This window comes from Lynx canadensis, chromosome A2 (genome assembly GCF_007474595.2).
Source record: "Lynx canadensis isolate LIC74 chromosome A2, mLynCan4.pri.v2, whole genome shotgun sequence".
In the NCBI taxonomy this organism is placed as follows: Eukaryota; Metazoa; Chordata; class Mammalia; order Carnivora; family Felidae; genus Lynx; species Lynx canadensis.
The window spans coordinates 26,260,267-26,311,201 of NC_044304.2; the positions used below are offsets into that span (position 1 = coordinate 26,260,267).

The 50,935-nt window shown below is 45.4% G+C and overlaps 2 protein-coding genes across 9 annotated transcripts; one reads left to right on the forward strand and one right to left on the reverse strand.

The window, feature by feature from the left end:
• The first annotated feature begins 4,918 nt into the window (after positions 1-4,918).
• On the forward strand, positions 4,919-14,847 carry KCTD6 (potassium channel tetramerization domain containing 6). Of its 4 annotated transcripts, none has more exons than XM_030307115.1 (3): positions 4,919-5,008; positions 12,117-12,186; positions 13,456-14,847. In XM_030307115.1, the coding sequence occupies exons 2-3, from the start codon at positions 12,160-12,162 to the stop codon at positions 14,140-14,142; spliced, it is 714 nt and encodes a 237-aa protein (XP_030162975.1). In that variant the 5' UTR covers positions 4,919-5,008; positions 12,117-12,159; the 3' UTR covers positions 14,143-14,847. The 4 variants fall into 4 exon arrangements, with proteins under 4 accessions (XP_030162975.1, XP_030162973.1, XP_030162977.1 ...); XM_030307113.1 differs by lacking the exon at positions 4,919-5,008 and adding an exon at positions 5,315-7,270; XM_030307117.1 differs by lacking the exon at positions 4,919-5,008 and adding an exon at positions 5,315-6,048.
• Positions 14,848-17,245: 2,398 nt separating this feature from the next.
• Positions 17,246-47,389, reverse strand: ACOX2 (acyl-CoA oxidase 2). Of its 5 annotated transcripts, none has more exons than XM_030307110.1 (15): positions 47,329-47,389; positions 44,758-44,940; positions 44,197-44,359; positions 43,831-43,982; positions 43,309-43,416; positions 41,160-41,279; positions 40,730-40,845; positions 39,890-40,062; positions 37,496-37,658; positions 36,149-36,339; positions 34,528-34,707; positions 32,932-33,037; positions 28,133-28,350; positions 20,581-20,713; positions 17,246-17,442 (listed from the first exon to the last, which is right to left on the reverse strand). In XM_030307110.1, the coding sequence occupies exons 2-15, from the start codon at positions 44,915-44,917 to the stop codon at positions 17,380-17,382; spliced, it is 2,046 nt and encodes a 681-aa protein (XP_030162970.1). In that variant the 5' UTR covers positions 44,918-44,940; positions 47,329-47,389; the 3' UTR covers positions 17,246-17,379. The 5 variants fall into 5 exon arrangements, with proteins under 5 accessions (XP_030162970.1, XP_030162969.1, XP_030162968.1 ...); XM_030307109.1 differs by having other exon boundaries at positions 44,758-44,976; positions 47,329-47,387; XM_030307108.2 differs by lacking the exon at positions 47,329-47,389 and adding an exon at positions 45,799-46,036.
• Positions 47,390-50,935: the final 3,546 nt, after the last annotated feature.

Consider the following 50,935-nt stretch of genomic DNA (forward strand, 5'->3'; position numbering starts at 1 on the left):
TGGAAGTTACAGCTGGGGGAAATCAGCTTGGCCAGGAGGTCAGAAAAGGCCTCTCTCAGGAGATGACAATATGCTGAAGGGTGAGGAGACAGGCATGCTGAGGGCTAGGGGGAAAATGTTCTGGTCTAAGGGAATAGCATAATGGAGGGCCCAAATTAAAAAAAAAAAAAAAGCAAAAAAAAGCACAGTGGGGTCCTGGATACTCAAATGTGACCAGAGGGGCAGAGGAAGAGACTGGATAAGTGAGCAGGGGCCCGATCACACTGGAGGGAATTTGGGCTGGATCCTGAAAGCATTGGGAGCCACTGAAGGAGTTTAAGGCAGGCAGGGTGACATAACCAGCTTTGTGTTCTTAAAGGTGACTCATGCTGGAAAGAAGAGGATGGATGGGTAGTGTGGAGGCAGAGATGAGGGTGATGAGGGAGGGGGCTCCTGCAGATGTCCAGGGCAGACAAGTCAGTGGCTTGGCCCAGCGTGATCGTGGTGGCGATGAAGAAAGAGAGAAGGAGAGGTGGATCCAGGCTGCTCTGAGGAGGAAGACTTGGCAGGGCTGGGTTATCCGGCACTGGGAAGTGAGTGGGTGGGAGGAGCAGGCGTGACTCAAAGCTTCTGGTTTGGACAGATGGGAGGACGGTGGCACCACTTGCTTAGCAGAGCTGGGGACTTGAGAGGTTTGGGGGTGGCAAATTGACAGAGTTGGGGTTTTCACAAGGAGAAGGTGAAAAAACTGGTGGTGGGCCATCAGAGAAGGGTGTGCAGAAGGAGAGAACCAGGGGGGAGCCAAGCAGAGTTGTGTTCAAATCTCTTCTCTCACACTCGGCTGTGTGGCCTTGATCAATGACTTTACCTCTCCTTGCCTTAGTTTTCTCATCTGTATGCCAGGATGATGCGGGTAGTCTGTCCTCAGAGTTGTGAGAGTGTGGTGAACAGCCTTGGAGGGGGGGAACCCAATGATCCCCACCTCCTGGGTACTCGCATCCTTGTGTGGTACCCTCCCACACTGTCCTAGGGTTGGTCTGTGAGACCAAGGGACTACATGTATGTCATTTTCAAGGCTATATTATAAAAGGCTTTGTGGCTTCTGTCTTTCCTCTCTTAGATCACTCGTGCTGGGGCTACCCCAAGCTGCCATGTTGTCAGGAGAGGCTCAGGTGAGGAGGAACTAGTGCTTCCTGCTAAAAAGTACCTGAGTGATCTTGGAAGTGGACTCGCCAGCCCTGGTCAAGCCTCCAGCTGACTGCAGCTCCAGCTGACATCTAGATTGTAAGAGGGCTATCTACCTAATCTGCTTCCAAATTCTTGACCCATAGAAACTCTGAGATAAGAAATGCTTATGGTTTGGGGCACCTGGGTGGCTCAGTCAGCTGAGTGTCCAACTCTTGATTTCAGCTCAGGTCATGATCTCACAGTTCGTGGGTTTGAGGTCTGTGTCGGGCTCTATGCTGGTGGTGCAGAGCCTGCTTGGGATTCTCTCTCTCCCTTTGTCTCTGTTCCTCTTCCCCTCTCTTCTGCTCATGTGCGCTCTCTCTCTCTCTCTCTCTCTCTCTCTCTCTCTCTCAAAATAAATAAACATTAAAAAGAAAAAGAAATGTTTAAGTTTGGGAATGATTTATTATGTGGCAACAGAGAACTGACCTGGAGAGTAAAAACACTTAGCACTGTACCTGGCACACAGTAGGGGCCATAGAATATGCAGCATCTGTAGGTCAAGTTCAGGAGAGAGGCCTGGGCTGGATATATGGATCTGAGAATCTTTCGGCTTAGAGACAAGGCTTAGAGACAATAATGGAATCATTGGAGGTGGCTGAGCCAGTCTACACAGATGGGTAGACAGGAGAGGATGGCCTATGCAAGACACCTGGGCAGAGAGGGGCTGTAAAGCAAGAGGAGGAGCATCTTCATGAGAGAAGGAGGACCCGCAGAGAAAGGAGGGAAACTAGAACAGGAAGTGGGAAGAGGCTGTCTCCTGACGGGGGTGGTCAACAGCATCACTACAGGGGTGCTGAGGGAGGGGGTGGGGGGCGGAGATCTGAGGAGGTTCTTTTGGATTCAGCAACAAAGAGATTCCTGCTGGTCCCACAAGAGCTATTTAGGTGGAGAGAGTGAGGCCAGATTGAATATTGTGGGTTGGGGTGTCAGTATAAACACTTTCCACCCCCAAGTCCCAAACCGAGATGGTTTACAGGAGAATCCTATAGAAAATCCAAACTACAGAAAATCCCAGTCTTATAGGAGCTGTAGAGTGAATAGGCACCCACTCCTTAATTTATTTTATGAACTCATGTAACTTTGATAACAAAACCAGACAAGGAGAGAATAAGGGAGGAAATTAGTAGGCATATCTCATTCATATGAGATATGGATGCAAAAACCCTAAATAAAACCCTAAACAAAAACCCTAAATAAAATATTAGCAAATGCAATCCAGCACTATATTGAAAAAATCATCACAAAATCATCACACATCATCAAAGGTATGTTTATTCCAAGAATGTATGGACAGTTTAATATAATAAAATCCACGACTAGATTTGGGGGAAAAGGTCCCACCTTAGATAAGATTCAAAAACCATTCATCATAAAGCAGAATAGTGCTTCCTTACCCTCATAAAAGGTATCTATCAAAAATCTACAACAATCACTATTTCGAAGGGTAATATATTAGAAACAGTCAAGAACAAGATAGAAATGCCCACTGTCATCATTGCTATCCAACATTGTACTGAAGATTTTAGTGCAGTAATACAAGGAACAGGAAATAAAGACTGGATGGGGAGATACCAAATGTCATTACTTGCAGACTCTATGATTATTCAACAGAAAATTCAAGAGAGGGTATAAACTTATTAGAACTAAAAAAGAGTTCAAGTTTGCTGAATACAAGCTTATTATATAAAAATGAATCATATTTCAATAAATCACCAATATATTATAAAATATATATTTGAAAATGTAATTTACAATAGCAATAACATTTTTAAGAGATAAATAAGAATGTTCTGAGAAAACATCTGACACAATTAGTTCCTCTGTTTTTAGTTGAGGAAATAGAAACCCTAAGAAGGGAAATGATTCCTCTAAGGATACCAGTAAGCCAGGGGCAGTTCTGGATTTTTAGCTGCATCGCATCCTAAAGAGCTGAGTGTTGGTTAATTTTGGCATTGTCTTTCTTTTTGTAAAAAAAATAAAATTCATTGTATTTTCTGATTATAAATTCAGTGTCTGTATATTCTAGAAAATACAGAAAATTCAGAAGTACATTAAGAAATAATAAACCACTGGGGCATCTGGGGGGCTCAGTCGGTTAAGTGTCCGACTTCTGCTCAGATCATGATCTCACCATTCATGGATTGAGCCCTGCATTGAGCTCTGTGCTGACAGCTCAGAGCCTGAAACCTGCTTCAGATTCTGTCTCCCTCTCTCTCTGCTTCTACCCTGCTCATGCTCTGTCTCTCTCTCTCAAAAATAAACATAAAAAAAGAATAAACTACTAGCATTCCCATCTTACCACGAAGAGAACTATAATCAATGTATTTTCTTCAAAATTTTTGTCTATGTATCTTTGTGTTTTTAAACATAAAATTAGGATTATACCACGTATACCATTTTGTGCATGCCTTATTTCATACACATTTCCCTGTATCCTCATCTAGTCTTTTTGAATATAATATAGCACGGAACCATATTGATTAGGCGTATGCCATTTATTTAACCTATCGATTTGAATTTTCAGAGAAAAATGAAATCATGAGATATGACTGTGATGATCATGCTGATAAAAGTTAAACCCTAGAGCCAACTCAGGCACATGCAGACATGAAAGCAGGTGCGTTTCTAAGGCCAGAGTTTATCCCGCTGGAGAAGAGGAAAGGACAAAACCAACATTTACCTGGCAGGGGACATCCTGCCTGGCAGGAGACAGACATCTCTGGTAATTACGCAGGAAGAGAATGGGATTTGGAAGGAGTCTATCAATTACCTCTGAGCCTTTAGGCAATTCCCTACCCTCAGAAGCCTTGACTTCCTTAGTGGTGAACTGAGGACAGTATGGGTGCCAGGCTCACTTAGGGCCAGCTCCTTCGGGCCTCAGAGCCTTTGCACCGGTCATTTTCTCTGCTAAAGTCAGCTCTGTCCTTCTCCTCACCTGACTGTCCATGTCGACGCTTGGGGCCTGGCTGCCCTTCTCCACTCTGCCCAGCAGGCCGGTTGGGTGAACTTATCATCAGGTGGTTTCTCCCTCCCCACCCCACCTCCATGGAGGGCAAGGCCAGAAGGTGCTCTGGCCTCAGGCCCGGCGTCCAGCCACGACCGACCGAGTCTGAGGCAGAGACCCCCTTCCTTATTCTGCCATTCCTCTAATCCTATACCTCTCAACACTTAGAATCACAACTTGTCATTTTTTTGTCTACTGGCTGTTTCCTTGGGTCTTGTCTGTTTTCTCCTCTCATTAGGACCCCCTTCTGTCTTGGTGGCTGCTGTACACGGTCCGGGCCCCATACACGTTCGTGAAAACAAGAGAAACAGCTGTAGGGATCCTACGTCGGAGGACACAGTGAAAACCGCCGGGGGCTGGGCTGATTCCAAACTGCGGGCGGAGGCGGGACGAAGAGGCGGGTTCTGGGCGGGGCCCAGGGTTTCAGAGGCGGAGCCTCGGGGGCGGGACTGAGGCTTCGGGGCGGGCTTTTGGGACTGCGGCGGAGCCAGCCTGACCGCGCGGCCCAGGCTGAGTTCCTCCGGCCTCTTGGTCCTCTGACCTCCCGCCCGCGCCGCCGGTAGGGGGCGCCCGCGCTCGTGGCGCCGCGGCTCTGCTGGGAAGGCGCCGCCCGCGCGGGGCGGCAGGAGCCGCAACTCCGGGAGCGGGCTCAGTCGTCCGCTCTGCCACCGCCGCCGCCACTGCCGCCGCCGCCGCCGCCGCCTCCGCCGCTGGGCGCAGGCTCGCTTGTCCTCAGGCTCCCGCTCTCCGGCCGCCGGCGTCTCCCGGCCCGGCCGCCGCCGCCGCTGCCTCGCAGTGAGTGGGGGCGGGCCCAGAGCTTGGGGGCCCGGGGCTCGGGAGGGCCAGGCACAAGGAGAAGCCGGCGCGGAGCGGCCGGGGGAGCGGGGTTGAGGAGAATCCGGGCGGTGGCGGGGAGCCGGGCCGGCGCGCTCCGGGGCTGGCACGAGCCCGCGGCGGGCTGCCCGCGGCCGAGCGGCCGGGCTGGGCGCAGATTCCCGGGCCCGCCCCGCGGGGACGTGCGGCTTCAGCGGACCCGCGTTCGCGACCTCGGGGCGCGCCCCCCCCGCCAGGGCCCCGAGCATTTTGTGTCCCACACCGGGTTGGGGTGGGGGGACTTTGCCTGTGGGGCAACAGCGAAGCACGGCCCGGACGGGGACACCTCGAGTTTTGCGTGTAAATGATTGGTTTTTGGGGGGAGGGGGGTGGTGGCGCTTATTGGCCACCGTTTGCCCTAATTTAAAGGCTATGACAGGGCTTCTGAGCCCTGCCTTAGGGGGGTTTTCCGCCCCCAAAGACCCACTCTGCAGCTGAGTTCTTTATGCTCAGATTTGTGTGTCTTGGTATTTTTAATGCTTGATGTCAGAGGTGATAAATGACCCTGGTAATGGGGAGCCCCTGAAGCACCTGCTGGGCTGACGGTGGTGGAGGTTGTGTCTAAGGGTGGGACGGGAGAAACGAAACAGAGATCCTCTTTGGATATTCTGCTGAAGTTATCATGTTTCTGTTCAAGTATAGGTGTTATAGAACAAGTTGATAAATCCAGTTTTAGGACTTTGTGGTCGAAGAGGTTTGAGCGGCAAACAGACCCAGGGTGACCTGGCTTAGCCAGGAATGTTGGGGTAGCCCGACTATCTCCTCCTGTTTCCCCTTGGCTTGCTTATTTATTTATTTATTTATTTATTTATTTATTTATTTGCTGTCACAAATGCTCAAGTGTGATCACAGAATAGGAAAGAAGCTAGGGGACAGCACTTAGCACAGGCCTGAACCCAAGATTGATGTTTTCAAAGGAACAAATATGTAACAAGGAAAAGGAAAATCTTTTTATCTGCAAGGTTGGTAGTTTGAGACAACTTGCTCTCTGGTTGGGAACTACCAGCCCATACTAATAGTTCATTTTACGTAATGCCATAGATATTAAGGATTGAGTGGGGAGGACTGCCATATCTAAGATTTGTGTGATTGAAATTTTCACAAGTCATATTTTACCCATAGCATTACTAAATAAAGGAACCCTAGGGTGAATCCTTCTACAGATCCCTCAGTGTGTCTTGAGTTTTGATATTGAGAGTCTGTTTAAAACGGAATGCACATATTTATTTGGTTTTGGCTTTACCTTGGAGATAATCCTGAGTCATGCTTTAGAGAAGTTCCTTCTGTGATCAACAGCTCAGATGTCTGGTGGTCTCTATAAAAGCCAGACGCTCCTCTTTACCTGTAATTTTGTCTTCTGGAGCTCTGGAGAAAGGAGGACCCGGGGAGGTGGGAAGCAGATTAAGAGGCCTTCTCTTCCATGTTTGCCTTGTTTCCACACCAGGGCTCTAAATCACACACCCAAGTTTCTCAATTTACCACAGAAATCTTGTTTATGCTACTGCCACTAGTATTTTCACATTTGTTTAATACTTGCCAGTTTACAAATGGTGTTCTATTCATGCTCTTGCTTATTTTCTCCTTTTCTGCAAAGAAGAAGCTGGGTTTAAAGAGGGATTTATTCAGGGTCTCATAATTAGTAATGGAGCAAAAGTGGGATACAGATCCTCTCTGGGGAGCAGTTCTCTTTCCTCTGCACTGGCCTGCATGTGACTTCAGAACCCCTAGTCCTGATCTTTTACCCTGCGGGTCGGTTGTTGCCTTTGTATTATGACTTGGTGGTAAAACTGTTTTGTGGAAGGCGGTATTATCCCATTTTATTTTGTAGAAACTGAGGGTAGGAGGTGTCTTCTGATTTTGTGACTATTTGCGATAGCTCTTTAGCTTTAAGGTCATGTTTTCAACGTAGAGCGCCTTTCCTGTAGACTGCATGGAGAGAGGAGAGAGAAGAAACAATTCGTTTTAGGAAAAAACCATCTATTTCTGTGTTGGTATGGTTAAGGATAACCTAACACCATAATCACATTCTCCTTATGTGCCTGGCTACTTGTGTCAGCCTGTATGTGAACATCAACCCAAAAGACTCCTTTAGATGTTGCTGAACTAGTTACTATAAAAAGTATTTCACTTTCAAACACCCATGTTTCAAGAACAGAGGAATTCCGTACAAAGGTAATTTTGAAGGTATGTGTAGATGGAATTTATTGGGTCTTTTCTGAATGCCAGACACAGAGATTTCAGTAGAAAGGCATTTTGTAAGGGCTACCTGGGAACTTTGGGTAGGCAGTAGTTACAGGTTTTTATTATTTATTCAAGTTTGGAGGTGTGTGTTCTGATGTGTAAGTTGTAATATAGGAGTAGGACTTTTGCCTGGGAGAATTCTTAGTTGTAGTCTGTAGCAGAAATGATAAACTCAGAATGTTTATGTAAAATTAGTTCATCATAACCAAAAGCTTGATTGGAATTCTGCAGTGATGAGGAGAATGGCTTTCAGGAGTTCTTAGGTTATTCTTTAAGTTACTAACTTGTTGAATTGTGCATTTTTCAGATTTGCAACTTTAGAAAATTCTTAGCAATTTCTTTTAAGGCCTTTAAAAATTCTTCAGTATGTATTTTCCGTAGTTTAATTATCTGCTAACATTACACCTTCAGAATTTACACATTAGAAATGATTAACCTTTGAAGCTTAAATGTGGGTGAATTTCCAGTACTGCTTCCGGTACCCCTCTCCCACTCACTCTCTCTCTCTCAAAATAAATAAATAAACTTAAAAAAAAAAAGTCCCTGAGGATAATCTTAAAAAAAAAGAATTTTGTTTGCACCTACAGTCAGATATTTTCAGGTGGGACTGATTTTTAAGGGTCAGAAACCTTTCTTTGAACTTTACAATTGTTTGGGCTTGGTTGCATTCATTGTTGTTTAAAATGATCTTTAGTGGGGCGCCTGGGTGGCGCAGTCGGTTAAGCGTCCGACTTCAGCCAGGTCACGATCTCGCGGTCCGTGAGTTGGAGCCCCACGTCAGGCTCTGGGCTGATGGCTCAGAGCCTGGAGCCTGTTTCCGATTCTGTGTCTCCCTCTCTCTCTGACCCTCCCCCGTTCATGCTCTATGTCTCAAAAATAAATAAACGTCAAATAAAAAAAAAAAATTAAAAAGAAAAAGGGGGGGGCGCCTGGGTGGCTCAGTCGGTTGGGCCACCGACTTCGGCTCAGGTCATGATCTCACAGTCAGGGAGTTCGAGCCCCGCATCGGGCTCTGTGCTGACAGCTTGGAGCCTGGAGCCTGTTTCCCATTCTGTGTCTCCCTCTCTCTCTGCTCCTCCCCCGTTCATGCTCTGTCTCTCTCTGTCCCAAAAATAAATAAACTTTGAAAAAAAAAAATTTAAAAAAAAATGATCTTTAGTAAGGAGAGTCACTTTAAAGGAAAATTTTTTTCATTGTTACCCTCATAATCTCCATTCCCGGCAAATATTCTGGAATATTAGATTTTTCTTTGTCTTCATCAAGTAAAACAGGCCCATTTGATGCCCATTTTAAGATCTTCCTTCTGCTGCCTGTCTTGTGGTCATTTAACTTCTCATTAAGCCCTCCACTGGAGATTGTGCCAGAAGGGGGAGAAGATGAAAAGCAAATGAATCATTTTCTAATAGTTAGCAGCTCTGAAAAAACGATTTAGTAGAAGGAATTGCCGCTATTCCAGAAATTCTTTCGGATTATGTTTTATTTCATTCATGTGTACTATCTCTGAGATGTTCCTAATAGTCATCGATTTAGAGGCTGATTGTGCAGTTATTGGGTGACCAGGAATCTAACTGCTTGTTTTGGTTTGTTTCGTGCTGTATCTAAGCATCTCCACAGAGAATGTTTAGAAGTAAGGAGTAGGGATAAAATTTAAACTTTATCAATACTATTTTTTTTTCCCTTAGAGCTCTTTAGTGAACAGTTTGATTTTTTTGGACAGTTTAGTCATTGTTTTTGGAAGTGACTAATAATAACTTCATTTTATTTTGATGTATCTGCATCTTATACACAAATGTAGGGAGACTTTTGGGTGCTTTTTAAGAAACATGGGTTTATATAGGTTCCCATAATTGCTTTCTTGAATAAATTAGGCTTGAGGTTTCATTACTTCTTTGTATTGGAACAGAACCTTGGCTTTTGCTGTGGAACAGATTCAAAGGCATCATCTAATTTTCTTTTTATGATTGCTAAAGAGTTACCTTGTTTTGGTTTAGCGGTAAAAAGTCGGGGGGGAAAAGGTTAATAGTGGACAGACCTTGCACAACAGTTGCAACATTGATGATATCTGTTTTTTTCCTTTGTCTTTGGTCTCCCATTTCTCATTTAACCATTCGGATATTCCTGGTTTAAAGTTCTTTACTTCACTTAAGACAGAGGACACCAGTCTTCAGTCATGATAGTGAGTAGGTTCTTGTTATTTTTCCTCAGGGGAATTTTTACAAACCCATTGTGACTGCTCACTTAGACTTAGTTCCTATTAAATTTGTAAATAAAATCTACCTGTGAGGGTGTCTAAAATTAGTCCTTTCAGCTTTTTGTTTCTTGGATTCAGTTCTTTCAAATTCCACCCAAAGAGGCGATTTATAGAAAGATCTAGACTAGGAGTCAGAAAATCTAAGTTTTTAGTTACTTTCCAACTGTGGAAACTTGAGAAAGTCATTTAATCTGTTTCTCTATTTTGCATCTCTAAAATAGGTACAGTAATTCATGCACTACTTAATTGTATCAAGAATGTTGTGGGAGAAAAAGTTCTACCTCTTTTTATTTAAATTGTTTCTTCACATTGGAATCCCTTCTCTAAGGTTGTCCAAATATTCCTGCAGAGTTCTACTGAGTGAGCTCTTCCTGAAGTCCTCCCATTTGGAAGTGTTCTTGCTCTTTCTTCCCAAAGGCCTCTGCTAGTCCATCCATTATGTAGCACTTGTGAATTCTGTACAGTTGTTGCATGTTGCCTTTCTTCACAGATAGAAACCTCCATGAAGGCAAGGATTGTATCTTCCCTATTTCTGTGTATCTGCATTGCACACTCCCCGCCCCACAGGGGACCTATAATAAATGTCTCAGTTGACTGAATTATTTTTTAAAATGTTTATTTCTTTCGAGAGAGAGCAACAGTAGAGGAGGGGCAGAGAGAGAGAGAGAGAGAATATCCCAAGCAGGCTCTGTGCTGTCAGTGCAGTGCAGAGCCTTATGTGGGGCTCGAACCCACAAACTATGAGATCATGACCTGAGTTGTATGCTTAACCAGCTGAGCCACCCAGGTGCCCTGACTCATCTATTTTTGAGGCTGTCAGGAATAAATACTCTGGGTGATGGGAAGATGCCAGAGATGAGCCTGTTATCAGAACTTTTGGATGACTGGCCTTTTAAATCACTTCATTACTGGAGGGCCTGGATGGCTTAGTCAGTTGAGCGTCTGGCTCAAGTCATGATATCATGGTTCCCGAGATCAAGCCCCGATTGGGCTCTGGGCTGCATAGTGCAGAGCCTGCTTGGGATTCTCTCTACCCCTAACTTACTCCCCCCCTCCCCCCCCCCCGACTCTTTCTCTCTCTTTCAAAATAAATAAACATTAAAAAAAATAAAATCAGTTATTGCTCTGTCCACTGTATCATGTACTGAATCGGATGCACATAATGTAAATTGGTAAAGCCTGTTTTCTTGTTTCTATTTACTTCAAGTGCTGTGAAGCAAGTCAGAGGAATGAAAAGTTGTCACAACAGCCCTGAATTTGACATTTGTTCCATTTCTCACCCTGTAGCATGTGGAGGCCTATCTATATCCAACTGCTGAGTATGGAGAATAAAACCTGACTGCACGTTGTCTGGTCCACATTTTAGCTTGTTTTCTTTGAAGAATGTGCAAGGTGGAAAAATAGATGCTTCAGGCTCTGATTTCAGCCCATGCTGTGCTATGCAAATGTTCTCTACATGCCTGAGTGACCTTTTTGAGAAAGAGCCTTTGTGATCTTCTGCAGCCAGGGAATAGTGTGCCAGATTTCTCTAAAAGTGGGAAAAGTGAATCTGTTCAAAGACCATATTAAAAAGCCAGTGCTTTTCCTGGATAAATAACCGAGAAGTTCGTGTTTCTGACTGTCTCTTGCCAGAGCTTTTGAAATTTGCTCTGCAGTTTGTTTTGCCGGTTGATTCGGAGAATGATGTGTGTGAGAGGGGACTGACTGAACCAATTCCATAGCTGGGAAAGTGTTTAAGTGCTTTTGAATTGTAGATAAAAATAAATTCAAACAGGCATCATTAGTGTCTGGGTGTTTATCAATGTCTTCAGGCTGCCTCTCCTTAAGTGCCGGCTGAGTAACTCGCAACCAGATTTGTGAGGTTCTTTTTGTTCCAAATTGTGCTCTAATGATTTGGCATTTACATTGTTTTCTGTTTGTTTTATTATTGTACCGAATGAAATATATCATTATTAAAAGTATAATTAATTTTTTTAATGTTGTAAAAGAAATACCATTCTGATATATTTCTCTTGGAGTGATACTGGTGTCACTTGAAGTCTTGGAGGTTCATGACTTTTAATACTTTTACTGAGATGTTTAGTTTGTATAGCTGGATAGTTTGTATAGTTTGCCTAATGGATGAAAAAGAATTTTCTCTTTCTCCCTTTCTCTTAAACCAGCTTTTTGATAAGGATCATTATAGGTTTGCACCAGAATAAGGCTGTAGAGTTAATCGTAATGTTCTCCTGTAGAAATTCTAAAAATTGAATTTTCAGAGAGCGTAGGTAGAATTTGAATGACTGGTTTACTAACTAGGCTCTTCCTCCTTCCCTAAGCATAGGATAATTTTTTTCTCTAAAGATGGTCAATCTCTTAGGTATGAGTAGAAGTTCCAAAGGAATGCTTTCTTCTCCAGATCTTTGCCCTATTATAGCTGGTTTTGGTTGAGCAAAGATGAATAGTTCTCTGGTGGTTGGCCTGCTCTGTTGGGTGGAAAAATCCTTCGCTGTTTTCATGGTTAAATGCTCTATCATATGTCTTTTTCTCTTCCCCAAGTTTCCCTGGAACCTGGGCTCCCTGAGACGCAGCGCTGGAGCAGATGGATAATGGAGACTGGGGCTATATGGTGAGAGGCTTTTGCAGATGCGTTTTGAAGGCTGGCAAATAATTTTTGTGTATCTTTTCCTTCTTCTGTATTCTTAGGTATAACACATCTTATAAGAATGAAAATTGTAAATTAGTTCAACACTCCCTCCCCCCTTAATTAGTTTAGATTATTTTGGGGGTGTTTTTGTTTAGTTTGGTGTTTTTATGTAGGCAAAGTCAGTATGAACTCTCCAGGTCACTTTTTATAATCACTTGAGAAAGCTTATCATCATGAGCTTAGTTTAAGGACCTTTTGGTCTTTAAAGTGTGTTGTTCTTAAAACTCTTCCTTTGTAGAGCAGTGACCATTAAAATAGTCAAGTAGGTAATGGTATAGAGGATATTTTCTTGTGTTAGGGAAGTTAAAGGTGGAGAATGTGCCACTTCTCCTATCTGTACTTTCTTGATGTGCGTGTCTTCCAATTTTTGTTTTCCTTTGGTAAGAAATATTTCACTTGCCTGGTACCTGAAGTCTCTCTGTCTTTATTTTTATTTTATTTTTTTCTTAAATATAATTTCTAAAATGGAAGGTATGTATTATTTAGAGAAGCTGGTAAAGGTCAGATTGCAACGTTAATGTACAAAAGTGAATATGCTATCAGGTTATAAAATTTGAAAGCTGCCTTTGAATATATGAGATTGTGTTGACTAAACTGTATTCTAATTTAGTATTTGGCACTGTTATTTCCATGGCTAAATTATAAAGATTAGGACTGCACAAATTTTTATTTTTAAAATGTTACAATTTCTTCTTTTTTGAGTGGGAAAAACAAAGTAAGTATTTAAAGTAGGTATCTTTATGTTATCAAATCATTTTTATTATGTGCTAAATTGAGTTAAAATAAAGAAAGTCTCTCTCTCTTTTTTTTAATCAGAAAAAAATGAGTATATTTCAGTTTGGCCTTTCTCTTCCCATAGTCTGGTTTGACCTAAAAACTTCTCTGTAGATACTGGGCCTGAAAGTAAATGGCTTTGGAAGTCATTTTTAGGGTAAGGCTTCATTACCGTCCATTTTTAGGGTAAGGCTTTAATGAATTAGATTTAGCCTTTTCCTACTGAAAAAAAAAGTTAGATCCCTTTATCTGGGTAGGTTTATCATTAACAGTAAAGTTGTTTTGCGTTATAGGATTGCTAAGTACATTATAGCCTGAAGGAATCTTTTGCTTTGCTTGTTACCATTAATTTTCTTAATTTGTCAAAGTTAAGATTTAAGAAATTTCAGATGACTGATCATTTTTTAAAAATTTCAGATGACTGACCCAGTCACGTTAAATGTAGGTGGACACTTGTATACCACGTCTCTCACTACATTGACGCGTTACCCGGATTCTATGCTTGGAGCTATGTTTGGGGGGGACTTCCCCACAGCTCGGGACCCTCAAGGCAATTACTTCATTGACCGAGACGGACCTCTTTTCCGATACGTCCTCAATTTCTTAAGAACTTCAGAGTTGACCTTACCCCTGGATTTTAAGGAATTTGATCTGCTTCGGAAAGAAGCAGATTTTTATCAGATTGAGCCCCTGATTCAGTGTCTCAATGACCCTAAGCCTTTGTATCCTATGGATACTTTTGAAGAAGTTGTGGAGTTATCTAGTACTCGGAAGCTTTCTAAGTACTCCAATCCAGTAGCTGTCATCATAACTCAATTAACCATCACCACCAAGGTCCATTCCTTACTAGAAGGTATCTCAAACTATTTTACGAAGTGGAATAAGCACATGATGGACACCAGAGATTGCCAGGTTTCCTTTACTTTTGGACCCTGTGATTATCACCAGGAAGTTTCTCTCCGGGTCCATCTGATGGAATACATCACAAAACAAGGTTTCACGATCCGCAACACCCGAGTGCATCACATGAGTGAGCGGGCCAATGAGAACACAGTGGAGCACAACTGGACTTTCTGTCGGCTGGCCCGGAAGACCGATGACTGATCTCTAAGCCTGGGAGAAGTTCCTGGAAACTGACTCTCCAGGACATGGAAGAGACTGATTTTTTTTTTTTTTTTTTTTAAATCACAGTGTGGGAATTTTTTTTAAATATCTGTATTTATTTGAAGGCATTGAGGACCAGAAGGAAGTTTTGTGCTTTAGAAGACTCCTCTATGTTTTGTTCCCTTTACCTTGAGTATGCATGTGCCTGTTCAGAGCCTCCAGATACCTTTTTTATAAAAAGAAGTATGAAAATCATTATGGTATATAATCTACTCTTAACAGAGCTTTTTTTTTATTACAGTGCTACAATGATTTCTGATTAAATGGTCCCTAACTTAACTAGAAGGCTAAAAATGCAGGCATGAAAGAATAAACAGAGTACTCATGATGCCTTTGAGAAAAATCAAAACATCATGTAGGGTGACCTAGTTTCCAAACCAATAAGCAGTATTGTAATATTAAAGGAAAACTGTTCCAATCATTTAAAAGTACTTGTTAAGTACTGCTTTTTACAGTTATGACAACTGTTTCTTTCTATGCATATAAATCAAGCAACCAAATATCTGTAGCCATGGAAATGTCTGACTAGAAATATTTATATTGGATTCTGAATACAAAATGTCCCTGTGGTAGAACTCTTACTTCTTATGCCTGGTGCAGTATAATTCCCAAGTGTACTGTCTACCAGGAAAAAAAAAAAAAAAACTAATAAAAAATGAAATATGAAAATTAGGTTTGTATTTGTTGATTATTGTTACTTAAGGGGGGAATATTATATTCCTTGTGTAAAGTACACATTATTTGGTTTATGTCCCAGTGTATATACTGCCTGTAGCACATTTGTATTTGACTCAAGAGGATTCTGTAGAACCTTAGGATGCAGTCTACAGAACTGTACTGTGTTACTGGAGCAGGAATGGATGGAATTAGTAGTTTTATCTAAAATAATGCATACTTGAACAGTGAGCATAATAGTTTGATAAATTTTCTCAAATAGGACTTAGGTTGAAGATTATAGATTTTTCCTCAGTAAGCCACCAATTGTCAGCACTGAATATGACCCTTATTCTAGCTTCGTACTGAGCACAGGGACAGATTGCCTCTTTAGCCACTTTATTCTCATAGCGTTATGGTGGCCCACAAATATATTTTATTATTACAGTTAAGTCCGTTTCTGAGGAGAAAAACTGCAGTGAGTGGAGACTCTGGAGCAGTTGGAGATACGTATGTACTTTTATTTATTTCACTGTAGTTTTATTTTGAATAGTTGATTTGATTGTCTTTCTTGGAGGTTATAGGAAGGATTAGTTTAGCTACAGCGTGACTTCCTAGTTTACCAGAACACCTTATAAAAGAAATCCTGTAATTTCTTCCCTGTTTCCCTTTTTTTTTTTAATTTTTTAAATTATTATTTTAGAGAGAGAGGGAGAGCGTGAGCAGAGGAGGGAGGGGGGGGGGGGGGAGAGAGAGAGAGAGAGAGAGAGAGAGAAATCTCAGGCAGGAATGTGGAGCCCAATGCGGGGCTTGATCCCACAACCACAGGATTGTGACCTGAGCTGAAATCAAGAGTCAGATGCTCAACTGACTGAGCCGCCCAGGCACCCCTTTCCTATTTTCTAGGGGAAGTATGGAGTTCTGAGGCTGTGTGCCCTCGAGTAGGGTCCTCCTTACGTCCTCTTTATGAGAACATTCTGAGATTCTGTCCCTAAGAGGATGAAAATACTTACCTATATCCATTTTTGCCCGTGTCTCTCTGAAAATTTATTTTAAGATTTGACAAATGACCAATATCCAGAAACCTATAATTACCCCTTTTTCACCATCTTCAGCTAAACTGTCTTCAGTCTGATATCTCTTCATGTTATTGGCAGATTGCTGTGGTTCCAGTAAATGTGCTAGGATGAGGTTATCTTTTTAGAAAATTGTCTCATACTTCAAACTGATTAGAGGTTACCTAAAAAAACATATTCAGCCACTTATGTGTTGTTGAGTTAGCTGAGGTAAATGCAAGACAATGATTTGAATTGAAAATAGATATAGAAATGGGAATAATATTAGTTGTTCCAGGATTTCAAAAGTTTAAAACTTACGAGGTTTCTTCCATGACCATTTTACTGGGGAGAAGTTTGTTTTTGATAAAATTTCTCAGATTTGTTAATTATTAACAACTAAATGATTATTTTTATGAATAAATTAGAGAAAGTAGCCAGCTGAGATTTTTTGCAATTTTATGTATCTGGTGGCATTTAATTTTGATTGTTTTATTTACTTGGGCAACATGAAAAATGTAGTTTGATTATATTTGGGTAATTTGAGACAATTATATCTTCTTTTGGGAAATTAAAAATTTTTTCTAATGTTTATTTTTGAGAGAGACAGAGTGTGAGTGGGGGAGGGGCAAGAGAGAGGGAGACACAGAATCCGAAGCAGGCTCCAGGCTCAGCTGTCAGCACAGCCTGACATGGGGCTCGAACTCACGAACTGTGAGATCATGACCTGAGCCAAAGTCAGAAGCTTAACTGACTGAGCCACCCAGCCTCCCCTGAGGAAAATTTAAGTTGTTTTCACTGTGAAAGAGTTGATTTTCAAAAACTGATATTTAGTTGTATTCTCAGGACTCTACATTTTATTTAGAGTATTAGGCACTTTCGGAGGATTGTGTGTGCACACTTTGTGTATGTGCTTTTAAGCCTCAGATAAATGTGTGCTATAGACGTGATAACTAATAAGTTCAGTGAGTTTTTTTAAAGACCTAAAACCCTGGTGTTTAACAAAATAGAAACTACCAATGGATAGCGCTACTATTTTTTATTTCAAACATATTCAGAAGTAAAGAGAATAGTGCAAACATTCATGTACCCATTGATCATCTTCAACTATTTGCTCTTTTTTTTCCTCCCATGGATTATCTTAAAGTAAATCACAGATGTTTCATTCATTTCAGACTATGTCTCTAAAAGATAATGATTCTCTTTAAAAAAATACACACTCTTTTGGGCGCCTAGCTGGCTGAGACGGCAGACTCTTGATCTTGGGGTCGTGATTTCAAGCCCTGTGTTGGGCGTAGAGCTTACTTGAAAAAACCAAAAAGATATAAATGTATATATACTTGAAAATATATAAAGTGTATATGAAGTATACTTTAAAATTTAATGCTATATATGCCATTAATGCTATATATGCCATTAAATAGTGCCATTATCACATGGTGGTGCCTCTTGAATGCTGCTGATTATTTCACAGCTTGGCTCTTGAACTTTGTAATAGTGGTCTTAAATATTTCTCATAGGCAGGGTTCCCCTGTTTGTAGAAAAAAGTGCATTGTTAGGATATATCTGTCAGGATTAATGACTTTTACCTTCAAATTAAGTTTTTCATTTAAAAAAAGTAACATTACATAAGATGCTTAATTTTAAAAATTATTTTTTAAACCTATTTTGTGTGAACATATGGGGAACATTTTTTCCAAAGGGCATCCTTCCTTTTCTCATGCAGATTTTAAATTGTATGCAGGTGGCCAATTAAGAAACAGCTTATCATTTGCTTTTGGAATTTAATACAAATAAAATGCTTGACTTTTTGAGGTTCTTTGAAATTGAACATTTACCCACAAAGCAAGGGGCCAGAAGGCGGAGCCAGGTGGGCAAGGTACTCTCAGATCACATTATCTCCCATTGTCCTCTAATGTATGTCTTGATTCTTTCCTGCCCAGCTCTAGCTTCATCTTTTATATTGTTTATTTACTTTTTTGCTTGTCTAGGCTAAAAACTTTAAGCTCCTCATTGAAGACGGTGTTTGTGACTTTTTTGTTCTCCCCTGTAGCCTTAGTACCAAGAATAGTTTCTGTCATGTGGCATATGCTCAACAAATATTTGTTGAATGACTGAATGAATGAATCGGTAAGTATGTTTAATGCATCTAGCAATTACTTGGACACATTTTTACAATAGAATAATTGGGGGAAATAGGATTCTTGTTTTGAAAATATCCCCAGTGATTCCTGCACTGTTTGTATCTATAGGGAATCACTTAAATATGAGTTCATGTACGGAGCAGGAACAACCTTTTGTAGCTCACTTTGGAGAACCTGGCTTGAAATAGCATCCAGATTAGGGGGGAAAAAAAAGCCAAATAACACACCATGGCTAGAGTGAACCATGAGAGAGCGCATCATTCTGTCTAGGGATAAAGCTCAACACTCAACCTGCCCCAGCTAGAAGAGAGACTGTCTTATGGTTCTAAGACATTTAACTTAGCATAGCACTTTTCTTTTGGTAGAAAATATCAGTGAAATATATTCCTGTTTGTACTTTTGTGTCTCCAAGGCAGGTTCAACGTAGTTGTTGTTTTAATGTATTTGAAATACCTGCAGTGTGCCATTTTCTACTAGTGCAGATGAGGAAAAATGTCTCTTACTGCAGCTTCAAAATTATAGCAGATTAGAAAAATATACCTTAAAGTGCTATTTTGGTGGACTCTTGAGGAGCCAGTAACATAAGATTATATATATATATTAGCAGTCAACTGACTCATTTTAACTAATTGGAGACATTTCCCCAAGGTCATTTGTAATCTCACATTCCTAAATTGCTGTGCATGGAAGAGCCACGTTGCTGTACCTGTCACCTTTGTAGCAAGGTGATGTAAGCCAAGATGGTCAGAGTCTGCAGCAATGTGTGTGCAGCAGGTTCCTTCATCTTACTGTGTGGGTCATAAAACTATGTTCATTTATTCCATAAATGTAAAGTGTCTACTCTGAGCTAGATCCTGGAGTTAGGAAGAGGAAGAGTCCATTCTGTTCACAGTCAAGTAGCAGGAGGTAGGGAAAAGAGAAAAGTGAATGGGATGAAGTGCATAATGTTTTATCTGTTGGTGCTTAGGCCAGTCATGCCCCTCATTTACGTAAGCCTGCCCTCATATAGTATCCAGATTAAATGCTTTTAAAATAAAGGTTAGAAAGGAAGTAAAACAAATAAGAACGCTCCCTATGTTCTTTAGTGAAGATGAGGAATCAGAAGAAGTGGCATATTTCCTTGTGTTGCTAGTTAAGCAGGTTTGAGCTAGATACGTCAGCATTTGCTGACAGGTGTTACAGCAGTCAGTTTTTCTCCGGAGCACCAAAGAGCATACACTTATCCTTAGACCACAGGAGCTAATCTGGAGTAGGAGGACTGCTGTCGTTTTATGACACGATTTAAATATTAGAAAGTAGGGAGATGTAATTATTAGAAAAAGTAACACAGCACAAGTAGATTAACTGTATTAAGAAGTAAATGTATCATATGTTCTTTAGGTAAGTTCTTTATATTGTTGAGTTAAAAGGATGCCTTCTTGGAGACAGGGAATGACCAAAATGGATTGATTGGCCTTCTATCTGACAAACCTCTTGGAGGTAACCAGTTCTGTTACAACTTTAGATAATCGTGTTAAATTAAGCCATGAGGTATGACAGGATGCAAAATGCAAAGAGCAAGTCTAACACCATGCTAAGTGTGAATGAAAGCCTGAGAGTTGCCAATTTTATAAGGTGTTAAGTAAGACACCTTTTTTGAAATTTGACCTAAGGGGTAAAAAAGTAAGCCTCACTATCTGAAAACATATTTGCACCATAGACCTTAAAATAATCTGTTGTGTATCTATAGACTATTGTTTTGATCATCTGTATCAAATCTATTAAGTATTAGTTACTGAATTCTGAATATAGGGTTTATTTCTTTACTCTGCTTATTGTAGTCATTGACATTCATAACCTTTCCCAGTGAGGCTTACAGCAGAGAGTCTGGGACGCAGGCCCCAGACTATTAGGATTTTATGAGTCCTCCCCTTCTGTTAATGACCTAGAGTTCTGGTATTCTCTCTTAGACAGCTGGGGATCTTTTTGCCATAACCCTTGTAATTGTTTATATGGCTTTCCTGGGCTGCTGATGGCAGTACAGCAGCCTTCTTTGTTCCTGGGATTGTGTTCCTCAGAATGAATAGGAAGGAGGCATCTCTAGCAGACAGATGTGAGAGCGATCTCCCCACCCCAAGTTTCCTATCACCCATTTTTATCACCACAAAACAGAGTTAAAGGCTGAAAATAAGATGGCTAAATCACTGCAATGATTTATCTTATTTTTGTGACTTAAAAGCTAGTTTGCCACTATGTGTATATGCTCTTGAGTATGTCAAGCCACGATTTAGAGCTTGGGCCTTCCTCCTAATTCCCTTTACCAAATTCTGAGCAATGCATTTTGCTGATTGCAGTCCAGACTCAGAGTTCCTGCCAGACCACATCCCTACTCTTGGTTTCTTTTATGTATTCTCTTTTAAACACACGTGCTATGCCAAGCAATTTCCAACCTAATGGGAATCAATTAAAATGAGAAAACATGGAAGTGTATTCACTGCTTGTTCTCTGCTCTCTTACATAATTTATAATGTGTTCTACTCAACTACCTGAGTATTGGTCGGTGACCTCTGAGCCCATTCGAATAGACGTTCATAGACATTGCCATCGTAACAGCCAAGTGCTGAGTTTAAGCTCTGATCCATGAAGTCAAAAGCATCAGTTAACAAGATGGCATCCTTCCTGTGAGAGAAAACAAGAGTTTGTGAGTATTTTAGATTGCTCTTATGAATCTAATTAATCAGGGATGGTGAATAACAACACCTAATTAGAGGTTGCATCATTATTCACTTTTGAACAACTCAGCTTTAATTTTTTAAACGTTTTAATTTTTGATCAGTTATATATACCATTGTATAAAGAGTCTAGTAGTCTTCAAGTCTTGTTAGTTAAAATCAGTATATCCCCGTCCCACCTCTACTTCCTCCACCCTGCAATCAGTCTTGGTCTTTTAGCTGCTATTTTTGGTATTTACTTGAATATCTCTAAATGTCTTGTTTGGATTGCTACTTCTTGATTGTTCAGTTTTAGATATTGTCTGTTGAGTCTGCATTACAAAAGATATGTTTTTAGTCCCCTCCCTTCACCCCTATCTCATCCCCGCTCTCTCCTGCTTCTTCCCCTTGGCCTTCCCGCTCCCAATATATAGTTTAAATACTGGTCAGACTTGCATTTGGTACTTACATGGTTAAGACTATATGTCTGCATATTATTGTGACTTTATGTATCCTGCTCACAGTTGAGCTGTGTCCCCACCATGTCTCTCCTATTAAGAGGGATCTACTTCCTGGCCTGCTATTTCTCTCTCCAACACTCATCATCCTTAGTGATTTCATTGTCTACCTGAATGTTCCTCTAAAACGTGGCTTCTCAGTTCATGGATCTTCTCCTTTGACCTTGTTCTATAGCCCCGCCTTGTGATTCTCCACCAGGATCCCACCCCAAGACTTGACGGCAACATCTGTACCTTCTCCGCGATGCAGATGGCATTCCTTTCACCATCCCTGCTCTTTTAGCTTACTCCCTCTAGTCTTTTGACTCTGATAACCCTTTTTTTAATTTTCTGGGCTTTTTAAAGATTATATTATATTATATTATATTACTTATTTATTTTTGAGAGAGAAAGAGAGAGAGAGTGAGAGTGAGCAGGGGAGGGGCAGAGGAGAGGGCGAGAAGATCCCAAGCAACTCTACACTCAGCTTGGAGCCCCATTTGGGGCTTGATCTCACCACTGTGGGATGATGACCTGAGCCGAATTTAAGAGTCAGATGCTTAACTGACTTAACTGACTGAGTCTTCCAGGCAACCCCCCTTTTCTTCTTTTTTCAAGCAACAAAATGTGCTTTATTTTATCCTATTGAATGAAATATTTTTTAACCTTTTTTTTTTTTTTTTTAAGTTTATTTACTTATTTTTTAGAGAGCATGCACGCGTGCAGGGGAGGGGCAGAGAGAAGGAGAGGGAATCCCAAGCAGGCTCTGCCCCGGCAGCCCTGAGCGCAATACAGGGCTCCATCTCACCCATGGTGAGATCACGGCCTGAGCTGAAATCAAGAGTCCAGTTGCCCAACGGATTGAGCCACCCAGGTGCCCCTGAATGAAATATTTTAAAAAATTGTTCACATACTTCTCTTTCTTTTTTAACAAAGGGTAGAAAGCATAACATGCGATTTTTTATACTCTTCCCTAGCCCTCCTTTCGCAAAGCATTTGAGATGACTGGGATACTGTACCTACCTATTTTAATCCTCTCTGGATGACCCTTCATCATCGCTGTGAGGTGATTTTCATTTAGGGCTGTTTATACTTCCTTGACCTTACTGGCACCTGCCACTTACTTAATGTCGCTCATCCTCCTGGTGGTCTCCCTTCCTTTCTTATTCAGCTGAAATTCCATGGTCTTTTATATTCCCTTCCTCAAAAATATATTCCACATTTTTCACTGTGTGACATCACCGTTGTGGCTCTATATGGTCGACCAGAAACCAGTACCGACCGGTGTAACGGGCTCAAGTGGGCCCTTCCGGCTGCCTAGCAATCCTATGACATTGCTCTCGTTCCTGTACTCTTTTATTCTCTTCGGGGATTATTTCACACCTTCTCTATAATCCTTAAATCCATGCCACCTGCCTCCCTATCTCTCTCTTTTCGATGGCTCTTCGTCCCATTTCACTGATAAAATGGAAGCAGTAAGAGCACATCCACAAGTTCTCACCTGTGCACCTATAGGTATGGTATGGTGCTTTCTCTATTTTTAGCACAGGTATGCAGTTCTGGCTCCCAGCTCTCGCCAGTCCCTCTCTGTCCAGTAGATACCTTCTGCTCTTGCCTACCAGAAAACGATGTTCTAGAAATTCTCTTGCCTTTGCCTTACAATGTCAAAGTCCCCATCTCTACTGAATCGTTTTCGCATGTGAACATGGTGTGCTATCCCCCATCTTAACAACAAGCTTTGAGTCTGTTTCCTTCTCCATCATCTATTCCAGATCTTGACTCCCCTTTATGATAAAGCTCCTTAAAAGTGTTGTACTTGTTTATGCTTTGCTATTTCTTCTTCTCCACCTGTTCTTGTAGACTGGATCTGTTCAGGTTTTAACTTCTGCCACTCTACTGAAATAGTTCTTGTCAAGGCCTCCTCTTCTTCATCTTTGGAGGGTCCCAAGACTCAGTACTCCAGCCTCTTCTCTGTATCCAGTCACTCCATGGGATATCCTCATGGCTTTAAATACCAGCCATATGCTAATGACTTCCAAATTGATCTCTCCAGTCTCACTTAACCTGCATTTTAACATCTTCCTTAATTTCTAACAGGCTCTTCAAACTTAACATGTTCAAAACCAAACCCCTGGGGCACCTGGCTGGCTCAGCCAATAGAGTGTGTGATTCTTGATCTCAGCGTTGTGAGTTTGAACCCCATGTTTGGTGTAAAGATTATTTAAATAAATAAAACTTAAAAAAATAAAGAGCCAAACTCCTGATCTTCTACAGCTTTTCCTGTGCATCCTGCCCAAACCTGGCACATTTATAGTAAATAGCTACTCTGGCCAAAAACCTGAGCTCCTCTCTGTCGCATACATCCTGTACCTAATCTGTTAGCAAATCCTATTCTATCTTCCAAATATATCCAAACTTTAGTCACCTCCCACCACCTCCAGTGCTGGCACCCAGTCTAACCCATCTTCATCTTTCATTTGGATTATTGAGGTAGCCTCCTAGCTGGGCTCCTTGCTTTTTATTCGTCCCCTGCCCAGTTCCTTACTGTCGCAACTGGAGTGATCCTTTAGAAAAATACATCAGATGACTTCAGACTGTGTCTTATGCTATGTTGAAAACCGTCCCCTTCTCACACAAAGTAAAAGCCAAAGTCTTAAGTCTTTGTGATGATCCCTACCCCCATCGTACCCCCCACCCCCCGCCCCAGTACCCCCTACCTCTCTGCCCTCTGCCCTCACTCTCCACCTAGTCACATGGCTCCAGCCTCTGTGGCCTCTTCTCTGTTCTCTGGATGGATGTGCCAGGCATGCTCTGGCCTTCAACATTTGTACTTCTCTGCCTGGAGTGCTTCCCCCCTGCCCGCCCCCAGCCCATGGCTCGTCTCACCTCCCCTCCACTTGAGATCTTTCCTCCAACATCACCCTCTCTGGGAGGCCTTCTCTGACTTACTTAAAACCACTGTCCCTCCCACTGCACCCCCAGCATTCCTGATCCCCTTCCCTGCTTTCCTTTTCTTAGCAGTACCATTTTGCATACTGTTTGACTTATGTTTTCTGTCTGTGTTTGTCTCCTCTAGTCTACAAGCATTTGTGGCCTTTTCAGTCTGAAACTCATTACCTTCATTTGAAGAGTATTTTCTTGAATTATTTAATTAATGGCTTGTTCCCTTCTGTTTTCTCTGCTCTTTCTAGATCTGTTTTTTAGATAATGGACAGTTAGGATCAGTCTTCTTACTATTTTAATGTTTTTTCCTAATTTCTATCTTTTTGTCTTTTTGCTTTCTTTTCTGTGCAATTTATGCAACTTTATCTTCCAATCCTTCAATTGATTTTTTTCATTTCCACTATCATGTAAAATTTTTTGTGTGTGTGTCTTATTTATTTTTGAGAGAGAGAGAGAGAGAGAGACAGAGTGTGAGCGGGGGTGGGGCAGAGAAAGAGGGAGACGCAGAATCTGAAGCAGGCTCCAGGCTCTGAGCTGTCAGCACAGAGCCCAACGTGGGGCTCAAACTCACAAACTGTGAGATCATGACTTGAGCCGAAGTCAGACAGTCAACCGACTGAACCACCCAGGCGCCCTCTGAATATTACTTTTTAAGAAATGACATTCTTGGCTTGAGGTTGGAATATTCCCTCTTAACTCTTTGAGGATATTACTTATCTTTTAAAAAAAAGTCCTTCTCCCAGAAGATTCTCTTCTACCCTCCAAGTTATTTCGTTCTTGCTTGTTTGGGCTCTGTTTTATGTCAGGGGCTTCCCGCAGGTGTCTGGTGATCCCTGAGTGTCTGACCATAGCTAAGAGTGGGGCATTAGCTAGCTGCTTAGATGTCTGGGTGTGCTTGTAGATATGTGGGATTCTCTATGGGGTGAATTGGGGGACCTTGGGGTCAGTGTCTTTGGCTCTCTCTCCTTTGGGCTTGTCAGATTCTCCAGAGAAGGAGTGTGCTATCATCTTCCTGTAGGCCACGAGCCTGGCTGCCAGCTTTCTGGGAACCAGGGAAAAGACGGCTGGGGGAGGGGGCTGTTAGCACGGGGCCTATAAACATTTGTTCAGGCTGCTGTTTTCTGAAGGGTAGCCTCATTCTCACCTGTGCCTAATGTTCCCTGGTCCACAGACCCTCTATGTACCCTTCTGCCAGGGTGAGGTCAAGGAAAAGGCTCAAAACCACTCACAGAGAAGGAGGGGAACTGAGGGTTCAGAGCCTTCTGAAACAGACTTCCAGCCCATCCTGTGGGTCTTACCTTCATCCCCATTGCTAGAGGTACACAGCGCTACTAGTTCTTGGGGTTCTTTGGTATAACTTGTTTCCCACTTCTGATTTATGATCCAGTTTCCCCAGGTCTGCTAAATCACTGTCCATTTACTTTCTTATATTTAGGTTTCCTTTCCTGTTTTCTTTCTTTTTGTGGGTCTATACCTTTTTAAAAGTTTTAATCCCTTTGCTGGTGTTTTGTTGGGTTTCAGGAGAACAAAAGTAAATGCATATGTTCAACGTGCCATCTTCACCTGAATGTCCCCCAACTGAGATTTTACGACCCTACGACCCCTTAAACAACTATAAACTGGGTCAGCTAAGTACCATTGCACACAGAGCTGGTTCTTAGCATCACATGGAATAGCGTGCCATCCTTTATTTGTCATCTCAGAAATCAGAGGTTGATACTAAGTAATCAGGCAGAGAATTGTGACACAGAACTTTTGTAAGCGTGGAGTCTGTAACATACCTGACAACTTTGCAATAATAGGAAGATTACTTAAGTACATATGTGAGTAAATCAGTTTGTGGGTTCAGTGCACGCATAAGTTGCCTATTTGTGTCAGTGCTGCTGGTCTTGTCCTAAGTTTTAAGTCTTTGGCACCAAGGCAAGCACTTAGAAATGCCGTTCTAGGTTAAGAACAATCATGCTTATGAAGTGTTAAGGTGATCTTTTGTGTTTCATCATCACTGCCAATCAGGGCTAGAATATTATTGTCTTCATGTACTTTATTTTTTTTTTTTTTATTTTTTTAAAAAAATTTTTTTTTCAACGTTTATTTATTTTTGGGACAGAGAGAGACAGAGCATGAACAGGGGAGGGGCAGAGAGAGAGGGAGACACAGAATCTGAAACAGGCTCCAGGCTCTGAGCCATCAGCCCAGAGCCTGACGCGGGGCTCGAACTCACGGACCGCGAGATCGTGACCTGGCTGAAGTCGGACGCTTAACCGACTGCGCCACCCAGGCGCCCCGTGTCTTCATGTACTTTAAATGCTGAGCATTTCCTGGGCTCCTGGGCGGTTCAGTTGTTTTAGCATCCAACTCTCGATTTTGGCTCAGGCCATGATCTCATGGTTGGGTTCTAGCCCCTCGTCGGGCTCTGAGCTGAGCGTGGAGTCTGCTCGGGATTCTCTCTTTTCCTCTCTCTCTGCCCCTGCCCCACTCATGCTTTCTCTCACAAAATAAGTAAACTATTAAAAAAAATGCCAAGCATTTCCAGATTAGATACACTTGGGCTGAACTGTGCAATACTCAGTTCTGCTATTAGTGGTTCCCACCACTGGAGTCTGTACATTAGGGAAAGTTTAATACCTGGGATATAATTCTATAAAATGTATTTTTGACAGTTTTGATGATTTAATTGAACATTTACCAACTGCCAAGTATCTGTTAGGTGCTTATATGAAGCCATAAATGGTTTGTAACATGTTGCATGTTGTTAGAAATAAAACTAATTTGATCTAGTCTTTTTTTTTTTTTTAAACTTTGTCATGAGTAGCTTATTTTTTAAATTTCAAATCTTTTTCCTTTTTATTATCTTAGTCTTGTAGATTATGTGAGCTATTGGAGGTCGTAGGGTAAGAGTCACACACACACACACACACACACACACACACACTATACCACCCCGTATAAAACGGCATCATATTTCCTCAGAAAAGGTTGTGTTCTCAAGGCAGCCCATTTTTCACTTAAGGACAGTGGTGACTGCTCTGTATTATTTTAATTTCTTTCTTCCAGTGCTCTGTTCAGGTTGGGGCTTTGGTTTCAATGTTTTTAAAGTGATCATTTAGATTATATATAATGTAACAGAATGAAAGTATTGCATTAATATGTCATGACCCTAAACTACACTGCATTATGTTGCATTTAAGAACTATTTGTATTATTGTTTTATGAATCAGTGTATGAATTGCTGAGTTTAAAAAAAAAATCTCACCTTGGAGCTGAGGAAGGATTAAAATAAGTTTAGTCAACTTAGTAGGAACTCGCTTAAACACATTCAACAAAGACCAGGATGCGTTTGAAATAAACAGTAGCCCCACCTTAACTTTCATACAGTTGAGAGCGCATACTCTGGGGTCAGACAGGCCCCAGATTGTATCTGGCTCCTCCCTGGCTGACTGTGAGACCCTGGGCGAGTTACCTAACTCCCCTCAGCCTGAATTTCCTCCCCAGTAAAATGGGGAGATTAACAGTATTTGTTTCAAAAGGCTATAAGGACTAAATGAGATGATGTATGTGAAAGCTTTTGGCATAATGCCTGGCACACATAAATGTTCCTTAAATGTTAGTCATGATTCAGACTCATTAAAGTTTACATATTATGAATATGTGGTATGCTTCCTTTAGATACTATTCCTATTTCCTTTACAATGTTGAAGAGTTCAATTGAGATAGTGAGATAATTTGTTTTTAAGCATTTATATTTCTAATTTTTTTTCTTTCACTAATCCATAATGCTTTATGTTGATGTAATCATGCTAGAGTGTAAACCTCTCCAGAGTGGTTTGCTGCTTTTGCCAGACCCCACTTAGCAAGATTTTGGAGCTGAAGATTTTGGAGTTTGAAGTGAACAAAGGGTCTAGGGCTAGTCTCTGAAGCTCACCATGGTTTGAGGGCCAGCCACTTACCGGATGAGGGGGAGCAGATCCAGGTAGGCTGTTCTCACCGCATCCACTTGGGCCCCAGATAGGAAGCCATCGTGAAGAAAGTCACCCGAGTTTGTCAGGATGCCATGTAAAGCATAGAGGTCACAGAGGCGTTTGAGCACCTGCTGAATTGCTGGTTCATTTTCTAGTTTGTCCAGAGTTTCTGTAAAATTCTTTACACTGACATAATGGCAGTGTGCCTAAAAGACACAAAGATACATTAGCTTCTGATTTCTGACCTCAGAAGTCCTGGAAGCTTAGGAAGACTGCTGGAATAAGCCCCCTGTGGCCATGTGTTTCCCAGCGGGCTGGCAGCTGCCTTTTCTCCTGGCTGTGGGTCTGGCTGAGTCTTTTTGATGGTGTGTGTGTGTGCGTGCGCACGCAGGCGTGTGCTTATGTTGGGGGCTTGTGGGCTCTGGAGCTCGGCCCTTAGCTTCCTTATTTTGTTTGGGGGAAATTTCAAATAGATTTGAAAAGTAGAAAGAATACAGGGGTATTGGAGGCTGGCCTGGAGACAGTGGAGGACAGTACCACTCTTCTTGAGAAAACAGCTGTTTATTGTTTGCCATGTTCAAGGCAGTGGTGTGTGTGTGTATATATGTGCTTGTGTACGTTGTGGAGGAGAGAAAGTAGAGGCTCAAGATAGACACAAAATTTATCCCAGCTAGAGAGTAAACTCTGTGAGGTAAGCAGGGCTGTTATTTAGCCCATATCCAACAGTCTTGCTTTGTCACTGGTTAAAATAAGACTTTCAGGCTCCTGGCTGGCTCAGTCGGTGGAGCATATGACTCTTGATCTCAGGGTCATAGTTTCAAGCCCCACATTGGGCACAGAGCTTACATAAAAAGCGTAAAACTTTTGTACCAGTTGGTAAGTGACCACTGCCCTCAACCCTGTGAGAGCCCCTTGGGTCAGCCAGGATCCTTCCCTGGGACTTCCTCCTCCCCACAGCTCAGCAAATAAAGGATGAATGCCTGGCCCAGCAGGAGACTTTCAGGCCTCTGCCTCCATTAGGCCTGAAGTGCTTTCTGAGTGGCCCTTGCCCCTGCCCTACCAGTTGTTAGGTATTTTGAATATTCCACTTCTCTCCAAGACAAATCACACTATAGTTATCAGGTGAGGTATAAGAATTCCATGGGGGCAGGTGGGTAGGGAGGAAAGGAGAGCATATTAAATTCTTCTCAAATCTTTATGTATAGACAGATTAGCTGGTGATCTTGTCAAAATGCAGATATCCGGATAGCTTCCCAGTAAGGCCTTAAGTAGCTAGGCTTAGACTGTCTTGAGGGTTCAAAGAAATTTTCTCAGGGGGACAAAGAATGGGAAAGGCCATTTGAGGCAGGGGGGATTTCCTGTGCACACGGCTGTACTTGCAGGAGGCTACAAGCAGTCTACTGAGGGGAGGACAGACTGTACACATTAGGGCAGGTGGGCCACCCGGGATCTGGGTCAGTAAAGGGCCGTGAATGACATGGTTGGTGATGTGGAGAACAAATGCAAAAGAAATGTAGATGAAATTAAATTTCCTTATAAGTTGCAGCCCATTGACAAGTACTTGAGACAGGCCGAATGTGACATTCCTCCAGGAACTTCCAACTGCCTTAATGTTAATACCTCACTAGAGGAAAAAGCCTTAGCTTGACAACAGCCGGGTCTTCAGGATCCTGTAACTTATGAAAATCCTTTCAGAGACTTCCTTTGTGTCTACCCCTCCCAGCTTAAAAGTATATAATCACTTGCTCCTTACAACCCCACGGCAGCTCTTTCAACCCGTGGGTCCTGTCCCCGTGCTTTAACAAAACTACCTTTTTTTGCACCGAAAATGTCTCAAGAAAGAATTCCTTCTTGACCGTTTGCTCTTGAAGCCTGCATCAAATCACATCAGTTGGGGTTTCATTTTGTGGGGGTCAGAGAACCACCAAAGTCTTCCACAGGAAAGTGACCCCATCAGGTCTCTCACTTTGGGAGGGATCTGCCTTTCCCACGGAGCCTCCGCACGGGTGCGAACGCCACCACTTTGCCACCTGGACCTGGTGTCGTCACAGGCACGCAGAGTTTGCAATATTTGGAGGTAGAAGAGGGACAGATGTGCTCTGCTGCCTCTGTGGAGTCAAACAGCCCTCCGTGCTCAAACCGGATAGACCCTGCTCCCCTGTTCTAAGCTGAGGGCCACATCCTTAATTTCTCAGGACCATGGGTTGTGGAGTGCAGTGATCAAAAAAGAACTGCCTGAGGGCCCCGGCCTCTGCTTCTGTGACAGGGTGAACCCCACTTTGGCACCATGCTCTGAACACAGTGAACTTTATTTACTTTTTGTATATGTTGGTTTAAATCTTGCATCCTGCCTAATTTGGGTGAGGGGGTGGGATGTGTTGCATTGCCAGGTGCATCTTTAATTTTACATGTATTAACTCATTTAATCTTCATAATCATCATAAGAGGTAGGTACTGTTATGAGCTCCATTTTGCAGATGAGACTGAGGCACTGAAAGATTAAATTCCTCACCCAAGGTCACATGGCTAGTAAGTGGTAGCAACGAGATCCATATCAGAATAGTCCACCTCCCGGTTAAGAGTCTGTGCTCTTAACTACTATGCTGTGTTGCCAAAGCCAGTAGAGACCGAGGCTGGATTATAGTGGGTACCAGCATTTGCTCCAGTGGTGCTAGGGACTGACATCTCTCCGAGGCAGGATCTCAGATTATAGGGTAAGAGCCCATCCATCAGAGCTTAAAGTTCCTGTCGATGCCCCTTTGTTTTACGTACTGGGAAGTTACAGGCCAGAAAAGGAAGGACAACCAGGGGTCAGTCACATAGAGAGGAAAGTCATACAGAACTTAGGCCAGGGCTTGTTCCTTGTCCACCACTCTGCCACTGTCCCCAGTCCCCTTGTGTTGTTGTCACTCTCTACCTGCATATTTCTGGTTTCTAGATGGGACCCGGTGGGTGCTTAAGGTTCCTGCAGAGTACGTGGTTCTTCCAAAGCATGAAGCTCAGACATTGCAGATTTCTCTGCCCATTATGACTTTGGAGATTTATCTTGGGCACCATCTCCCCAGGAAGCCGCTTTTCTTCAGCTTACAATGGCTGGGGGAGAAGGGACTTGCTCTTCTTCTCTAGACTGGCTGAGCTTGGTGCCCCTAGAACTTGGGGATCACCTCCCTCCCTCACACACAGTGGCTCTCTGGGGACACGGCTTGCATCCATGAGGGAAAAGAAAGCAAAGCAAAGCATCATAACGATTTCCTACCTCTGGGACTTCATTCCTTTTAGTTCTGTTTCCTCATCCTTAAAATGGAGATTATGCTGCTCTCACCCCCAGGGTTGTGTGTGTTAAATGAGGTAACCCTGGCACGCATTGTCTGGCCCTTTGGAAGGCAGGGCATAGGTTTGGAAAATGGATGAATAATGGGCAGCTGTGGTTCCTTTTTTGGATGAGAGTCTGATGAGAGCACAGCCTCGGCTCACCCTCCTCTGTGTTAATAGGACATTTAGCATAGCAGGGAGTGCCCCTGCGGTGGACACAGCCCAGTGGATGGTGGCAGAGTTAATACCAGCACCAGCTGATGTGGGAGGGGTGGTGGGTCACCAGGTGGTGCTCATGCCCAGCCTGCCGCTTGAGGGCTGCCACCAAACACTTCTTTGGGCTTTCCTGCCATTTCCTGGGCCTGATGCCTGAGGATTGAAGTGTTCACCATGTTTTTCCAGCTGTAGGTAGGGTCAGAGTGCCAGCTGCCTAAGCTCGAGCTCTTTCTCACCCATTACTCTCTGAGACTTGTTCCTTACTTCTGTGCTCTTAATATGCCTGCATCCACTCACTTTTCTCCATGCCCTCTGCCAGGTTCATGGTTGGGACCACCCTCAGTCCTTGCCCAGACTGCTGCTGCCTGCTCCTGACTGGCCCCCATTGCTCCCTAGGCAGCCTGCATGACTCTTCTACAATGAAACTCTCATCACCTCACTCCCCTGATACAAAGTCTGCAAAGATGTCCCATTGCAATGAAAACAAAACCAAACTTCTCGCAGTGATGGAGAAGGTCCCAGGCCTAGCCTATCTTTTCTCCTCCCCAACCTGCCTTCCTCTTCTGCTTTCAGGCTTCCTCCTGTAGCTCCTCCTTGAGGATCTGTATTTTCTCAAGCACCATGCCTTTTCTTGCCTCTTCCTTCTTCACCTGCTGTTCCCTTTGCCAGGAAATCTTCATTTCCAAAACCAGAGCCTCTACCCTTTGGCTGGCTAATTTCAGCTCATCCTGGAAGTCTTGGCCTACATGCCACTTCTGGGAAGACTTTGTGGTCCTCAAGCTGGGTAGAGAGATGTACATCTCTGGGATCCTGTGGCAGCCTGTGTCTCACAGTGCCCAGCCCGATGCCTGGTGTTGAGGGGGTGGTCAAATATTTGCTGACTGAATGTGAATTATGCACAAACACAAAACATAGTAGAAATTGAAACAGACATCTAAGGATTGCCTGTGGGGCTAAGGGGAGACTTAACCTGCTTTTCTATCTGGGAGGAAATATTTGAACAACCTGAAGCAAATCCAATAACACTGCCTCATTACATTTTTTTTTTTTTTTTTCCCTAAGAGCTGTCAGCAAGATTGCTTTGGAGTTAAGTCCTTTAATTAAAATATCCTGCACGAAAGCCTTGGAAGTGAAATGAGGGCAGCCACTGAGCAGGGCTGGGGAATAATGGCAGAGCTCAGATTTTCTCAGCATGGTGGCCTGCTGGGGAAACCAAATAGGCCCCTTTCAGTTGGAGCTTCAGCTGATGGGCAGCTCACCTTAGCAGCCTGGACGTGCATGACAGTGGTCTGGTTCCATGCCTCATACCTGTCAGCCCCGGACTGCATCAGAGTCTGCAAGTGATGCGCTGAGTCCTTTATGAGCCTGAAGGCCAAAGAAAAAAAGGTTCAGCTTCCTGACTGAGTGGGAAAGGGACTGGTGGAGTTTGGTCTCAGGCTGCCTGGGGTCCCTCAGAAATAGAAATACAGTAATTCCCATTTATTGACTATTTGTGTTACAAGGCTAAATGCTACACATTATCTCTTTAACTCTTAAAATTTTTTTTTGAATATTTATTTGGAGAGAGAGAGCTTGAGCAGGGGAGGGGCAGAGAAAGGAAGAGAGCGAGAATCCCAAATAGGCTCCAACTCGTGAATCATGAGATAATGACCCGAGCCTGAGCTGAAACCGAGAGTCAGACGCTTAACCAACTGAGCCATCCAGGTGCCCCTCTCTTGAACCCTTTTAAGGGTAGGCATTCCCAATTTACAATGGGGAAAACTGAGTCCCAAACTGGTTAACTAACTGGTCCAGGGTCACATAACTAGTAACTAACTGGTCCAGAGTCACATAACTAGCAGCTTAACCTCTGACCTGTAAAGCCTGAGCACTCTAGGGCAGGCACTGACCCTCCTTTGTAATGCAGACACCATCCTGATACCAGTAACTTCTGTGGCTGAGCAAAGACAGTGGTTTTCCTGTAAAGGCTAGTGAGGCCTGTCAGTCACCCAGTCTGTTTCAGGTTCTTCCTAAGGAAACTTAAAAGGCAAGAAAAGAAAACCAAACAAACCCTTGTTCTCCAAACCACTAAATTGGTCATTTGCCATTTACTTAACCTTTTCCTTTTATTTTCTATTTCCTGACCATCCGCTCATGATCCTTGGAATTTGTATGCAAAGCAAACTGTTTATTAAGCGATATTTATTTTTTTTTCTTGTCGGGGAATAGATAAACAGATGTCACATTGAGGTCCAAGCAAAAGTCAGTATAATGGCATTTTAATTACCCTGAGCAGCCTTATTTTGCACTCTCTACCTTCCCTAACTAAAATATTAGATCTGTGAGGCTTAGGCTTTTCTTGACTGGTTTACTAATAAGATCTGTAGTACCTAGAATAGTGCCTAGCACATTGTAGGAATTTAATATTTGTGGAATAAATAAATGAATGTCCAGAGTTGCTCATGATTTTGAAACAATTATTAACTAGCCTGGGAACCACAGGTTGGGGTATTAAGGCCTCTATGAATATTGGTGTTTACTTTTATTTATTTGTTGGTATTTACATACTGATGTGGTACTTACACATGGTACATTCGTTGCATTGTAAATCACAGTAAAAACCTATAGATATAAAAAGTTCCTTGCACTGGCCAGAGGGGTGATGTCCTACTAGCTCAGTGAGGATGGGGAAGTGATGGTGGCTGATGGATGTGACTTCCCCTTCTCTGCCCACGGTGGCAGGAACTGAGAGAACTGAGGTTGGGGAAGGGGGTGCTTTTTAGAGGAGTATGCACGAATGCTCACCCATCCCATCCCAAAGGCCCTAGTGTAAGAAGGAGCCCGTCCCCAAGTGGAATGGCCAATTTCTTGCTCACCTGGCTGCCACGTGTGCCCAGGCCTTGGTGTAGAGTTGTGGGTGGAGGAAGTCAGCTGCTTTCTGGGCTGGGCACTTGGCCAGGTCAGCTGCAGTCAGGTACGCAACAGACTGAGGGAGAGATCTCTGCGATGTGGAGTCTTGGGATGCCTGAGCTTGCAGGTAGTTTTTCTCCAGAAACCTGGGGGTGGGGTGGGGGTGGGAGCCAGTGAGCAGCGGGAGGCCTGTGGGATAGACCAGCGCCCCTATCTCCAAAAACACGCACTCTTACACTCCCTATAGGAGAACCAGGACCATGCAGTTTCTTGCCTGGTCCCTCCTGATGGTTATCCTCACTCCAAAGCCCTCCCCACCCCCCCACCTCCCTAGCTGTGAGGCCCTCAGGGCCATGCACCCAGAGACTGTGGTTTCTTCCACAGTGAAAGGAGGCTGGAACTGCAGAGCTGGGTAGACACTCAGATCCTGAACCGAAACCCTTCTGGTATCTGAGCAAACAGAATTTATTCTTCTGGTTAGGATCTTGTGATTTGGGGATTTATGCTGAATTGTACAGTGGCAGCAGAGATTAAATTTTCTTACTTGAGAAAGGATAGGTGTAAGAAGGCTAACACGAGTGGGAGAATTACAGGTGACTCTCGGCTTCTTTCCTGTGATGATCCAGTGCTTATAGGCTCTGGGCTCAGCCAATCCTGGATTCCCAGGCAGCTCTGTTGAGACCTCTGTGATGCTTGTGGAAGTTACTTCACCTCCCTTGGCCTCAGTGTCTCCATATTTAAATGGGGATAATAATACTCACCTGATAGAAGGTTTGTGAAAACTGAGAAAATATTTGTATTGCTTTTATAATGTGGGACACAGAATTTCTAATACATGATACTGTATCCCCCTTATAATTAAAAAAAAAAAAGCACCATAATACTACATATGATAAATTTTTTCAAGAATATTATATAGCCTATTTGCTAGCAAGCCCTTTCTCCTTGCATGGGGAAACATGTGCCCTGTTGAGTCACCCGAGGATAGATAAATGTGAAAGGCCTGGTCAGTCCGAGCCCCCACAGACAGAAGAGAATGAACAGAAGCCACCACTTGTCGGTCGCGAATCCTGGGTCCCTTCCTGCCTCTCAGGTGGGAGCCTCCGTGAGCAGGCCCTGTGCTAAGCCTGAGGACAGTTGGTGGGCAAGGCCCCAGGAGCTCTGGCTCACGGAGAAGAGACACTCGGATGGTGTTGAGTGGGAGCGCCAGGGCGGGCATCTAAGCAGCGCCCCGCAGAATGAGCCGCTTACAGCAGCAGGCCTAGCAGGCCAGGCCAGAGTATTCGGGCGAGGGAAGGGAGCGTTCGTGAAGCCGGTGCTGGGAAAGAGGAAACTTGGCCAGCTGGGGAAGGGAGGTGGGGGGAGTGGGTATGGGGGCGGGCAATGTGGCATTTTCCCACTAGCAGTGGGGAGCCACCGAAGAATGTGAAGTGAGGGAAAGCTGCACTCTTCTCCAGCCTTCCTAAAGCTCCGGATGGGCGGGATCCAGACTTCGTGGGTTGGTTGGGTGGTCTCCGCATGGCCCTGCCCAGCGTCCGTTCCCACCATGGACATTGGCTGCCGCTTCAACCCACGCAGGGGCCTTACCTGGCCATCTGCAGGTAGAGCACAGTGTTGTCACCCTCGTAGGTGCAGGCGGCTGTCACTCTGGCGACCAGTGAGGGCAGGCCACTCAGCTTCGAGTAGCCATGGCCGCCGCAGGCTTTGCGGCACAGCTCAGTCCCCCAGCTGCACAAGTCTGACGCCATGGCCTTGAGTCCTGAGCTCAGTGCGTGAAGCTGTGAGAACAGGGGGTCAGGGCAAGTAAGGGGGCCCTCCGGTAACAACCATGCTTACCGCTCATACAACCTGCTGTATGTCCACGACAACCCCATGACATAAGATTGTTTCCTCAGCTCTCAACTTTATGACTGAAAAGGCTGAGACTCAGAGATGTTATGTGACTTGCCCAAGATCACACAATGAGGCAATGTAGCTGTAGTAAAGACAAAGGAAAACTGTCCAGGCCAGTGTCTCCAGGATCCCTGGAAGAGGGTGCTTCCAGGACTGGGCTCACCATCATCCAGGAGTTGCAGATTTTGCTGGTCAAGTGGGGTTGTTGGAGAGCTGTCCTGTGAGGGTAGAGGTCCACCACCAGCCCATTGGCCTGAGTTGTAGGAGGAGCTTCCAGGCTGCAGACCTGGTTTGAGCTTTGGCTTCTTGAAAGCCTTTAACCTATCTTTCAGACTTTTAAGTCCTTGGGAGGAAGGTTATGTTCCTTAACCTCTCTGTGCTTCACTTTCCTAATCTGTAAAATGGGAATATAAAATGCTGCCTGCTCTACAATTGAGGATTAATGAAGCTATGCTTATGAAGCCCAGGGTCTGGTGGACTAAATGTTACAGTATATCTAAGTCCTTGGTCCTTTATCTGAGACCCTTGGGGCCGGATGTATTTTGGAATCAATGTTTTTTGAATTTTAGAAAGCTAAAGCAGGGCATTTAAGGTAGATTATATATAATACCCAGAAGAGTCTGGGGCAGCCTTAGTGATCAAACTCATTAATATTTCTGCTGCAAAATGTATATACGTCCAGTGGGATAAATCAGATCAATTCAGGTCAAATTGTGCCACCAAATGTGTTCTCAATGACTGTAATTTTGGGGGGCTTTTTAGGTTTCAAATACACACCAGGGATTGTGCTCCTGTGTTGTATGTATTATGTGTGATTATTCCCTCTAACATTTTTGGAGCTTTCTGGAGGCCAGATGTAGGTGGATTTATATGTCGAGGTACAGTTCACCCTGGGTGCCCTGGGATGTTGGAAGGCTGAGAGGAGATAGTAGAAGGAGCCTGTGGGAACAGGGCTGTGGCTGCATCCCAGTGGTGAGAACAATTTCAGCCATTTCCCAGCTCCTGCACCCCACCCCTCCACCCCCAGCAGAGAGCAGGTACCTCAGACAGGAGGCTGAAGTCTTTGTTCAGAATGGCATCATAGGAGCTGTGGAAGAATTCCAAGAGGTTGCTTGTCAGGAAATGGAATGCATAGGCTGTGGCCAGCTGAGGAAAGAGTTTCTGCTGCTGTGTCTGGTGGTCCAGGACTTTTGCCTCTGGGTCACTGAGTGGAAGAAAAGAAGAAGGTTTAGAAGATTGCTACATGCCACCTCCCCACTTCCCATATCCCCAGTGCCATAAAATACTTAAAAACTGATAGCTTTTGTGGGGGGCCACCTGTTGGTTAAACATCTGATTCTTGATTTCAGCTCAGGTCATGATCTCATGGTTCAAGCCCCACATTGTGGCTGACAGTGCAGAGCCTGCTTGAGGTTTTCTCTCTCCTACTCCCTCCCTGCCTCTCTCCCTTGCTCGCTTTTGCTCTCTCAAATAAATTTTAAAAACGTGATAGTTTTTTATAACTCACTGCAAAACTTGACCTGAACTGACATGAAGTTATTAATGATCTTAAAATTCTATCTAACATGAATATCCACACAATTCTCTGCAGAAATATTGACATGTTTGCTTATGGATGTTGCCCCTTATGGGGGAAGTTTAGAAAATTACAGCATATGCACCATATTATCCTGCTAAAATATGAAAGTTATGAATTCCAACACATTTGGTCCCAAGGATTTCAAGTAAAGGGTTGTGGTCTTGTACCCCTGGTGATTTCAAACTTGACCTTTCAAAGTCCAGGTACACATCGTATGTGCTGGGAGGTACATTGAGCCTAATCAGTAACTCTGAGGATGTGAACTTGGGTCTGATGGAATCCTAAGGTAGGGACTGTATTTGCCTTGTCTATTGCTGTGTCTTCAGTGCCCGAGACTGTATCCAGCATGAAGAGGCCTGGAGTAACTATTTTGTGGATTAAAAAAAAGCATGAATGTGAGGAGCCTCCCATGGCTCTCTGGGAGGAACCCAGGTCAGCAACCCCTCACTTAGACACATACTATTATAACCATACTTGGGACACTTCTGCAACCCAGAAAACTGAAGTCTGGACGGGACGGCGGCAGCACCTTTCCCTGGCACCCCTGTCCTCCAGAGAAGACTCCCTAACCCCAGGAATCTGAAGCCCGGGCCAGCACGGGGACCCTGGGTTTGCCAGAGGAAAGGGTCCTGGGCTACGGGCCTGGCATGCTTTGTTGCTTTTTACTCTTAGCACTGCCCTGAAAGATTGCTCTTGTCACCCTGTGTCGTAGGTGAGGAAGTTGAGGGACAAAGAGGTGGGGTGACTAGCATAAGCTCCCACAGCTGGCAAGTGGCCTAGCTGTGGTCCACCCAGGTCTGCCTGGCATCTGACCTGCAGTCCATTTTGCTTAGACTGCTGGATCCTTCAGTCCATGGCATGAAACATCACCAGGTTCTTGGGCTGGAAGTTCTCTCATCTTCACATTACAGGTGAAAAAACTGAGGCCCAGAGAGGGCAAAGGACTTGCCCAGGGCCACTTGGCAGAGTTGGGACAAGAACTGGCAGGTTGAAGCCCGTCCCTCAGCACCACTAGTTGAATCAGTTATGGCTGTACCTCCCCTGCCATGCTCACTGGGGCACCATATGCTCAGCTCCATGTTGCCACATCCTGGGTGCATGTCCCCATTTGGGACATAGTGGTTGTATATTATTTTCTGTTTACAGCAAAATTATTATGCCGTTTACAGGCAGTCCTGTATTTTCTTTTGCTGAATCTGGCAATTGTGTGTGTTTCCACAGGCATGCATATGCATGGGTACACATACACATGTTAAAAAACAGAGAGTAGTTGGCTATTTGGTCCCATAGGGCAGAGGGAGGATTAGCTTGACACAGTCACATACAACAAAATGGATCCGGACTTGGACATACCACAGGATGCTGACAGTTCCAGCCAGACAGAACCAACTTCAGTCGTATACTGTCTGGTATGACAGTTGGGCTTTTCCAGACACAATCACTCACATCCTGACAGAACAAACTCAGGAGCCACAGTCACCTGCAGTTTGGCAAGTGGCTGACCCAGACACACTCAGCTGGTCATAGCCGGGTAGGACCCAGTTGGATTTGGACAGACAGACTGAGTTAGATCTGATGGTCCAGGCCAAAGACAAATGATCTCACAGAAACCCCATGGGGTCAGATACTGACAGACACAGGATGGGCAGCCGATCAGCCAGGGGTTAGAGGGAGCCAACAGAGACCCTACAGACATGGCCAGATGGGCTAGGTCTGGGCAGGTGTTGCGTGTGTGTTACGGGGGTGATGTGTATTCCCAGCACCCCACTCTGGCAGAGGGGTGGCAGCAGGGGGCAGGTGCTGTGGGAATCAGAGCTAGTTCTGTCTGTAGTGGTCAGCCTGTGGGTGCGTCTTGCCTGGGCCGGAGGCAGGACTGCCGGCGGATGACCGAGTAGCGAATGGCGATGACACAGGCCTTCTGCAGAATGGGTGTTACCTCGCCCCAGAGCAGATTCACCCGTGTTATCACCATGGAAAGGTAGTTGATCTGCAATTTTCCGAGCTCGAGGTAGGTGCCATCTGGCAAGACCTGGTGGGCCAAAGTCAGGTGTTGAGTCTGAGCCAAGACTCCCCAGACTGTCCTATACCCATAACTATGGGCTTCATGCCCTGCAGGCACCACAGTCCTCAAACTGCTCACCTGGGACAGATGGCCAACTACCAGCCAGAGCGTGCTGGTGTGGCCGCGCTGATTGTTAAACACACCCGTGCTTTTTGCGAAACAGCCACTGCCCTAAGTGCCTTGGTTCACAGCTCCTCACCTTGGACACCTAGGACCTCCCCCAAATCCACAGCTTAAAGGTAATGCCTGGCAAGATGGGGACCTCCAGAACTTCCTCTAACACCCGGCCAGTGTCCGGTCTGTGATTGGTTGTCTAGGCCTCACTGCAGGTAAATATGCTTTCACTCTCAGCCCTTCCCTCTTCTCACATTGCTTTGCCACCCTACCCCATTACTGCTCTACCTCCCCATTTACCCGTGGTAACTCTGAGGCTCAGGTAGGCCAAGTGACTTGCCCAATATCACACTGCTTCTAAACTGGGTTTTTACACAGATCTGTGGGATACCAGAGCCTCTCTGAGGTGGGGTCTGCTTCTCTGCCCTATGGGGGAGGACCCAGAGACAGCAGCAATCTGCAGGGGGCCACCATCCCCTCTCCAGGCAGCATAAGCTTGCAGCATCTCCAGGACCCCCACCTGTGCAAAGCGACTCAGCATGTTATCTCTGGGGATCCGCACATGGTCCAGTCGCAAGAAGCCATGGTCTGTACAGTCAAAGCCCATCTTGGGCCCGATGTCTCCAACAGTGATTCCTAGAAGGAGATGGAGACGGGAACATCTATCAGCCAAGTACTTTGTGTGGGGTACCACACACACGTTCCAGTTCCTCTGAGCCTCACGGCAGCCTGTGACATTGGGGTTTTATACCTGTTTTGCAGAGGATCAGGCTGAGGTCAGATTGGGTGCTGATTCTTGCTTAAGTTCACCCAGCCAGTTAGCATGAGGGCTGTCCAACTGGACTCCTCCCTGCCCAAGGGAGACATGTCCTAGCTTCTCCCATGACCTCTGGGGCCTCAGGACAGGGAGGCCTGTCCTGGCAGGGGTCCTGGGAGTCACATGGGCTTACCTGGCAGTGGGGTGTGGTCCTCGAGGCTCCGGATGGGCACAATAAAGGCATGCATTCCCTGCCGGGCTCCTGAGCAGATCAGCTGGGCCTGGACCAAGGCGTGGGTGGCTGACCGTCCCACTGAGGGCAGAAACACGAGAGGCCCAGCATGATCTCTGGTGTAGGAGGACTTGGTGTACAGAGCAGGCAGGCTGACTCTCCCCATCAGGAGCCTGGATGTGGGTCCAGTCTGTAATGGGTTAGGAGGACCAGTGTGGTGGCATGGGGCAGGGCAGGGCACTCTATGAGGCCAGGATAGGGTTTGTTTGATCTGCCTTCACAAACGGTGTGGGTCAGAGGAGGATGCACAAGGAGCCTGAAGGGTAAGGGGTATTTTCCAGGGGAGGAGGGCACACAGGGCAGGGAGGGCAAGGCAAAGGGAGCGGTGTGCTCAGAAGCTTGAGGGCTGGCTTGACTTCATGGGGCCAGGAAGAGGAAGAGATAGCATCTAGGGTAGCAAAGCAATGCTTTTTTGGGATATCCCTTGACTCACCTTGACTCCTCCTTGGAAGTGACTGGAACAGTCCAGAGCACTTTAATGGGATTGTCTGGCTCTAGAATGCACTAGGTTGGAGGGCTTTGTGGACAGCCATTCGGTGGCTGGAGGTTCAGGGTTTCTAAATGTCAGGTTTGTGGAGCAACCACCCCAGAGTACACAGGCATGGGGTCGGGAGGCTCAAGGAGGCTGCTGGAGATCTTAAGGCGTTTTCTTGGGAATCTGGGAGATAGGGTCTATATATGTCAGAGCTGCAGGAGTGTGCATGTCAGGATCCGTGGTGAGAAAACTGGTCCCTTACCACAGGGAGAGGAGTGCTCTGCTGCCCTCTCCCCATCCCAGCTGATGGGCGCCTTTGTGGCCTCAAAAAGTCACTGATCCCAGAGAGGGGGAACTGCCCCAAAGAGCCAAACAAATCCAGCAGTGTTTTGCAAAAGGCACTGTGGGATGAGCAAGCTTTTTGTTTTTTCTGTCCTCAAAAGTCTATAAATGAATCTATCATCCACCTAATAATAATGAATACAGATAATTGCCATTTCTCAATATCCAGGTGGTGCTGGACCCTGTGCTGGTGCTTTCCAGTTCTTGCAGGGCAGGTATTACCGATGAGCTCCATTTTCCAGGTCAGGAAACTGAAGCTCAGAGAGGAGAGTGATGTGCTCAAGGTCACTGGCCTGGAGGGGGCAGAATTGGGATTTCAACCTAGCCTGATTGCAAATGTGGTTTCTTTTTTTTCTGTGGCTCTGACATCAGACATCTGACATCCATTCCCTCCCTCTCCTCTCTCATTGCGCTCTCCTGTAGCTCCCTTATTTCTCGGAATTCTCTCTGTCTCAATCTTTCTCCCTCTCTGCTGATCTCTCGCCTGTCTCTTTGTGCTTAGTTGTATTCCTCGTATTCATTGTGTTTTCTTCCCCATGTAAGTGTTCATCAAATGGGTCTGGAAGTGCCATAGGTGTGCCCTGGGAGGTGTGTTGGCACATCTGGGGAAGAGGGCTTTGGTGGTGCCCCCTCTTAGGAAATCAGAGCTTCAGGGGAGCAAGGTGTGGTCGCCACCTGGTGGCCACCGGGGGCAGTGTGGTGCCAGTGACCCGACTCTGAGCCTTCCTTCCTCGGTGTCTGGAGCAGCGGCAGGGAGCGATGTTTTTCTCTGTAACTGTGTGATCGAATGGAAGCCTAATCATTAACCTGGGAGATGAGAGGACCTGGGGTTGTGGAGAGTGCCTGGGACTAGGCTGTGGGTCTGTGATATGTGTGTGTGTGTGTGCGTGCGTGCGTGCGCGCGCGCGCGCATGCGTGGCGTCTGTGTGGGGGCAGCATGCTTGTGAGAGAGGCCTTGGCCCTCATTCCCCACAGCTGAGTTGGTTTCCTCAGCTACTTCAAAGTTCCCTTGGAGGCCTCTCAGCTGCTCGCTGATGAAATTATTCACATCCCACCTGTTTAAAGTGAGACCCGGAAGTTCAAGAAAGTGAATTGATTTGCTCAAGGTCACCAGCCTAGACCAGGGCATCAACCCAAGGTGCACTGGAATCAGAGCCAGTACTATTCTGCTGTCCAACTTTGTTCTCACTGGGGACGGATGGAGCTGGGGGGGGGGGGGCGATGGATACTCACGGTCCCCAGGCCACCATTTGGTGGCAGTCATCGTGGGGCTATGTACCACAAACTCCTGGGTGGCTGCATCATAGGTGGCTTCAGTCTCCAGGCCCTGAAGATATGTCCCTTGGAATCAAGGAGGGGAGTTAGACATGGGGCCAGGGTAGGCATCTCACCTGGGGAGGAGTGTCCTGGTGGGCCTGGAGCTGCCAGGCACCCGCCTAGTCTGGAGTGGGGGGAGCTCCCCGCTGTACCCTCAGGCATCTCTCCTCTTTCACCCGTGGGCTGTGAGGGGGACACATGGCCAGCCCATGACAAGGGATGGTCGCTGACATTTCCAGAAGGAATGACTTGCCCATTGCTAGCTCATACGACCTGTTTGTGTAAATTAGAAAAAGGTACCCCCTCCTTCAAGACCCTTGCCTGCCACCCGCTGGAATGTTTTCACATGAAATCTGTACAATATCTGACCACTGAGATGTGAATGGGCTCTCCGGAACCTTGCACAACCTGCACACGGCGTCAGGAGCCCTGGCTCACCGTGTCCCAGTTCTGTCTGGGCGTATGTTGTGATGATCTGGAAATTATTGCAGAGTGGGGCCCATTTGGCAATCTGCTCCTCTGAGCCCAGGCTCCTGAGGGCTTGCAGGAAAACGCTGTGTGTAGTTAAGGCCACTTCTCCAGAAACGGCTCTGTTGGGGAGAGATGCAGTGGTTGAGTAGTGCCTTGGAGACAGGGACCCGGTACCATCAGCCTGGCAGCATGCAGGAGAGAAGGGGCACCTGTCATCCTGCTTTCCCGACAGCCACTGCCTTTAAAGTAGGGGAAAATCACTCATGGGGTTAAGGGTTTCCAGGTGATCCCAGGTAAATTCCTCTCTGGTGGGGCTACCCTGGGAGTGAGTACCTGTAAGCGTAAAAGAATTCAGGACTGTTTTCCGACCAGCCCAGGCACTTTGCTATTGTCTGGATGTGGAATTTCCTCTGAATGGCGGCCTCATAACATTCATTCTGGGTCATGAAATAATTATCCTTCAGGCTGCATTTTGGATCACTGTGGATGATGCTCTCTTCCAAAAAACAAAGAACAGAAGGCTTAGAGATCTGGGTGAGGTTCCTGGCACCTTCAGATCTTCCCACCTGCTTGCCTCATGGACGTGGAAAGGAAGCCAGACATTACTATCATTTTACAGACACAATGACCAAGCACCCGAGGAGGGAAAGTGACTTGCCCAAGATTACAAAGCTATGCAGTGGCAGAATAAGGACCAGCACCCAGGTCTTCTGCTGCCTAGGACTCTTCTATCCTTCAGGTGGGCTCAGGGAATACGAACAGGTTTAAGACGTCTTTAGAGCCCAAAGGAATGAATCTCTAATGGTGGGATTTTGAGATCAAATTTGTTATTTGAAGTTGGGACTGCTAGCGAAGGGCTCTTCTTCCAAGAAAAGCATCCCAGCCTCTTCTTACCAACTTTCCTCCGGAGTGCGGTGTTCTCAGCTCTGCCATCAAGGATGTTGGTGAGCCGTTCCACGTTGAAAGACTGTATGTTCCTCTCACGCTCTATGTCGGGGTTCACTTGCCTGCTCCAGGTATCCCCCAGGGACACTTGGTGCACTGGGCTGCCCATCCTAGCTGGGATCTGCTTGGTGTCTGAGGAGAGATACTTCTGGCCTCGCTGCTCTGAGCCTTGGTGGTTGTGGAGGCGGTGGGGGGTGGGGGGTGGGGGGGTTGCTAAGAATGTGTGCAGGGTTTGCTGCGAAGAATACAGGTTCAGCCTGGCTGTGGGATGCACAGGGGTCCCAGGGGGAACACAGGAAGTATCCAGAGCTTAGTGTCCGTCAGGGGCTGCTTAGCATAGGAAACTAACCCCCCTTAAGTATTTGAGTGCCACTGTACCCTACCGTGCTGCCTGTGAGCACTTGGCTGGAATTGCATGTAATAATTGCTCAGTAAATGGTAGTTCAGTACCTGTTTGTCGAGATTTGGGCAAGATCCGATCACAGAGCTCATGCTCTGTCCACTGCAATGTGTGTTCACAAGAATTGCCTGGGGGAATTCTCACAAAAAGTCAGTTAACTTCACACACGTAAAAAATATTTTGGTGAGCTTGAGCGTGTGGCCTCTAGCCACAGAGCGGGAGGTGGCCAAGAGTTGGACAGGGTCTGACCACAGAGCACATGCTCTGTCCATGCTATGGCCCTGCCAAGGGGACTCACTGTAGGGAGGGACCTGTGGTCGTATAAGTCTTGGGCTCATTTGGCCCATTTCTGTGAGCTTTGAGGGGAGGAAGCTTGCCTCTGACCTGGGAAGTGTTCCCCCTGGGACCCCTGTGCGTCCCCCACAGCCAGGCTGAACCTGTATTCTTTGCAGCAAACCCTCAGACTCTCAGAAGCTCCTCTCACCCCACTGTAAGACAACCACCGGATATGGTCCATTCTGCTTCTTAGGTATCTCAAATCCATTTGTTCCATCCCCATGTCTATCCCCCAGGCCGCCATCACCTCTCACCTGGCCTCAGTGTCTTGACTGTCTGTTCTCCTGGCTGCCAGGCTGAGCTCTTAAACTGTAGTCATGTTGTTTCCCTCCGCTGCTTGGAATTTGCCCCTTGTGTCCACTGCTTGTAGAAGAGAGTCCATGCTCCCTGCACTGCCCTTTGTCCTGTTTCAGCTTACCTCCACACCTGGGTGGGGACTACCCCTCTCCTCCTGCCCTGTGCCTCTGCTATTTCCCCCAGTGTTTTTTTTTAAAAGGACTGTTTTGTTTTTTAAATAATTTTTAATGTTTATTTAGTTTTGAGAGAGAGACAGAGTGTGAACAGGGGAGGGCAGAGAGAGAGGGAGATAAAGAATCTGAATCAGGCTCCAGGCTCTGAGCTGTGAGCACAGAGCCCAATGGGGGCCTCAAACTCACAAACTGAACCCTGAGATCATGACCTGAGCCAAAGTTGGTGGCTTAACGGACTGAGCCACCCAGGCATCCTCCCCCTGGTGTTCCTGGTGAGACCCAGCCTCTAAGGACCCTTCCTCTAAGAAGCCTTCCTGGTGACAGCAGCACCCCTGGAAGAACTGAGTGCCCCTTTGCTGTCCCCTGGGGGCTATTAGAGTAGACAATATGGCTTATTTCCTCGAATGTCCCCCTTCCAGGGCAGGGAGTGCCTGGGTGACCACTTCTGCTTTTCCTTGGATCCCATGAGCTTAGCTCTCATGTGGCTTGCTGTAACTCTTTCCTGCAGGCAGCCACTATTTTGATTCCCTTTCTTCTTCACCGCAACCGTACAGGTAAGGTATTGTTTTTACCATTTTACAGAGAGGTCAGGAAGGGAAGGAAGGAGACCCTGTAAGGTCACGCAGCACATACGGCAAATGGGATTCGTATGCAGGCTTCCAAATCAAAACTCCTGAGTAGATGGCAGGGCCATGGGGGGTCTGACAGGGGGCCTGGAGGGTTCAAGGAGCCCCTATCATCTGCCCCCACAGAACCCCTGCAAGGTTGCCTCAATGGTCTCCTGTCTTCCTGCTCTACACCCTAACTGCTGCTGTCTCTTCACTGTGCTTGAACACCCCAGGCCTCCCCAAAACCAGCCTCTCCCAGGCTGTATCCTCTGCCTGAAACACTCTTCTTCTGGAACACTCTTTCCACAAATGTCCTCTTGGCTCTCTCATTACATCCTTCAAGTCTTTGCTCAATATCACCTTCTCAGTGGGGCCCACCTGACTGCCCTCCTTAAAATCCCACGCCTCCTCTCCCTGGTCTACTTTTTCTTCTAACATACAAGGTAATTTACTCACTTATGTTCTTGTTTATTGCTGCCTTCCCTATTACAGGGTCAAGTCCAAGGGGGCAGGGGCTGTTGTCACATTACCCTAGCATCCTAGGGCCTGGCCTACAGGCAGGGTCTAGGAAATAGGGGTAGAAATGAAATGAAAGCAGTGCTCAGAGTCATTAGGAGTGTGGGAAGGGTCATTACTCAGGTGGGACAGTCCTTAGTCCCCAGTACTCAGGCTCCCAGTCCCTCCCCTGTCTCTTGGCCCAGCTTACCTGTGTCCTGTGTCTGTCCTGCAGGCTTGACCTAGCCTCTCTATCGAAAGGCCTAGGTTTTCTATGGGTGGCTCAGCCCCTTTCTCCTCCCCTAGGATGAGCTGGAACAGTAAACACTAAAGGCAGCACTTGGCAGGATGTCTGCTCTCAGTTGTCCCTGGTTCACTGTTGCCGGGCTCAAGTTTTTCCCCTGCCCCTCTGTCTTCAAGTGGGTGTGACCATGCTGTGCCAGAGCCAGAGCTGCCCAGGAGGATTTCTCCATGGAGCATCAGCCGCTGAGCCTCATCTTCCTCTTCCTCTCTCCACCTGCCTGGCCCTATGTCTCAGAGCCAGTTCCCAGGAACATGCAGAGATTTGCATTCTGTGCAAGGAAACACCACCGCCCTCCCAGAGGCCTGGGTTCAAATCCTGAAGATTTGACTCTGAGTTACTTCACCTCTCTGAGCTTCCCTTCCCTCGTCTATAATTCACGGGGTATAAAGGAAAGCTCTTGGTAAACTGTGAAGCACCAGGATTTGTAACTTGAGACTATTACTGTTTTCTTGGTTCCCCAGGAGAGAATTTCTTAATTTCCAGGAGTGATGTTGAATGGTGGAACTTCTGATTCGCTGGCAGTCTGCTGGTGAGATATTCCATGGGCAGGCGTGTGAGCGCTTGGGTTGTACCAGAAGCATTGAGTTGATTTATTACCTATAAATCTTTTTTTTTTTTATTTAAAAAAAAATTTTTTTTTTCAACGTTTATTTTTATTTTTGGGACAGAGAGAGAGACAGAGCATGAACGGGGGAGGGCCAGAGAGAGAGGGAGACACAGAATGGGAAACAGGCTCCAGGCTCTGAGCCATCAGCCCAGAGCCTGACGCGGGGCTCGAACTCACGGACCGCGAGATCGTGACCTGGCTGAAGTCGGACGCTTAACCGACTGCGCCACCCAGGCGCCCCCCTATAAATCTTTTTAAGTGCCCACAGTGATCTAAGCACTGGAGCATGGCAGGAAGCAAAAACAAAACAAAACAAACCTGTACCTGTCCCCTGACCTTGTGGAAACTTGGGACTAGGGGGCTGTTGGGGAGACAGTAATCACAGTAGGAATGAGCAGGAAAACCTACATGGGACGCACACAGTCACTTCTAATGAGTTTATAACTTTTTTTAACTTAAAGCTTTATCGCCCTCTCCTCCTGCTCCCGCTGTTCCCCAGGTCTCTCCAGCACTACCTTCCTGGCTCCTCTATCTTTTCATCTCACCACACTGTTTTAGGACGTCACCCTGGTCTGGATTAGAAGTTCCTGGACCTGCTTTCTTAGCTCCAAGTTTTGGGTCTTTGTGATGTATGTATATATTCGGTCTTTGTCCCCAGTTCCTGGCACAGAGCCCCCAAACCCTTGCAGTCTCCTGAGTGATAAGGACTATCTTTTGTGTCTATGGATGGGGGCCCATAGGTAGCTTCAGGGTGGGGCCTGGTTGCTGGAAAGAGCAAATCTTAAAATTACAGCACTGGAATTTTTAGTCCTCCCCAGCACACCCTCCCCACCCAAACTCCAGGGAGGGGAGAGAAGATGCAGATTGAGCTAATCGCCAGCGGCCAATGACCCAATCAATTATGCCTGTGTAATGAAACCTTGGTAAAAACCCCTAAGCAACATGGTTTGGGGAGAGTTGGTGGACACGGAGGTGTTGGGAGGTGGCCCAGAAAGCTCTGTGCTGCCTCCCTTCCAAGACCTCGTCCTCTGCATCCCTTCCAATAGGCTGTTCCCAAGTTGCATCCTTTATAACCAACCAATAACCGTAAGTAAAGTGCTTCCCTGAGTTCTGTCATTCTAGCAAATTACTGAACCCGGGGTGGGGGGTTGTGGGAACCCCTGAATTTATAGCCAGCAGGTCAAATGTACAGGTGGCCCCTGGGATTTGCACTTGTTGTCTGACATGGGAGCAGTCTTGTGGGACTGATCCTTAAACCTGTGGGGCCTACACTAACCCCAGGAATTGGTGTCAGAATTGAACTGAATTGTCAAACACACAATTGTGTTGGAGGATTAGTTGTTGGTGTGGAAAAACCACACGTTGGTGTTAGAAAAAGAAACCACACCCTTGGTACACCCACTACAGTGGTGGGTATTTTGTCTTTAGCTATTTGTTTTTGTGTAAATCACTAATGAAAGCAAGCACTAAGTTGTTCTTGGTCACCAATACAATCCCAGCCCCAGGGACCCAGACCAGGTCTAGCCCAGGGTAGGTGCTCAACAAATATTTGGTAGATGAATGAATGAACAAAAGTTGACAGAAGCCATCCAGATTCTCTACCCCAAAGGCACAGCCAAACTTAGTGAAGGACTTTGGAGCTTTGACGTTGTTTTTTTTTTTTTTTTTAAGGTGGAAATTGGTGTGTGTGTGTGTGTGTGTGTGTGTGTGTCCACCCTATTTGTACACAATTGTACACTTTGACCTGAGATCCAGCCCTGCAATCTCAAAGCTGGGGATTCTGCTGGGACTACTTGTACCAAAAATCTGTGTACCCAGCTGGGTTTCCAAGGTGATCCTGGTCTTTCTGCAGCCTTTCCTGATCTTTCCTGATGGACATTTATCCTATGTCCTTCAGGAGCATAGTTGTTAATATCCAAGGAGCTCCCCACAGGTGGTCCTTACGTGAAAGGGTAGCTCTGCAAGGTGAATGATTTTTCTCTTTCCCTATGTTTCTGCTCTAAAATTTGGCTTCTCTTATGCTTAGCATTAATATTAGTATTCATTAATTAGTATTCATACACCTCTGACCATCATTTCCTGAATGAATATTTTTGGAGCATGGGGCACTGCTTGTGGTGGGACCCAGAGTGGAGCCAGGTCTCTGTGAGTGGGGTGGGATGTTTACAGGTTCCCTCACTTCCACTGCATAGACAGCCCTGGAAAGTGGGATGACTCTTTTCATTTTGCAGAAGTGGAGACAAGCCCAGAGAGGTGTTGTCATTTGACCAGGTTTGCACACTAAGTAGGATGCAGAACTGGAATTTGGACCAGCTTTGCTGGCTCTTTATATTTGCACAAGGTTGGGAAAGAAGTCAAGAGACCCAAGTACCTGTTCTGGCAGGACTTCTGAGGTGTAGTGATTCTGGACAGGTGCCCTCTTCTTCTGGATGTTGGCTTCCCCCCTTGTGGTGTGCGGTATCTTCTCTTTGAGGGGTCTCATCCCTCCCCACCATGTACTTGAGGTAGTGTCAAGCTTGTGTCTTGAGGAAGAGACAGACCCCAAGCTTTGAGATGTTACTCAGCAGATCCTGCTGGGACTGGGAGGCCTGGACGCTGGATTCCCTGTTGCTGTTACAGTGGCTGTACACAAGGTAGTGGCTCCAGGGAAGGTGGCCTTGACCCTACTATTTGGAGGTGAAAGTTCTGGGTCCCAAACTGGCCTCTGCCAAGAACTTGTACTGGCTCTTTTTTTTTTTTTTTTTATGTTGATTTATTTATTTTTGAGAGTGGGGAGGGGCAGAAAGAGGGAGAGAAAGAATCTCAAGCAGGCTCTGTGCCGACACAAACAGTGAGATCATGACCTGAAATCAAGAGGTGGATGCTTAACTGACTTAAGCCATCCAGGTGCCCCTGGGCTGCCTCTTA

Excerpts from the sequence above, each read along its gene's own strand:
- KCTD6 (XM_030307115.1), top strand. The coding sequence starts at position 12,160 with ATGGATAATGGAGACTGGGGCTATATG. Across the intron at positions 12,187-13,455 it reads ATGGAGACTGGGGCTATATG|ATGACTGACCCAGTCACGTT; the intron begins GTGAGAGGCTTT and ends TAAAAATTTCAG.
- ACOX2 (XM_030307110.1), bottom strand. The coding sequence starts at position 44,917 with ATGGGCAGCCCAGTGCACCAAGTGTCCCTGGGGGATACCTGGAGCAGG. Across the intron at positions 43,417-43,830 it reads CCAGACAGAACTGGGACACG|GGACATATCTTCAGGGCCTG; the intron begins GTGAGCCAGGGC and ends CTTGATTCCAAG. Across the intron at positions 17,443-20,580 it reads GGTCACCGACCAATACTCAG|GGGAACCCTGCCTATGAGAA; the intron begins GTAGTTGAGTAG and ends TTCTACAAACAG.